Source organism: Cyprinodon tularosa, unplaced genomic scaffold, assembly GCF_016077235.1.
Source record: "Cyprinodon tularosa strain WSP-4 unplaced genomic scaffold, ASM1607723v1 ctg442, whole genome shotgun sequence".
NCBI classification, from domain to species: domain Eukaryota; kingdom Metazoa; phylum Chordata; class Actinopteri; order Cyprinodontiformes; family Cyprinodontidae; genus Cyprinodon; species Cyprinodon tularosa.
In genome coordinates this window covers 360,596-432,262 of record NW_024039166.1, presented here as the reverse complement: position 1 = coordinate 432,262, position 71,667 = coordinate 360,596, and the positions used below count along the sequence as shown (strand labels likewise).

The following is a 71,667-nucleotide window of genomic DNA, read 5'->3' as shown; positions in this document are numbered from 1 at the left end:
AAAAGGAATTAAAACAACAACAACAAAAAAATTAAAAAAAATAAAAATGTCTGAGTTCCTGCAGGTCCAAGTAGAAGCTTAAAGGTTAAAGATCACTGAATGAATGGATAAAGGATTGAAGTAAAACTCTTTCTTCTAAGAATATGACAAAAATGACGGAGTCTGATTTAAATCCACCGTAAGATATCTGGAATCAAGTCAAGAACTTAACCAGACAGAAATACTGAAAATGAAGCAACTCACAAAACATCCATTTTCCTTTAAAAGCTGCTGAACTCTAACGTACTACGCCGTAAATCATATCAGGGTTGTGTGGGAGTTCCTTTCTCACCCTGGATGTTGGCGTTCTTGATGTTTTGCACCTGCTGTCTGAGCTCTTCTACGCGTTGCTGCAGCTTCTCAGCCTCATCAGTCAATTCTTCTAAGTTTGTGTCTGTGAGGTTTTTTTCTTGAAAAGCAAAGATTAAATTTCCCTCGGTCGTGTTCAGCTTTCCGTTGAGGAATGACATCAATCCACTGAAATGATACAAGATTAAAATAAAATGTCTGTTTGTTTTTTTGTTTTTTTTTATGTTTAGACATTTTTACATACGTAATCTGATGCATCACTTCTTGGACATTTTCCAGCTTCTCTCCGGCCGTCTTGTTCTCCACTATCTCCCTGACAGCCTTGGCGTTTCTCTCCAAACTGTTGATCAGCTCCTTGTACGGCGCCGTCACTCCAGCCGTCAGCAGCTCATCAACCCGGGCCTCCAGCCGACGAGTCTGATTGGTCAGCTCGCCAACCACAGCGTCCCAGATGGGGAAGCACTGGTGGCAGGGTTCACAGTTAGGGAACTCTCCCTTGTAGCCCCTGGCACACTGGTCACAGCGAGGGCCTGAAAAGCTTTCCATGCAGGTGCACTGCCCTGTGGCTCGATCACACTGCTCGCTGGATATTCCTCTGGAGTCGCAGTCACAAGCTGGAATCATCAAAGGAAACACAAAAGTTCAGCTTTTAGGCTTCCTGTTTCAACACTAAACTATATCTGAGGATTCATTTATGACAGAAGTTACTTTCTAGAACTTACAGGCTGCTCAACAACTTATTGCTCCTTTAAGACATTTTTACTTACTTTCCTGAAACTTTTGAGTTCCTTTCCTAGAACTTGGAGGGTTATTTTATGAATCTCCTGTAATTTCTTTTAAACTACAGCTTAATTTCATGGAGTTTTGAGGCTTTTTCTATATATTATAGAAGCAAGAGAGCCTCTTTATCAGGTTACTTATAATTTTGAGATATTATAGTTACTTTCCAGAACTTTAAGTTATTTTTCTTGAACTCAAAGTTAAAATCACAACAGGTTTTTGCAGACTTGACTGTATTTCCTTAAATACAGCTTATATTCAATCTCTATAGCGCCTCCCTCAAGTGATTCAGCCCCCCCCATCCCCCGTAATTGACACTTATGCACTATTTTTGCACACCACGCATAACTTTACTAGGATTTTCACTTTATTTGGATTTAGTTTTTTACATATGCATAGATATACATACAGATATATATTCAGAAGGGCTATATGTGTATATATTTTATCTCTTTTATTTTTTATTCTTATTTTTTACCTTTATTATATTGTATAGTTGGATGTGTGTTATATAAAACTGTATCTGGAGCGTGTAACAAAAGTAATTTCCCTCTGGGATTATTAAAGTATTTCTGATTCTGATTCTAAATAGTTTTTTTTTTAAGACTTACTAAAATAGTATTTTCTAGGGCTGGGCTGTATAATCAGCTAACATTACTTTACAGAACTTGGAAGTTTTCTGTATCCTACAGGCTATTAAACAAAAAACAAAAAACAAAAAAAAAGAATAACTTTGTGAATAGAGATATTTTTGCATATATTATCTCCTGCATTTGTCTTTCTTAAATTAGAAGCTATCTTAGAGTACATACAGGCTACTGTAGGGAAACTACTATTGGGGTGATGTGTCACTTAACATTTTCTTTAAATTAGAAAAGTACATAAAAACTGTGCAGTTATTTTCCTAAACTTCTAAGTTGCATTTTTTTAACTAAGAGTGTACTGCGGTTTCTTTAACATTATGCATTTATTTTTGACTCAGTCCTCTCTGGGTTTAGCAACACAGTTATCTTTTCTGAAACTTACAGGTTACTTTATGGAAATTTCTGGCTATTTTGGAGAATCTCTTTGTCTTTAAGAGTTAACAGAATGAGGCTGCTTTATGCAGACTTGTAGCTCGGTAGTAATAACACTTCCAGGAGCTTAGAGGTTACTTTCCAGAGAACACTGGTTACTTTCTGTTACTTATAGCTTGTAAAACTGGAACATAAACATCATTATTAATACATAAAAAGTATTGTTGGTGATCTTTAGGTAGTACGCATATAATTGTATCCGGGTTATTTATATAATTTAAAAATTTCAAGTTACTCTTAAGGATTTCCCGGAACTTTTTTAAATAGACGTTTAATGTAACTTTGGACTGTAAGTCCAGAATTACAAAACTAAAAGATTAGCTGATTTTATCTATTTCGTAGATAAGATTGCAGGATGCCCTGACTGTTCAATTGAATTCAGCTCATTTCTATAGCACCAACTCACAACACATGTCATCTCAAGGCACTTTACAGTTCACCAGATCATACAGTAAAATTGATTGAGAGTTTTCTATGTAAGGAAAACTAGTTGATTGCATCGACTCACTGACTCAAAGACAATCCCTCACACAAAGCATGCTTGTAGCGAAAGTGGAGAGGAAAAACTCCCTTTTAACCTTGAAGAAACCTCCAGCAGAACCAGGCTCAGTGTGAACGGCCATCTGCTGAGGCCGACTGGGGTTCAAGGAGACAGAAGCTGAGATACAAAAAGCAATTGTAGAAGGCGGCCCTGTCCAGGAAACACACAGCCAGCCAGTCACAGTCAGAGAAACAGGACTACACTGAAAAACAGGCAAATCTCCAACATCTATAAACAAGGGCGTTGATGGAAGCAGCACAGCTGATATTTCTCTCCAGGATGGAGTCACAGCCAAACAGGAACAGATGAGGTGTTGAGTTTGTTTTCAATACGTGGGTTACATTTCTTAATGAATTGGAACATTTAAGGCTTGGATAGTTACCTCTGTGTTTTAGGAAAGTATCAGCTTTAAGAAAGAAAACAAAGTGTTTCAAAAAGCCCAGAGAACGATTGCTCAAGAACGTCTGGCTGCCAAGCATCAAACTGGGGCGACTTCATTTCAACACTTTATCTGCAGTAAGTAATCTTAGACTTGAATACAAAAAGACGTTTACCTCTTTAACCTCTTATTTTGGGTCTTTACAGAAGAAAATAACAAACACAGTTTCCTTCCTTCCTTTGAAAAGGAGGATGTCTGAGTCAAGCAAAAGGAATGCAACGTTTTAAACATCTATAACACAAAAAAAACAAAAAACTAAAAGAAATGTTTTCTTCCTGTAAATATATTACACTCTTACATCAGATTAAAGTTTAAAATCTTCACATTATAACTAATGGCACATTTTTGAGACAAAATCAGAGCAAAGAATATCTCTCCCACTCATTTCTCACACCGTTCCCATGAAACAGGAGCATTGCTGAGTTGTCTGTGCAGAAAGGAAGCAGCTTACAGCTGGTGAAGCAGCTCCATAGAACCAGGATGGGTGCAGCTGGAGTATATTACCCAATCCTGGGACCTTTAAGTGTTGCTCCGTGACAAAACAGGGATGCTTGGGAATCTTGGAGCGCATCTGGTTCTCATGATGTAGTTTCTCCATTATCCATCCCACTTATTGCCATGTTTTCGACTTTTTCTTTCCAGCTACTTTGCTACACGGAGTTGGAAAAAAACTGTAAAATGCAATAAACACCTCAGACACACGAGGGACTTTTTATTCTATTTAAAAAAATAATATATTACCCTTTCTGATTTGGCCTTTACCTTGTTTGGTTAAACTGGAAGAAATTGGATTAAATTAGCTTTTTATTTTGTTTGACACGAAGGGAAGGTTCCCTAAATTCCACTGAGTAAATCAGATATTTGACTTGGCCCATACCTTCCTTGAACCCGACTGTGTTCGTCAGTGTAAATTAACATTGTATGAGCAAATTAACTCTCTCATATGTCCTGAAGAGATAAAGTCCTACCGTGACATTCGACCTCTGGATCTCCCCAGAACAGCTCTTTGCATTCTCTACACGTCCTGCCACCGAATCCTGGTTCGCACACACACTGACCCGTAACCTACAGGAAGGCAGCAACACAACACGCTCAATTCCACACATTTTCGACCTCCCACTGAGCAGCTCAGACATTTTCTGCATATTTTAATGCTTCTTGTTTGACATATAGAGATGCTAGAGCTTTATAGTTTGTTAACACTCAACGGTCCTGAAAAATGATGTGTATTCAGTTGTTCCACTGTGTATCAAGATACTTCCTTCCTCTGCTGGAGAGAATCCAGTAAACACAGAGATCTCAATGTTCGTAGGTGGCTGGAAGCTCCATTTTTTTATTAGGCACTTGTAGGTTTAAATAAAAGAAGTTAAAGAGGAGCAGGAAGCAAAGGATTTCCCTTAGAGTCAATATATCAAAGGAGTAACATAAACAAAGGTCGAGCTGTTTAGTGGGGAACATAACAGGACCCTGCTGTTCCCCCTTTGATACTGATGTTTGGGAAACGTAAATCCCCATGATAGCCTCCATATGGGAAAACTTTAGCTCTCATGCTGATTTCACAGATAATTTCACATTTTCTCTGCTGAGAACATGGGCTTATATTCAATATAATATAACGGTTCTCAGTTTGTTTGAATCAGAGAAAAAAAAACTTCAGCACAGTCAGAAACAAACCCTAGTCCTCAGCATGGATACCCAAACATTTATGTAATCAGTGCAGCTCTGGCTCACCTCATTGCAGGAGGAGCTGACAGAGTGGACGGGGTCGCAGTCGCAGCGCTGGCAGCCCGTCCCACTGGCGATGTTCCACGTGTTGGGAGCGCACTGGTCACAGTTCTGTCCAACCACGTTGGGCTGGCAGGAACACTGGCCGCTGCGCTGGTCACACCGGCAGTCATCAGGGGACGAACAGACGTACGGTAGCGTCCCCATAGGGTCACACATGCACTCTTTTAAAAAAGACAGGATAAAATATTCACATCAGTGGATCATCCCTCATATTATCACTTCTTAGGAGCCAGACTTCCTTGGAATCTATTAAAACAATACTTTCTGAATGTATTCTCAGTTTCTCCAACCATCCACTACATATAACACAGTCACCAGACTTTGAAAGTAATCGTTAGGGTCCAGGTTGCAGGTGTTGCTTCACTTCCAGAGAGTACCAGGTTATTCATCAATGCATGATAGAGATCAGTCCCTGAAACTAAGCTCTAACCTTTAAAAACGAACCTGTACATTCAAAGAACATAGATTAACCCTGACAGCTGAGGGTAAGATTTCTTACACCTGTTAGGAATCCAATGGGTTCCCCAATGGGTTCCAATGGGTTGCTTTTGGGTTTTTTTTTCACCACTAGATGGTGCCCTGTCCTCGTTTGGGCCTCCTCGCACACCTGAGGCTCCTTGGGTCATCACCAGAGGAGTATTTGAGCAGCGGGCTGTCACTACCTTGATGCCAGAGTGTTTGCCAGTATTGGGTACTGTAGCCAAACTGAGATTAGCTGAGTCTAACCTTTAGCCTTGTCTTTCTGAGTCTAAGCTTGCTTTGTCTTTGTTCTCCGGCAGGAAGCCTTCCTGATCTACTGGATAAGCCTGGATCTTCTTCAACCCTGGAAGGATAAACTGAGTCACAATTGAGCTAGGGAAACCTCCACATGATCCATTCAAGTCCTCTACAGGAAAACCCGGTGACAGTCCGCTCTTTTGCTACGCTGGACCCAACGTTAGTCTGCCTGTCCGCCCTCCAACGAGTTCTCTCATCTCTGGATAAGCCCCCACAAACTGGATCCAAAGATTAACCAAGAGTCCCCCAAACGCGAGTGTCTCTCTTGCAAATTACAAGCCTCAGTTATTTTTCCTACGGTCCCTAAACTGATCATTGTGATCTCCGCTTCAGAGTTTCCTGTTCCGGTTCACCAGTCCGCTGAGGTCCAACATGGTTACCCAGCTGTATATCTCTCAGTCTGTGTTTTTGTAAACCACAATAAACCTGTTAACTTTTTCCCTTGGCTTCTTAATGTGTTTCTGCATGTTGGTCAGATCCTTAAAGCCCATCATGACAACACCTAAATCAACTGCATCTGCTGACCAAGGGTTTATTGGCTTGTGGTCAGTGGAAGTTCTAAGCAAAATTTACAAGAGGTGCCAGAGTAGGGCGAGTGTTTTTCATGAGGGCCACTGAACAAAAGAAAAAGAAACAAGGCAAGAACAAATCATTTACTATATTAAGTCAGCACAAAGCCAAGGATGCAGACTCCTGATCTAACAGATGAAAACTCTAATTACTATCATAGATATATAGATCATATTTCCCTGCCATGTTTGTTTAGCCCTAATCCTAACATCAGTGAATTTAAAACCTGAACCTAGCATTTATTTTTAAAAGAACCTGCTCTTTCATGTAGGACTTACCCTGACAGTTGGCTTAATACCTTAATAAATGATCTATTTACCTTTTAAATGTTGTAGATGCAATTTATAAACAAATCAAACATTAATAAATGATATGTTAATCATTAATAAATGTTCTCTTTACCTATTTTAAAAGACGTTATGATGGTGATATGATGGTAAAGTGTAACCAAATCTCCTAAAGTTAGTGAATTCTGCCTTAATTTTAGCAAGTAATTACGATGATCTGTCAAAAGAAAGAAACTGTATTTTTGCTCTTACAATTCCATATATATTTTTGTACTTGAAAGGATGAAGGTTTTTTTCTTATTTCAAACATAAATCCTCTTACTCCATTGGGAAAATATCTAACTTAGTTGCTCAAATCAATTAATTGCCGTTGGTGTATGCAATTTTCAAACACTGTTTTGTGCCTGCAAAAGCTTTATAAATGATTTCTGGCAAAGTAAACTAAAAATTCTGGGAATTACCTTTTGGGTTTGGGAATTTTTCCCTGTAATTTCCCAAAAAGTTACCTTTTAGCTCCAGAAGAGCAGCCACTAACTGCTAGTAACCACATGTGTCCACCCTCTAACAGCAAGATGCAAAAAGACATGGAGAAGAACAACACTTAAACCTCTTAAAGCAATAAATACCACCCATAAATTAGACCAGATATTGGTTTGTTTGAGGAATCACTGCTGAAGATCTGAACTTAATAGTTCCAGGATTGTCTGGCTCCTTAGAAGCAAATTAAAGAAACAATAAAAGAGTTCTCTGTACAGCATTGATTTGTCCTATTTAAAACAAAGGTTGGTCACAGAGGTTTTCTATGAATCTATACCCACTCCTGCAGCTCTGTGTTGCAGCATTGCCGTAATACCCCGGCTTGCAGTGCTGGCATGAGTGGCCCTGCGTGTGGTACAGACATTTGAGACAGGCGCCTGTACGGACGTCGCAGGATCCGGGGTCATGCATGTCGATGTTGTTGTTACAATCACAAGGCGTGCAGCGGCCCCCAGGAATGAGAGGGTTCCCATGATAACCTGGGGCACACTCATCACACCTGGTTCCTGGAGAGGGAAAGAAAATATAATTAAAAAAAGACAAAAAAAAACATGCTGATTACAAGGGAAGCAGAGGAGGCATTTGGGTTAGCACCTCTTGTGAAAACATGATGACGAAAAAAAAGTGTTGCTTGTATGTAAACTAATCTGTAAAAAGTGTTTACGCACCTTTGTATCCGTGGCTGCATACACACACCAGCTGATTGGTTAAAAGATAACAGCTGTCCGCAAACTGCCGACCACTGCGGGGGCCGTCCGGACACATGCAAGGACGACAGTGGCCCCCTGACCCCAGCTGTGGGTCACCATGGTAACCATTTATACACCTGGAAAATAAAATTAGTATCTTGGCAAATTTTCTCCAATTTCTTTTGATTAACTGTATCAATTATTAGCAAACAAGAAAAATAATCACTGGATCTGTGAGATAATTAAGACTCGCCCTCTGATTCAGTCTAAACATGCAGCTCTACTAAAATGTGGAGTTCACCAAGGCTCCATGCTCGGCCCCCTTTATTTTCCTGTGTAGCCTGCGTTAGAGGAAAGGTTTAAATAGTTTTGAAATGTTCAATGATTTTTATTTTACCTAGTTTTAACTTCTGAATTTTCAGTCCAATTTCAGATTGAATTTGTGTTTAACATTTGTCAGCTAGTTAAGTTTTTCATTTTTGAAAATGCTTAGTTTAGCTTTTAGTCGTTTAAGTTATAATTTTAATGTAATACAACTTACATATGATAGGACTAAAAAATAAAACCTAAAACCATTGAAATTAAATCCAAGATAAAGACAGATGGCTGCAGCAACACAAATGACAAAAACCTACCTGACTGTCATACCTGCCAAAAAGTGTGTTTTAGCGGTCTATTTTCTTTTATTTCAGTTCGAAAAAATGTTTTTTTAATTCTAGTTTTTATCATTTCGTTACTTTATGATTATAATCTTGGTCAGATTTTTATTTTTTTCACTTCTGTGTGTTTAATTTTCAGATGACTATTAAACATGAATCTTGTAGCTTAATAAAAGACTGGCTGAATGAAAGATCATAAAAGGTGTACCTGATGCTGCAGCCCAGTGGGCCATGCAGCCATGTTTCTGCCTCTAGTTTTTAAAAATTCTTTTCACAAACTTTTTTTATGTGCTTTTTGTATTTCACGGCAACATTAAAGGTGAAAGATAGGATGTATTTCACAGGAAGCACCGAAAAACATTTTTTCCTTTGTCCTCCATAACTACAGCTACAGCTATCCCAAATACATAACACAGCTAACAGAATTGATAATGTTATTTTGATCAGTTAGTTCTTATAGCCATCCCTAAAAGGTAAAATATTTAATATTTAAACTGACATAAAGATAACCGGTTGTGATCTTTGTTGTACCTCTCACAGTGATGTCCGGTGGTGAAGTCTCTGCAACCCTGACACTCTCCGGTCTGAGGGTGACAGTACTCGCTGTGGCCATTACATTGGCATGGTCGGCACTGGGGGAAGCCCCAAAAACCTGGCAAGCAGTGGGAACACTGGCGTCCAGTGGCTCCTGATACGCACTCACACTGACCAGTTGACTCGTGACAGAAAGGTGTGACCGAGCCGATGGGGTCGCAGTCACAAGCTGGGGGATAAATTAGGATTAACCAGAGGAAACTCTGAACGTCACACAGCAGGGATTAATGAAACTCACATCTGCAACCAGCAGGACTGAATGAGAATGTAGCCGGAGCACAGTGGTCACAGTTTCTGCCGATCACGTTGGGACGACAGCGACACTGACCGCCGCTTGGCTCGCACACGGTGCTGATAGAACCCTGAGGGTCGCAGTGGCAACCTGGGTGAGAAGACGGGAGAAAGTAGAGAGATGGGAGAGTCTGATGACTGAACTATTGAGGATTCTAAATAAAATAACAGCATCATTTGTTCTTTTTCCAAGAGCAAAGGGCAAAACAAATTATTTTCTTCCAAGAACTGATTTGCTATTCCTTGCAGACTATTTTAAACATATGTTCGGTAATAGCTTTTTTTGTTTGTTTAGTGCTCCAGAAAATGTTAATTTTCTGTGCTGTGGTTAGACTTAGACTTAATCTCAACTTTATTAAATGCTTGGGATTATCCCTTTGGGGGAAATTCTGGTTCCAGTAGCTACTGTAATTTAGAGTACAAAGAGTTAAAGCAAGATGCCATTAAAGATAAAAATACCACAGACAATATTGTTTTTGTAAATTAAATTCACTCAAGTGAATTAAATTCACGAAGACAAGCTTTGATTCTGCAGCTGTAGGATAAAATAAAATAGTGGCAAGAAATGAAATGAAAAGAAAAAAGCCAAGTGGGGACATGAAACATGTAGAATAAGGTCATCTGGTCACATGAGACAAAAAATAAAAATTTCTCTATGGAGTGGATTACCCCGAGCACATTACCTTTAGTAACATTCCCACTGTAAAACACAGTAGCGGCAGTATGGTGGTAAGGTTGATGGAGAGGTTGTGGAATTCATAAAGCAGCTTTATTTTTATTCCTTACAATTTCTATTTCAAACTATATTTAAGGTATTAGACTAAAAGAGAGTGAGGAGCAAAGATTTTTCGTCGTGTTACTCAAAACAATTTGGAAACTATACAACTAATAAATTAAAAAAAATCTTCCCATTTAAAATTATGCACAAGTTTCTGCTGGTTTACTATATAAATAAATACCCTTTAAAGTTTAGGGCTGTAATGTTCAAAGGGGTATGAATAATTTATATCTATCTGTAGCTCACCTTTTGTTTCTAAATTCTTTTAGTTAAATGTTCTTTTCTGATATGTTTTAGTGTGAATAACTGAAAATATTATTGCACAAAATGAAAATTAAAAAAAGCATACAGTTTTGTGCCGAATACCAAAAATCCCCCTTAAGGTTTCATAAACGAACATTTAGCAGAAAAGTTAAATAACAGAAAACCAGTAATTACATACTCATTGCTCCTTTGTGCAGCAGAGCGGAGACGCTGAAAATGTAGTCATTACAGATGTCCGTCATCGGGCTTTTGATGACGCTGCGGCTGCTTTCTAAACATCTGTAACGCTGGAACGTATCCCACGCTTCCTTACCCTCTGTCCCATGAAACATTTCCATCTCTCTGACCCGGGGCATCAAGACCAGCTGAAAGCGAGTGGAAGGTTGTGGGAGTATTTTAGTGAGTAAGCAATAGCAGATGACTTTATTTGGAGATTTCTCAACTTTCTCAACTTCTCACGACTCAAATAAATGTTTAGAAAAATGCAAACATACAGAGTCGATGAGCGTGTGTGGGTCCAGCATGTGGCTGTCCGTCGAGTACAGCGGGAAAGTCAGGCGGATGGTGTAGTTCAGTCCTTTCTCCAAACAAACGGGACTTACTAGCAGTACATGCCTGCAGGACACGTCAGGCTCAGTCTAGTGTGCATCACACGACTCAGGTTAGGCAGTAAAATGCTGTTTTACCTGGATCCAGGTGGGAGAGAGATGGACTGATCATCTCCCCTATGGAGAGAGTTGATGCAGTGAGCGTCGTAGGTTGGAGGGTTGAAAACGGGGCGTTCCACTCGAACGGTCACTTGCTCCCACTCCTGCGGCAGCTATCAACACAAAAACACATACTGAACTACTCTTATAATATCACAACACGGATTGGGTCCGGACATAAGAAATGAAACAGAAGCATTTCAACAACTATTCCATGAAAAAAATGTTTATTATTAAAAGAAGCAGCTCATTCTATTAAGCACGGTGGAGGACCTGTGATGCAGTGAACTTGTTTATTTAATAAACGGACAGGGAAACTTATTAAACTGTTTCAAGTACCACAAAAGTGCTATAAAATCTGCAATCCTTTTGCAGAACAATAGAAAATTAGTTTTAATTGGGAAAATTACATCAAACTCATTTAGAAAAAGATCACAAACATATAAAACTACAACACTGACACAGAGGCAGGTAGATTAAGCTCACAAAAAAATAATAAAAGTTTTTCTGTGTTACCTGTGGCTCGTAGCGGATAAGGATGTCATAGTCCATCGACTCTGGAATGTTGTCGACGTTGAACTCTATGTACCCTCTTTCAGGAACATGAGCAAAGCCCATCCCAGTCCACGTGGGGCTTCGGTCCTGAGGATAGGCTCTCGCTACGAATGTGACGCCCTGAAATACAAAAACACTTGTTTTGTTTTTTTTTTGCTGCAGCAGATAAAACAGACAATGATGGAAAATTCACACCAAATTCTATAAAACTTACAGGTCCATGTTTGGCATCTTCTGCTTCATACGTGTAGTGATCCAAAGCGATAAAGTAGAATCCAGACTCCACTTGATTGCAGCGGCGTCCAAACATGTGGTCCCTGCACACACACTGCCCTGTGAAGGGATCACAGCTGTAGAGAGAGAAGAAATGTCAAACTTTATGCTTCTATCTTAGAAGGCTTTTGGAATCAAAAGCCTTCTAAGGGCCTTTTAGTGTTTTTAAAGAGGAAAATATTTTAAGGATACTTAATCCATGTTATTAAATAGTGCAGAAAACTACAGTAACCCAAACCATTTTAGAAAATTGAAAGAGACACTAAAACAATACTATCTAACTTTTGACCCAAGTATTAGTTAACTATGACATATTAAAGGATTTGTCAGGCTAATAAAAAGCACTTGCTGCCTATCGATTAGTGGCGGCTGCTGGTCTCTGAAACAGGGGCAGCTCAGTGATGTTAATTAAATCCATTTATTCTCTGATGTAGGATTTAATCTAGAAAGGTGAATGTGGCCTTGTATTTACAAGGAATGCAATTACTTAAATTTACTGGTTCAAAGTGGTCTGTTATCAGATTTAGGGCTGTCCTGATACAATTCAATGCCCATATGGCAGCTTTGAGAATTGACTGATACGATATTAGCATGAATCATACATACTTTTATTACTTATTTTGTACTGTAGAATGTTGGAAAAGGCTTGATCAAGCGATCAAGTCAGTTTTCAATCCAATATTAATAATCAGTTCCAAATGAAGGGAGACTATTTGATCTTGCAACAGTGTGGTGTCACCAGTGGAAGGTACAGATCTATCACCCCTAGTGGCTAAAAGTTTTACAGTGTTTCTCTAAAGTTAGAACAAAGGTTGAAGAACAGTAAATATTTAGGTGAATCAATGAATATATCCTGGAAATAACAGTTAATAATGACTAAGCTGTGTTTTTATGTTTCCCCCCCCCCCCCCGGTTTAAGATCTTTTTATTTATTTACATTAATTCCAATTGTCCCATTTTTGCCAGACTGAGTACACTACCTTAAAGCTACAGTGTGTAATAATTACAGGGATATACAGTCAGAAATGTAATATATTATACATAACTATGTTATTTATCATCTACGAGCTCAGCCTCTTAACCTTAATATTTGCGTTGCCTTAGAATTCGTTATTTATAATTACATAGGAGCGGGTCTCGCAGCCATGGAGGCAGACATCTTTGCGCTACGGCAGCGCAGGGCCAACAAACTAGTGATTGCGAGATCGCCAAAACGTCACAACAATGTAGAAAAAATAACGGGTATATTTATTATCTTAAGTCTACATGAAATCTATACTAATGAAATACTATCTGTAAAATTATCTATGTAAACTGACCTCATCACTTGAGAAGGTAGGTGATGCTGACGTCGTGGAAGACATTTTGTCCCGTAACGCTCGCAGTACTGTTGGGGGGCAGAAGCGGTGGGGGGAGATGTTCATGTTGCTGCAGTCTGCAGTCTGACCGCTAGATGTCGCTAAAAGTTACACACTGTAGCTTTAAGCCCCTGTCACACCTTGACGATTTAGCCAGCTTTTTTCTGACGTCCCAGAATCATATATGTTGGCATTCGCTGAACTTTCTATATATTTTTTTTTATTTTGGGCGTATATATAGAGTATTCATAATGAGTCCAGAACTTATGTCCAACGACAGCCTAACTTATGCATAACTCACGGCAGAATAATGCCCGTGAAATGTCACAAGCCAGGGTCCTAAGGGGGGCAGCAATGCGTCCGGACCGCCTGCCCTACATAAAAGCATGTCTTTGATTGCGGTATTGACCTAGCTGCTGTTTACCGCCCGCAAATAAATAAATAAAAAGAAAGAAAAGGGGTTTGCAGTCCCAACGTCATGTCTGCTAGGAAGTTTGTTGGTCGTGGCCGTGGGCGTGAACGCAGGGAGGATCCATCCCACTCACCTACTTGCTCACCCTATGATGATGATGACAGGATGCCTAAATTATTTGTGCAAATATATAGGCCTTTAAGGATCATCTTTGGTTACATTTAGGTAGGTTTTGCCCTTTTTACAATTTGGCAAAAAAAATGAGCAAGGCTTACCCTTTCTAGTGCAAAGTAAGAACTTTTGCAGTTTTGAAAGAGTTGTCAATGGGTTGGCTAAATTTTATTAGCAAAAATAAATTCTAATAAAGCCTGATTGCAATGTAATAAAGGGAAATTTACGATCTATGCAGATTAAGGTGGCGATTTCTAGAGCACCAAAAAGGAAGACATTGTGCGGCATATCAATAAATTACTAAGGTGTACATAAGAATTGGGTAAAGTCACATTTATAGTACAATTCTTAGTAGTTTAAAGAGGATGCTTGTGTAGCTGAATAGAACAAAATATTAAAGAAATGTAAAAAAGAATTGGTTCCCAGCATTTCTATTTATTTAATACATTGTGCAGAATACCACAAAGCATAAGATGTGTGGACTTAAATGATAAAAAAAAGTTATTTTAGCATCAAGGGGCGACAAAACTTAATGTAAAAGCCAACATTCTCGCACGCCGTTCAATTGCAGCTTTTCCTCGACTGCTTACGCCCACATTGCATCGACAAAGTGGCAGAAACCATGAAATGAATCTCCACTACCTTTGGTCATTAATTCACGCTCTTTTGTCCAGCTAATCATCTGTTAGATCGGATAGTGGTGCATTTTTGATGATTGGATATTGTGCTGCAGCCCAGCAAAAAGAAAATAAAAAAAAATCTGCTCTACAAGCCTAGTGCCTCATAAAAGAGGACAAATATACGACCGGCTGGATGCGGCGCCAGACGACGGACAGTGCAATGAAAATCTGGACTGTCCGCCCTAAAGACGGACATCTGGCCACCCTAATGCAGATAAACTAAAGCTAGCTTATTCGAGATGTCTTTGGTTAAACGTACTTGTTGTTGACCGCTCCTCCCTGGTCGCAGTCACATGGTCTGCACCCATCCATGTCATTTGATAGACCCCAGTGCTCCGGCTGTTTATAAAAAAAACAGAACAAAACAGAAAAGCCTGAGTCGCACACAAGGTGAGATTCCCCTCACTAAATGTGACTTTATGTTTGTTTACTTTGCACTCATCGCAGTTGTGGCCAGTGACGAGTTGTTTGCAGAAGCATTTCCCTGTGTTGGAATCACAGGTGTTTCCTCCTGGCATCGTTCCATCTGGGTTGCATGTACAAGCTGCCAAAACATACAGTTTAACAATGAAGCAGCACAACTTCAACAGCTAAATATATGGTAATAATAACAAAAAATGTTTACTACAACTTCCAATTAATTTGTGTCGAAACCCCCTGTCACAAAATCTCATTCAATTAATAAATAACATATAGAAATAAACTCACGCAGGCACCCCCCCGGCCCTTGTCCCAGTCCATAGTGTCCCTGTCTGCAGTGGTCACAACGCTCCCCTTCCACGTTAAGTTTGCACCGGCATTGACCCGAGATCATTCCGGCAGACACATCAGTCCGCGAGTCGCAAATTCCTCCCTGTAGAGATCCCTCCGGATCACAGTCACATGCTGTGAAAACATGAATAATTATAGACCTCCGTTTGTTTGAGAGACAGTTCACGTAAACAACGATTAGCCATTGTTTGAGGGGGGGGTTGACATACGTTCACAGATGTTTGGGTCTCTCAGGTCTCTGTTTGGGTGCTGGTAGAAGTGAGGCGCACACTGCTCACACTGTCTGCCCACCGTGTTGTCCTGACAGTCGTCACACACCCCTCCGCTAACGTTACCGGTGGAAATGTACGTTTCCAGGTCAAAGTGACATTTAGTGGAGTGTCGATTGCACTCGCACACTGGAGAGAAGATATCCTGAGTTAGTATACTAAATAACAACTAAACCGGGAGTTTTAGTTGTTTCATATTTGCTTCATTTTTCATGCAATAAAAAAAAAAAAGATCAGTTATTAATCATCTATTCACTCACAAAGCAGCAACTGAAAACAGCCAAACTGATCTTTGCACGCTTACTTTTGCAGGCATGGGTGTTGCGGCCCTCTGCAGGTCTCCACGGCAGGTCGTGGTAAAAGTCTCGACAGCGCTCACAGTTCAGTCCCTCAGTATTGTGGTTGCAAACGCAGCGGCCATAAACCTACAAACAACTAAGAATTACCCAAACAAGAAAAATTTGCTAATGCAAAAAAATATACATATAAATAAAAGATAAATCACAAATATTAGGTAAAATATTGAAATGTATTACAATTACAGAATTTTAACTAAATAATAAAAGATGTTTTACTAAAGAAACTGGAAAAGATTGTAAAAAAAATATATAAAAAATAAATTTTTCAAATTGTTTGCAGGAAAAAAATCGAAATAAAAAGTCAAATTTCCTATCTACCATGCCCTCAGCTCGGCGCTCCTCTCCGGCTATAGGAGCACACTCAGACGCGTGGCCGTAGCAGAAGCAGTTCCCACGGACCACCATGTCGTAGAGGGCGTAGTAGTACTTATCCGTCACCTCCCCTCTGGAGTCTAGCAGGTTGTCACCCAGTGTGTGGAGCTTGATGAACTTTACTCTGAGGTTTGTGATCTTCAGCATTTCTTCAAACAGGAAGGAGATGTTTTATTAAAAGCTTTCAAACAAACGCAGTTACATGTATAAAATGATAAACAGTTATTACCCCCTTTATTCCTTCTTTGAGATACCAACAAGCTTTATTACTTTCAAGATTCAATTTAGACTATTATGATTTATGCTTATGATAAATAACAAGCTTTTATATTTCCCTACAAAGACCTTAAGAGTAGGGGGTGCACCGATTTATATGCTGGCCAATTGATCGGCATCGATTTTCTTAATTTTGGGAGATCGGTGAATGTAACGATCTGGAAACCACCCACTACCTTAGAGCAGTTATTTCAGAAGTTTTTATTGTTTAATGGGAAATTATGTTTTTTTTTGGTAAGATAAGACTGAAATATATTGTGTCTTGTGATCTTATAACAACTGACAGTGTTAGTTATAGAAAAATCTCTATCAGTTAAAATCAGAATCGGCATGTCAGGCTTTTTAAAGAGCGGTGATCGGCTTCTACTTAAGAGGCCTTTGAAACAGCTGTTTAATTCAGTTTGTAGTTAATAATGTATGAGCCAAAACAGCACATGGAAAGAATAAATACTGCCAATGGGTTTCATGAAAAAGTAAACAGAAGTATATGGACCATTAATTAGGATCTAACTAAAGTGTCATTGAGACCAATCTTTGTTTATTGAAGATTTTTTAAAGCCTAACCTAAGATGATTAAATCCAGGCTGCTTAAGGCTGTGCAGAAACCCCTTTGGTGAAGTAAGTCTTATTTAAATGGGTTTAAAACAGAAATGCATATGAAGCCAGTGGATTAAACACTAAAATGTAAGAAAAGCAAAAAAGTATGCTTCTATGTAAATGTTCCCAGTCATCCCTTATCATTTTTTCCTTAAGAATCAGACTCAAATCTCTTAAAACTTGTCTATATTAGCATTTTTTAAAGATTTCTAAACCTCTTTAAGCTTTTTGTTGGAGGGTGGCTTCTAATCCCCTATTTTTTTTAAAGCTCATTCAGCAGCTGTTTGGTTTTTGAGACCTTTTTCTGGGTTTCTAAAAAGGAAAAGTCTACAAAGGTTTAAGGATCAAACCAGCGTTGTGTCAAAAAGGTAAAGCATATTTTCCGGAACCAGGAAAAATGTCATTGATAATCAAGTTTGACTGTTTAACATGTTGATCTCCAACAGTTAATTTGAAGATCAGCTAGCATAAAGATTATCAGCATTTAAACAAATCATCTCTTAAGTCCAAAATTGACATAAAATGTTAAAACCTTTTCCATTATATTGGTTTACATAAGAAGAATTGAGAACACCCTTTTGTTTTTTAAGGGGAAACAAATCCTTACTGTTCTCTGCACACTGAGGATAATCAGTAAAATTTAACAAATGGTCTCTAAATGCTTTCAAGACTCAGAAAGTCTAAGGATCGATGTGAACGAGTTAACAAAGTCCGAGTTGCTTCCGTATGTGAAATTCCCCCCACTGCGCTTCCTGTCTGACCTCTGGTCCCACAGCAGCGCTGAGGGAAGCTGCAGACCCACAGCAGGAAGTCACAGGAAGCTGTTTTTATTTGTGTTCTTTGTGCTTAAAGTGGCCCTAATGAGGCTTTGCACTCTGTTTTGTGTGGAGACATGCTGTCTATTATGAGCAGATGCAGCTTACTCTGTATCCTCAAGCTATAGGGGTCTTCAATTTCAAAAACAGGATCCAACACTCGGAATATCACCTAAAACAGCAAGAAAGAACAATCAAAACCAAACTCTAAAACAATAGCCAAAAAAACAAAAAAAACATAAGGCTTGTTTACCTCTCCCTCTGTGGATGGCTCGATGTTTGAGTAGCGGGAGTCGCAGATGATGTCGTCTACTCTCTGTAAGGGTCCGGCGGAGATCCCAGGGAAGACAGACTCGCAGTCGTAGGCAAAGTATCGATAAACCTCCCAATTTTCCCCAAAATCCATGGAGCGCTCGATCACCATGGCAGCAGGACGAAACGTCTGTGAAAACAAAAAATGTTATTTTTTAAAGTAATTCAACCTCTGATTTGACTATATTAATTTATGAAATCATATTTATTCGTAGAAAAGAATATGAACCTATTTTAGCTTACTTAAATTTAATGGTTTATTCTAAATTCTTTAAATTCAGGTTGGATCTAGAAGGACTTTGTACGTGTTTAGTACCATTACAGCTCCCTTATAACCAGCATTGGAAGTGTCTCTAGTCTCCTTAATACAATCAGAGAACATAGCTAGAATAGTTGACTTCTAACATAATCTAAAGTTTTAAAGCTGATGACATTTTAGATATAAAAAATCATAATATCTGTAAAAAAAAAAACATATTTCAGGCATTAAGAATGCTTTTCCCTGACCCCTGTTGCAGAATCTAAGCAAAAAAAAAGCTTTTCTTCTCACAAGATGGGAAATCTTATAAAATAGACTGCTAAGTGATTTAATTATTAGGGATGCACGATATAATTGGCCCCCTATCGGTATCGGCCTGTATCGGCCTTAAAACTGAATATCGGACATCGGCCACCCCACTGATATTTAACCCGATATTTGATCAGCTTCTGAGTTTCTAAATTCTAAAAAAAAAAAAAAATACTACTTCTTCTTCTTCCTCAAAAACTTCTTTTTTACTGACTTAAAAACTTCTAAAGACGAGGGAAAAAATATTGATACATTAAAATATCCCAATATCTTCATATGCTGATATATTGCCATTTAAAAACAGCATATCAATCTCTTTTACTAATGAAATATTGCTATATGTCATCGTTATGCTACAAATTCCCCGGAAAATTCATGAAATTTTGCCATATTTTTATATGTTGATATATTGACGCGGTATCAATCTATTTTACTAACAAAATCTCACAAGAATTTGCAAAATATCACGGGAGTTTGTAACAGAACAATGAAATTTCACGAGATTTTGAAAGTAAAATAGATCGATACCGCGTTTTTAAAAATCTATTTGATATCAGCATATGAAAATATATTTGAGTATATTATTTTTCAAAGTGTCAGAAATGGATAACAAAACTGCTATTTTCAATGACTACTTATTTTTGTCCAGCTTTAACATCAGTATCGATATCGGTTATCGGCTACATGAGTTTTAAAATATCGGCATATCAGATATCGGCCGAAATCCCAATATCGTGCATCCCTATTAATTATTACATACCTCTAATAGGTGTAATTGAATTATACTTTACCTTTTTGGATTCAATCAATAAATATCTATAAATCTATCTTGTTATCTCTCTTTCTGTATCCATCTATCTGTAATTTCTATAAAGAATTGCATGCAGATTTTTCCTTTTCCAGAAAACAGGATTTAAAGGGTTTGGGAAAACGCATCCTTCTGTATTTTTTATTTATATTATTATAGGTCAAAATCATCTTCCTCTCACTTGCCCTTCCCACATCTCTCAGGGGACCTGCATGGCTTTCTGAAGCTTTCTGAGAGAGAGTTAATCCCCATCTCTTTATTATTTGTAAAACCATACACATGTGAGTGTGTGTTTGTTCCATCAGATAAATTCAGCACCTTGAAAGTCATGATGAGGTGCGTGAAATGAAACTCGGCCTCCAGGTCCAGCTGGATGGTTACATTCTCAACGCCTGCATGAAAAAAGACAAAACAGGAAATGTAACATCCATCACTGTGATGTTCTGTTTAGGCAGCTGGGTCAGATTTTCTTCTGGCAACTTTCAGACATGTAAATAATCCTTTTAAGGTCTGGTTCTGTAAATGTTGGATAGGTGTGAATGAAACAAGATTTTTTTTTCAATAAAAAAAACAGTAGCAAAAAAAAAAAAAAAGAAAAGGCTAACAAGAAGCAAACAAATAGAAAATACAGTTTAAGATAAACTCGTCCGAAGCATCTTGGAGGCCAAGTAGAAACAATGGAATCCTGGTCTGGGAATTACAAATTCCCACGTGAGGCCTAATGCATTTCTGCAGCTTCCTGCTGTTTTAAAGGCATCTGCACAGCTGGCTGCTGTCCCAACTATGACTCACACCTCTGTCAGATTCCCACCATTCAGAAATAGTATGCATATACAGTAAATAAATCAAGAGGGTATGACTGTAGCACTGAACAACATACAGGAGGCAGAGCTGGAGGTGTTGAGAGACCAGGGTCGATATCACCAGAGGGACAGCTCATGTTAGATGTTTAGGATATAGAGAGTGGCATAAGTGAGATGGATATGTACAAAGGAGGTAGAAGAATGCTGACGAGTATGAGGAGCTCTAGAGGATGAACGGGATTATGAATTAAGTTAAATAGGACATAAAGGTAGTTGGTGTAAAGGAAAAAGATGCAGACAATGAATGGCTGTGGTGACTGCTGAGAGCAAAAAGTCAAAAGATAAAGACTAAACAGCTATAGACTTCTTGCATATTTTCTTTATAATTATGTCAATTTTGTTGTTTTTTTAAGCATCTACCCGGTATATATTTAATTTGTTTTTAATGTGGTTACTTTGTTTTATAAAGGCTTGAACATAATGTATAAAGGCCTTTATGCCCTCAGAGGCACATAAAGAACTAAATTAATGTGTTTGTCTTTCAAATAATTGATTACTGCAACGGTGTCTTAACAGGGGATCAGACATCTGCAGTTGATCCAGAATGCTACTGCCTGCGTCCTCACTAAACCTAAAGCCCCTATCACACCTTGACGATTTAGACCATTATATGCCTAATGTATAAAAAATCTGGCAAAGTGCTGGCATGGGTTGGATAAGTTTTGGATAAGTTTTGTATAAGTTGTGAGCACGCTGAAGTAAGCTTGAAAACGCTGGCACATGTCAACAAACGGCGAATACGTTCAGAAATTTTGAGCTCAAAGTTTCTCGAGGTATGCCAGCATATGCCATACATGGGCCATAACTTACAGGCAAGTTATTTGATTGTTGACATATGTTAAGTACAAGATACTCATAAGTCGTGGGGTCTAGCTTATCCAAAATCTATCCGTAAATTGTGCATAACTTAGTCAGAATGTGTCTCCAACGTATATCAACGTATCTGACGTGTTCCAGGCAACAGCTGAATGTGTTTCCAACTTACAGCTACTGTATAGTGGCGTATTGGCAGCTTTTGGTATGGATGGATGGATCCTCCCTACATTCACACCTTCTACCAACAAACTTCCTAGCTGAATGTGCTGCAACTGCAAACCTGCTTTCAACCTTTTTCTTTTAATTTATCTATCAATTGTTTTTTGGCGGGCGGTAAACAGCAGTTAGGTTAATACAACGATAAAATGCAGACATATTTTATGCAGGCCGGGGCCTCCGAGTGCATTGCTGACCTCCTCAAGACACTGGCTTGTGTATCATTTCATTGGCATGATACTGCCGTGCGTTATGCATAACTAGGCTGTCATTGGACATACGCTCTGGACTCGTTATGAATATGCTATGTATATGCCAACAATTAAAAAAATACATGCAAAATTCAGCATAAGCCAGTGTTTTAGAAGATTCTGGGATGTCAGGCATACGCTGGCTAAATCCTCAAAGTGTGACAGGGCCCTAAGAAAACCGAACACATCAGCCCATTTCTAAAATTCTTACACTGACTCCCTGTGTCTCAGGTAATAGAGTTTAATATACTCTTGTTAGTCTGGTCTGGGAATTACAAATCACAGAATAACATGGCAGAAAACATTACAAACTTTTTCTTAGTGTTTTAATCCCCCCAGATCTCTCAGATCTTCTGCACACCCAATACCAGAAACAATAAATATGGAAAAGCAACTGTCAGTCCATAAACTCTGATAATCTGAAAAAAACTCCCTAAAAACTGTAAAAGTGCTAAAACCTTCTGTTGCTTTAAATTGAGATTAAAAATATTTTTTTCTCAGTGGTTTGTAGTACAACTTCCTTTATCTATCCTTTATCATCAATCATTTTAAATATTCATGTTTACTCACTTGAGTTATTCATATTCACATTTTTTCTAATTACCTTTATTAAACTTTAATGTACTTTTCTCTAAGTTCCATTTTTTCCATGTACAGCACTCTGAAATGTGCTGTTACAAAATGTTCTGGATAAATCAACTTGCCTTGCCAACTTTGTTAGCTAAGTGTTAATGAAGCTAGCTAGCTAGCTAGTACTCTATGCAGTGTTTAAACAAACCATTAAAGTGTTTTTTTTTTTTTTTTTAAGTATAATTTAGCTAATATAGAATAAACTAACAATAAAATTATTTATTATAAGTCAGAGATGTTTAAGGCCAGGCCACTGTCCTGCAGGTTTTAACATTTCCTTGCTTCAGCACAACGTTCTTCATTGATGGCTAATTAACAGTAGGCTAATTAGCTAATTGAGTTTTGCTGAACAGTTGAATAAGGTGTGTTATACTGAGAAATATTGGATTTTGGATTTTAACAATACTTTATTTACACAATTCAAACAATAAAATCAAATGTTGATGTAAAACAAGTGTCAGTTAAAAATCACTATTAAATTAATAGTGATTAATAGTATTAATGTAAAAACAACATCTGACACAGAACATACAATTTTGTTAAAACCCCACAAATGAATAAAATCCTCCATGTTTTGTGTGGTTCTGTGAAGTATGTCTCTGCAGGACAAGTAAATGGCCATATTTGCTTCACTAATTAAAAAATTTAAGTCTTACATTTGACTTATTTTTTTCTATTCTGGCAAACTCCTCCTATAAAAAGAGCATTTGGAGAAACAGTCCCAAAAAGACTTAAAACACTAATTAAAAGGCTAAAAACAGAAATATTAAAATCCTTGACAGCAGCCCTTGGGGATCACCGTTGGACATGATGGCCAAACTGAAAACCTCATGAAAAAAATTCTATAATTAACCTAATTAATAATAATTGTGTTGATTTTACAACAAATTAAAAAATATAAGTGACCAAAACAATGTCGGTCAAGGAAATTAATTAACTATTAAGGAAGATGTTAAACTAACTGTTCCAACTAACTGTGGACATTAGACAGTTATCCTGTTAGCTTCCCATGTAGTGTGAAAAGCTAATGGTGCATTTTGTTATCCTTGGAACTCGGAATTGCGTTCCAGTTTTCCACTTCTTTAACCTTGTGTTCTCCATGGGCACCACAGCTACTTTTGAAGATCTTTCAGCTGAAATTTACAACTTGGAAGATAGAAGTTTTCACTCGCGAGGACAAATGAACCAGAATTAGCACACAAAATAACTATCCAGCTAGCTAACTTGTTGCTAACTGACAGCTTGATATATATCTTTATTTAAGAATGGCTATAGAACATATATATATATATATATATATATATATATATATATATATATATATATATATATATATATATATATATATATATATATATATATATATATATATATATATATATATATATATTAGTGCTGTCAAAATTATCGCGTTATTAACGCGTTAACGCAAGGCCATTTTAACGGCGATAATTTTTTTAACGTGAGATTAACGCTATGTGGTTTTATGGTACAATTTTCCAAGTACATCCCGCTGCAGCCTGCGAGAAGGCGGGGCTATTTTCCCCCAGTCTATGCATTTCTCATAGGCTTCGAGAGCGGAGCTCCTCAAGGGAAAAAGACGCTCATACACTGGGTGGCGCTAGTGCCTTTTCTTTAAGCCCCACCACCAACAAACAAGTTGAGTGTCTGGTAACTAGTAGCAACCTGAAATACGCTGAGAAAAAAGATTACTGAGGTGAAATGGAATCTGCTACGGCACTCTTGTCGGTATCGTGTGTGTGTGTGTGTGTGGGTGGGTGGGTGTGTGTGTGTTCTCATTTTTGTTAAGAGGCTGAAAAGTAACTTTGTTCATTATTATCTTGGTTAATTAACATCTAATGTTAACTCTACTACATTTTATAGCAGTAGGGTAAAATGCTTGTCTTTGTTCAAAAGACTGTATTAACTGTAAAGACTGTCTTTTACATCAGCCTGTTTTCAGGGCCTTTTTTTGCCTACATATTTGTTATTTTTTGCTACATGCCTCCCCATCTTCTTGCCATATGTTTCTATGGCATAAATCAGTATCTGTGACCTGTTTTCATTTTAAAAAAAGAACATTGGCACAAACCTAGCCTGTATGTATTTTTTTGTATGTCATCGAGAGTATTTAAATGATTTTCAATCAGGAAAAAAAATGTGCGATTAAAATGCGATTAATCGCGAGTTAACTCAGGCATTGATGCGATTAATCGCGATTAAAAAATTTAATCGATTGACAGCACTAATATATATATATATATACACACACACACACACATATAGCACTACGAAGAAATATTTTGATGCCTTGGTCATTAAAGAGAACTTTAGAAAAAGAATATGCCAAAATTCAGCACATTTTTTCCAAAGTTTTAACATAAACCTGTAAATATGAATAAATAAATCTTCTATAATTAACCACATCAAACATATATACTTGGTACACAATAGAAAAAGCTTGTGATAAGTCTTCAGCATAGGAAGCCACATTCCAGCAGTATCCTGTGTTCAAAGAGAGTTTCCTTCCTGTGAGAAGATAATACCTTTAAACTGCTTTTCTTTTTCAAGTGGAGGTCTTAAGTTCTTTGGTTGCTTCCTTTTTTTACACTTAAAAGTCAATTGTGTACTTTAGTGATGACACATCTGTTTCTTACAAGCACACCTGTTCTCAAAGCACACCTGTAACCCCCACCCCACTCTCTGCATGAGAGGGGCTCTGTGATCTCCTCTCTGGTCATTATGGGCTCAGTTCCCACGAGAACAGCCGTAGTTAGCATTCACGTGAAGTTTGAGATTAAAACCAAGAGATTTTTTAAGTCTCTGAATCTGAAGGTGAAATATAAAACTACTGTGGCCTCCTTTTTGCTCTCACCATTTTCAGATTGCCACCAGGTCTTGAGGCGGTTGGGGGCAAAGGTGGTGACCACGTTCTCAATGGTATGGCTGTAAGGGTTGCTGTCTTCATTATACGCCTCCCTTGAGTCACATGTGAAACATTTCTTCTCCCCCTAACAGACAGAAAGCAGAAACTAGTTGGTCACAAATACTAATAATAATGCAGAAACATTGCAGTTACCCCTGCACAAAGCAAGAGAATTCAAATATACAGTAAAGACAAGAGTACCTTTATTTGTAACCCTAATATAAAATCCTTTTAATGAGAAGAAAGCCAGGTATGTTTTAAGTATATTATTTAGGAACTATTTTTTATCCATCTATAATTAATTCACAAATAGTGTTTTAATATTTTAATACTATCCTTATAGGCTTTTAATCATATAAGACACCTATAGATGTTAGTGATTTTTTTATTGATTTGTTTGTTTAATCATAATGCATTTAGTGATTTATTATATTAGCAACTATTTATTGAACATGTTAATCTCTTCCTACATGTGTGCATTTTGAAATAAATAAAAGAGAGCTACAGTTCCCTGTGAAACAATGAGACTAAAATGTATATTAGAAAATAGGACAAGGTGGCCTAGTGGTGCAGAAACTGGAAAGGTTGTTAGTTTGAAACTCAGGCCGGGGTTGACGTCATACATCTCACTGTATTTCATTGCTCCAAAATATTTCTGTATCGGTGCTAATCAATATGTTGGCTTCAGTCTTGTTTTTCATGAATTTTGAGAATCCCCAAATCTCCCGACCTTTCATCTTGGTTGCAAAGTAAACACAACTAATGTTTGATAAGAAAAAGTAAAATAAACTTCACCAAAACTGACCCAGGTAGACTATAGTTCGTCACTCCTTACCTGAAGTTCGTATATCTCTTCTCCTCCCCCCACCTGAAGCTCTACAAGAACCAGCAAACATCTGTGTTAACTTTACACATCTGGCAACACCTGCCTAAAGGGCTTGTCTCTTTTTAATTCTTCTTTTCGTTTCTTACTTATTTCCGGGATGTTCTTCTCTCCTCTCTCTGTGTGGATTGATTGATTGAGAGAGCTTTCTGAGTGGAAGGGAACATCGACCCTCTGCTGCCCTGATTGGTCCTGCACAGAAACGGTCACTAATAAATGGCCGATGTACTTATAAAGCAACAAGCAAGAGATAAGAGCATGAGTTCTGTTTAAGTGCTATTAATTTCATTTTTTCTAAATAACTTCATTTAGAATACAGTCCAAAGTTAAATTGATACCACACGCATAAAAAAATCTCAAATACAAAGATTTATACAAAATCAGAATTCCCTCTACTGCTCAAGATTTAAGGAAAAAAAACATAGAATCTTGACTTTATTTTCACAGACCTATGGCATATAGACATTAAATATGACTATTAACATTTATAAGAAGTAAATCACAGGATCAAAGGAAAAGTATCTACAAATATATGTATTTACAGCTATTTATTTCTTTTGCAAAAAGCACCATCACAAACGTTTTAAACTGGAAATTATTCACTTGAAAAATTAACTAGAAAATCCCTTTATTGTCCCACAATGGGGGAATTCTGGTGTTACAGCAGCAAAAGGTTATAGCAGCAATGGTCACACAATGTGGACCACTTTATAAAAATAACAGAATAAGTGACAGAGTTAAGAAAATAAACAAAGAAAGTACTGTATTGTACAGTGTTTTTACAATATAAATACTGTGTATCTGGAGAATAAATAATCAAACAGCTATGATAGATACCGGTATGTGAAAAATAGCAGCAACACCAGAGATGTGCAAAAAAAATGACAGCAGCATGTTATTTAAGTGACTAATGTTGAGTCAATATGCAGATGAGAAGTTGAAAAGTGAGACTCAGGACAGGAATTAAGCAATGGATCATTGTGGAAGTATATTTTGTTTTATTTTTTTGCGTTATTTTTGTATCTTTTTCATTGGCATCAGAGCATCATAACGAGGGCAAACTAATCAGCCCTCGTTATAAGAATGAGAAATAGGGCTTTTTTTCTTTATGTTTTTACAAATAAAGTTATTTGAAGCTCTGAGATGTTTTGACAGATATTTGTATGATTTCATAGTTTTTTTAAATAGAAAACATACGTTTCAATACTACCTTGTTTTCCACACTTTTTTATATCTGATTCAGCTTAAAATGTCCCACAACTGTGTGAGTTTTAACACCTTTTGCACCAAATATCAGTGATTTTTAGTTCTAAAGATGTTATTTTCATGCAAATAGGTAAATAGGATGGCTGGAAACAACAACAAGCAAGTTGAGATGATCATTTGGGACACAAATATAAGATATTATGCAACCCCGTTTTAGAGTTTTGCAGTATTTTGTTTTTACTTGAGCTGAAAATAATATTGTATCCCTTGCTCTTAGACTTTTGACCCAGATTTTTAAATTCTCCCCCTTTTATTTCTCAGACTAGTTTATAATTTTTCATGCAGTTCTAAGGAATTGTTCGAATCTGAGCAAATCCAGTTAAGTGGATCCATTTAGCGCTAAATGAAAAAAACATCTGTCACTAGAATCCAGCTTCCTCCCCTCCCAAATCAACAGCTCATACTTAAGGCCTTTGCTCATCCTCGGAAGAGCTCAATGTGACTGTGCCTTCATAAAAACACAATTCACACACAACCAGTCCCCAAAGGAGGGTCGATAAGAGGAGAGTATCCCCCTACCTCCCTCGGCTCTTATCCACACAGGGCAGGGATTGTGAGCAACACAGAGCTTTTATTGTGGAGGGGGATGTCTGAACGCCCACTTGACAAAACAGAAAGCAGCTGTTATGCATGGGCATCCTCCCACACACAGACAGAATAGCAGCTAAAGCCATTCATCTCAATTATAACTAGAGGAAGAAGCAAATCCAGAGCTCTGTGTTCAAAAAATTGAAAAAGTAGTTTCATTTATTAAACTAGATCGTTGAACAATAAATAACCAGCATCAGACAGTTCATGCACAATAACTCAAAGCCATAAAAATGCCCTTTTCAATACCTAACTTATTCAATGACTGATTCAACCACTAAAACATTTCTGAACTCTGCTAACTTATTAGAAATGAGTAATAAGAGCTAAAAATGACACATATAGTAGAGGCAAACTGAGCTAAGCTAAAACTGCAACAACTGTAATTTATAATCATTATTAAAAATAAATCAGTAAAAATAATTTATCAAATTGGTCCAAGAGATTGGATCATAGCAGTTTATTTAATAGGGTATATTATCCTAATTATTTTATTTACCACCCATGTATTCATCAACCTGTTCCGGTCAATTAAAACTATCAATCAAGATAAAAGTACACATTAATTATCCCCAACTGGTCTAATCAAGGTAAATTTTCTTTCTTAGATTGCCATTTCTAAACTCCAGTGAAAATTCACTGGATTTTTTTTTCTCTCCTGACATTAACTGAAAATTCTTTTTATTATTATTATTCATTAAATTACATGCATCTCCTTGCTTCTTAGAAAAACTGTTTTATGCGGGTTTAATGTTTAGTGTATCCATTCACAAGCTTCTCATAACAGTCTGCTGAAGTTTAGTCCTGCTCTTTTAGACAGATCTGCTGTAATTGAGTCATTTAATCCACAGATAAACACATGATCAGCACTAAAGCTTTTCTTTAGGGTTGGGATCTGTTTTTTTTAAATGGTTTTTATTTATTTAAGGATCCCCATTAGACTCCAAGAGAGTAGAGACTAATCTTCCTGGGGATCAATTTCATCAAAAATCCTCACAATCAGTAAATACAACAAACTCAGAGTAGAAACATTAGTAAAAAAGACAACATAAACAAACGAACAAAAGAAAAACAAGATGTTTCCCTTGTTAAACAAACAGAATTACCTTATTAATTATAGATTTCTTAAGATTTAATTTAAAAGAGACATGATTATGTATAACTCTCCCAGGACAGGAATTAAGAAATGGGTCACTGTGGAAGTATAACCGTGTACTTACCAAGATTATTGTTTCACAGTATCGATAAGAGAATAGATATAGGTTTGGGAATTGATAAGAGTTTCACGATTCCGACTCTCTTATCGATTCTGTGAAACAATGAAGTTGCTAAGTACAGTTTAATGAAAAAGCACTACTGTACAATTTAAGGAAATAAACTAATTTCTGCCTGATTTAAATAAACAAGCGTCACCTTTCTCTCGCTCCCTGAACAGCGGAGCAACTTGGTAGCATGTTTAATAACCCCAAAGAGAGGTAAGAAATAGGTTTATTTCCAGAAATGGCATATGATTTACTAGGAACCACATTAAGCACAGCCAGTGATATAAAACTAGCAGAGTTGCCTTCCATGCTGGTCGTAATTTTAGCTTCTGTCTGGAAGCATCAAAAACACAGCATTCATTAAAATGTATGCCATGTTGTGTGCGCAGGTGTTTCTGCATGTTGGATGTATTTCCTCCCACGGATGCAATGATCGCAAAGCGCCTTGTTGCCATCTTTTTCTTCCTTAAAATGAAGCAAATCTTTCGATCACTTTGACCGCTGTTGTTTTGCTTTTCTAGACTTATGCCTGGTCACATCGTACTTGCTTACTGAATGCGTAACGTGACGTAGAAAACGTGACCTAAGTCGTGCTGCCAAGCACTAGGCTCTGGTGCTGCCTGGAATCGTTAAGAGAATCGTTAAGTAAGCTGCCATGGAATTGGAACACATGGAAACGTTTCTAAACAGGAAAACGGTTTTCGATTCCCATCCCTATCTGTAGATAAGGAATCAAATCGTTTCACAGAATCGATAAGGGAATTGGAATCGTGAAAATCTTAATTCCCAACCCTAATTTTAATCCTCTCTGCATTAATTCTAGTTCTTGCTGTAGGATATTATTAACCTGATACTGATGATGATCTGCATAGACAGGCATACAGACCTTATGCAACACATACAGTGTTCTCTAAAGCGGAGGTCTTCAACAGGGGGTCCGTGACCCCTAGGGGGTCCACGGAGGTACTGCATCGGGGTCACTGAAGTTTTGGTTGATTAAACTTTTTTTTTTTATATTCCACCCTGCAATTTTTCGACTAATTGAAATGATAGATAAATGGAGGCAGAAGATGTCTTTCAGTCATCAATGCACACATTCAGCGACACACTGGAACTCTTTCAAGCTGGGCACCATTTCATTTACAACACCTGTCCCATCAACAAGGAATCAGAAATACTTTAATAATCCCAGGGAGAAATTACTTTCGTTACATTATGTAATAGAGTGACTATAGGAACAGTTTGATATAACCCCATTCCATGCAATATATATAATTAGGGGTCCCCGCTCCATCTTGCCATCAGTTTGGGGGTCCTTGGCCTGGAAAACGTTGAAGACCCCTGTTCTAAAGCTTTTTTTTTTACACAGAGTAAATGTGGCTTTAGGTTAAACAGGCTTTTTTTGTCAATAGAAGTTCGTTTCTTACTTCCAGGTGCGCAACGATGCAGAAGCGCTCCGGCTGCTGGAGGCCGCAGGTGGAGGAGGCGCTGAGTTTGTGCGCTCTGCCGATCAGCAGGTCACCGGTGGCGGGGTAGCAGCTGCTCTCTGTGCACATGTCTACAAACTCTGGCTCTGGCCCCTGTGCTCTGACAGGACAACACAGAGCTGCAGGAAGGAGAACAACAGTTAAAACTACCTCTCTACATTGCTGCTTTATTTGGCTTCAATTATAATAAAACATTTTTAGTTTCCAAATTAAAGATGGCTCAACATCTAGTTGGTTGACTTTTACTATATAACATATGGTTCACATTACATGTTCTGCTGCTGCTGAGGAAACAGTTTGGAGACTTATCACATGTTATTCATCCCATGAGCTCTCAGCAGAACTTTTTTTTTAAACAAAATTTAAAGTTAAACTCACCTAAAGCTGTTAGAGTGAAGATGATGAGCCACATCTCCCAGAGAGGCGCCGAGTTTTCTGGGAAACTTTGATGAGTCTTACTCCTGGCAGCCGAGGAGTGTGTGTGAAAATCAAGAATGAAGGGAGTTTTCTTGAGGAAAGTTCACTGTTACATCCCAACAACTCCACCCAGCTGACAGCGGAGGGCCAAGAGGTGACATAAAGCAAGCTCGCCATCTGCTGGCAGAAGGAGGTAACGCACAGAGATCTCAGAAAACAACCACAAAGCTGGAAAAAATGGAAAACAGAAAAGAAAAAAACTTGCATATAGTTCTTCAACGATTCTCGCTTTACTTAAGTACAGAAAAGGATTAAGGCCACTGGAAAAAAAAAACAAATTATTTTCTTATTTATTCTGATTTAATCTAAGAATTCTGACTTGAATTCTAAGATTCAAGTCAGATTTCTGTAAAAAAAAAAAGAAAAAAAGTCAGAATTCTGAGATTAAAGTAATATTTCTAACTTTCTTTCCTACATTAAACAGTTTACCTTTTTTTATTTTACTAACGTTTATTGTACTAATATGTGGATTAAGAGAATTAAAAAAATAAAACAGGAAGGCTATTGTTTTCTGATTTGGGAATAAAGTCATAATTCTAAGAATAAAGCCTGAAATCTAAAATCAAAGTCAGAATCCTGACTATTAATAAGCCTATTTTCATTTTATTTATTTATTTAAATTGTGGTAATCCTTCTCAGAAATTTAAAGAGAGGCAATTGTGCTTAAATTTTCTGGTTTAGTGCTTGCGGCATTTATAAAAATCATAAAACCCATAATTGCAAAGTGTTTTCTATACACAAGAAGTTAGTTTTAGTAATTATCTCCAGCACATATTCATACAAAAGTGTTGGTTTATACCCTATTAACGTTTTCACATTAAAACTTCATATTTAAATTTAAGTTGTAGGTGATATGTATAGGTACTTTATTCTCCGTGTCAAAGTAAATTTGCAGTTGTGCCATGCACTTTTAATTGGTGTTGCATCGATACCGATACCAGTATCGGACAGAGCCCCAATACTGCCCTAAAATGGTGGTATCTGCAGTTCTTTATATATATGTACACACACATCAATTTCAAACAGATGGTATCGGTATTGGCCGATACTGCACAGAGCAAAAGAATGGCATCGGTGCAACAATACTTTTAATGTTTATATGATACCATAAAGCTATGACATTATTTTGTGAATTATTGATAACATTATCTATAATAAATCTGACTGTTGTGTTCTCTTTATCATTTTGTTTGTTCTGTTACAAACTTCTGAGAAAATCACAGAAATTATTCAGTAATCAATTAGGCAACATTTAATTTGGTTATTGGAGTAAAAGGAACTTAAAATGAATTATATGTCATACCAAAACAGGTATCATTTGTTTTTTGTTTTTTTTCTTTCTCTATTCTCAACTGGCAAAAATAAAAGTGAAAGTTTTAAAGAAAAGGAAAGGAGGTATTCTGTATTTAATACGTTATGTTCGGGAGTTAAAATAAAATTGCCAAAAACATAGTATTTCACATAAAAAAACAACGAAATTATTTTATTTTAAATGGTAAAAAATAAGTAAAGATTGTATTTTAGTAAACATTTTTTTTTTTTTTTTTTTTTTTTTTGCTTAAACGCTGCTTTCCGTGTTTTAGGTTTATCTAACCGTTTTATGGACTCCAAAGCGGTACTATTTAGACATCTGTATAGTTTCAGTCGAACATATTCATAAGTCGGACCGGAAGCAGCGTGAGGTTAGCGAATCATTTTCCGAAGTGCTGCAACTGAGGAGTTTCTATCGGGGCATTTCTCTTGTAAGTTGTGTTTTATTACGCAGTTTACATACACACATCTCATAGTTAACTGTCTATATTTAAAAAACAAGAACCCGACCATTCTTCTCCAGTATGTTGAAGTTTTGATCCGCCTGAATCCAGTGGCGGGAGACTTTCTGGGGGTCCAGTTTACCTTGGAAAGTCGTGCTTTGACGTAGCGTCCACGCTTCTACCACAGATGCTTACCTAAAACTGCCAGTTTGGTCTCTTTATTTCCATCTTTGACCTACATAAACGCATTTTAAGTTTATGTAACTTAATTACAGCAAACAGATTTTTTTATAAAGCCTCTTGCCATATCTACTCTGCTCTCATCTAGTAATTTGTTTGAAATAATTGTTGCCATATTTTACTGTCTGCTATTTTAATTTTCTAATTTTCTTGAAAATGTTAATTCTCCCAGTTCAGAATGAGTAGATAAAACACTGCAGACGAAACCTATTTCTGGAATTCTTGGAATTTTCTTGGAATTTATACAATACTATAAAAGTTTGTCTAGGAATCTACCTGTTGTTTTTTTTCTGCTCATCCATACGTCCATGAACGCATCAGGCACACCTTAATTCCCCTCTTTGCTGGTAACCCATCCATCTGTTTCTCCATCCACCCACTTCTTTAAATGTCTTTCCATCCCTTCATCTATCAGTTTGTACCCTGAACTATTGGTCAACAGATCGATGCATTTATATATCTATGTTTATCTATTCCTCTCAATGTCAGTCTGTGTACATCTAACTATTTTTGCCTCTGTCCATTTATTTGTTCATCTGTTTTTGATCTGTTTGTATCTGTCATATTGCTCACCATTAGGGCTGGGTATTTCCCCCAAAGTCCTGAATAGATTCGATTTTGATTCATAAAGTTTTAAATCGATTAATCTCGATTCAATCTGTTTTTACAATAATGAAAGTGGTTCAACTGTGTTTGAAAATACTCATGTATTTTATTTTTTCCTGTCACATTAAACACAAAGTGCAAACTTGTAAATCAGAAAGTTTAAACTTGAGATGTGAACAAAACTGTCTCAAAAGTACAAACTTGTTTGTGAAACGTGAAAAAGTGAAGCCTCACTCAAGCAAGCAGACGTGAAACAGCGGACATTTGTGAGCTGCATTATCTCCAATGCACAAACCATATTTGCAGCGTTGTCTGTAACAACTACAGGGTGTTTGCTGGTCAGCCCTCATTTGTTAATGTCTGCAGTCAACCTATCGGCTATATTTGCAGCTGTCTGTCTTGAAGTCATCTTGAATGCATCTTTCCTGCTCATTTGAATGTGAACGTCACACGCGTCACTATAAAACTAATTGATCTCATTCCCTAGACATCGAATTTGCAAAAATGTAAAGGAATCGATTTTTTTACCCAGCCCTACTCACAACCTATCCTTCCTTCTTTGCTTTGCTCCATTCACTGACCCATCTGTCTTTTTCCCCTCTTAAATCCTCTCCTCCATATATGAATTTGTCCTAATCAGTTTCTGTTTTTTAGCAGCCCAATAACTGTCATAAAATCTGCTGTAGATGTATAAAGGACATTTTTATTTATACTTTAAAAACAGACTAGAATGGATTGGAAACTTGGACAGTTGATGTCTGGAAACGTCAGACACTGCTTAGAAACTGTAGAAATTTTGTTTAAAGCTGCCAGTCATGAACTATGCCAAAGAAAAAACAATAAAGCAATATACTTCAAAGGTCCACCCATGAAAAGCATTTTTGAGCTAGGTGCGATCAACAGACATAAATATCGTCTGCTGGATGTAGCCTTATTCACCTTGGTATCCAATATAGTTTTGCATTTTTTTAAGATTTGATTTTGGACTTTTCCCCTTTATTTTTACATCTCCGCTGCGAAAATGCTGACTTGCTTTGCTCTGTTGTTTCCTTTTTTAATATCAACCTTTCATTCGTGTGGTCTTGTTCAGATAAATACACAAAAACCTCAAGTTTACGAACAAATGGAGCAAATGCTATTAATTCAAAAAGCTTTACCATTCGCATTAAAAAGAAGAACAAACAAAAAAACACTTGTTTTTTTTTTCTTTTTCAGGCTGGAAAAAGTTTTGTCTTGAATTAAGTTTGTTTGCTGGACAAACAAAATGTTGCGCAGTGCTTCAGTGCAGGTGAGATTAAGCCTTCTTTATTCTGATATACTGGTTGTCAAATGTTTTTCCTCTTATAAGTACCTTAAACTTAGGTTTGATCTGCAACGACCATCATTATGTCATACAACAAAACACGCCTTTTCTCTAGAAAATAGTTTGCAGTGGCGAAGCAGCTGCTTATAATTTGGATCCTGCACAAGATGTTTTTGCTTCCACAGCCATGCATCTCATGTTTGAAGTATACATGTTGTATATTGTTGTAGATTAAAACCAAGCAGGTTAATCCTTGCTCTAAGATTCATTTATAAATGCACTGCTCAACTGCTCTGTGGGGAAAAAAACAACTTCAGTAAACAGATTATTAGTAATTGTTTTAATTTGGGTTATTGACAACTGTAAGAACAATATTAGAGGCTTGGTACAAGCATAATCAGGAATAAATATTTTCATTCATATGATACTAATGAGATGGCCGTGCTTTTCTGAGTTTTAACTGTCCGGCTAAATAAAGGACGGCTTTAGTCTGAGATCATCTTTTAGGTCTTTTCTGCTTCTTTGTTTACATTCAATCAAGACGAGAGATGAGTCACCTTTCCCGCATAGATATGTTATTGTAAAAAGCAACAGAAGGTGAACAGCTTTTGCGGAAAGGACTGGGTACTCGCTTTGTCCCTCATCCAGGAGTCCAACAGGGTTTGTCTGCTCACCGCTTTCAGAAGTGATAGCTGCTGAGAGCTCGCTGCTCAAGCTGTGAGCTGAAGACAGAAACTCCAGAGGGATCGGTGCTTTCACATGTTGTCATTAAAGTTCCAAACAACACAGAAAAAACATACTAGGTTTGCTTCTAGTTCGATTTTTTTTTAATCTTACGGTAGTGAAGGTTAGCCAAATTAGATCACCACACCTTACAATATATATTATTTAATGAAACATGATAATAGATTTAATATTTTTTCACTTAATAAAAATGCTTTGAGTTCCCTGCAAACCAGCAGGGGGCGCTGACGTCCCACTGTTAGGAAACAGCTCATCTGATGAAAGGATACATGTTGGTTTTGGTTGCAATTAATTAATTATAGGGTCTAAAACCATGTCCATGTGTTATCTCATATTATTCACAAATGAAAAAGAAGTGAAACATTTCTGTCTAATTTCCTACAGATGTTCCGGCAGCTGGTGAGAAACAGGAGCACAGACGCAAACCTCATTCTGGAGAGATGTAAGATGAAGATAAAATCTTGGTTCAAATAGCAATAACATTAAAAGAAACACAAATAAACTGAATAGAACTGATTTGAAGCATTAAATATAACCCTGATTGCAGCGATAAACCGAGTGCAGCTGCTGGGGCGAGTCGGACAGGACCCTGTGATGAGACAAGTGGAGGGCCGGAACCCCGTCACCATCTTCTCACTGGCGACAAATGAGATGTGGCGCTCGGGGGACGGAGAGACAAGCTCAACAGGTAGAAAATAAATAATTCTCATATATGTTTATATTTCCTTTTGTTTTTTGTTTTTTTTTCGAAAAGCTTTCTAATATCTGTTTTCTAATGTTTAAGGTTTTAGAAAACCTTTGGTGCATATCCCTAATTCTATTGTAACTTGGTTCTTTTTTGTGCAGTAATAATTTTAGCCCCTAGGGGTCAGCAAAGTGCTTAAACTCATGACAGACGACAGCAGCTTTAGTCTAACAGCTGCTTTTTATCCAGAGCATCTTGTTGGTGTGTTGAACTGCAGTTTAGTGCTTTATTCATCACCCTCATTAGAAATGATAAAAGCAAGCGGCTTCTGAGCTTGACGTGACAAGATAATTTTTTTTTTTATTCTAAATCTGCCTTTGTGAATGTCAGAGACATGGTCGTGTCCTATGAGGTTCAGCTCATGTTCCCAATACAAATGTTTCATGTAGATACTGTTTGTCTCCAGGTGATGTCAGCCAGAAGACGACGTGGCACCGCGTCTCAGTGTTCAAACCGGGTCTGAGGGACGTCGCATACCAGTACGTCAAGAAAGGGTACGGACATGATTGACTAAATGGGAGCTATTTCCCCTCTCTTCAGTGAATGCTGGAGCTACGCCCCCACCTGTGACCCTATTTTTCACATTCTGGTTGACCAATCAGAGCCAGATTACATATTAATCTGTTTGGGAATTTGTTTGTCGTGGATTATCTCTACCAGGTCCAGGATTCTGGTGGAGGGAAAGCTGGACTATGGAGAATATGTAGACAAAAACCAAGTCAGACGTCAGGCCACCACCATCATCGCAGGTATTTAAATATAAAAGTAAAACCACTAAATGTTCATGCTAACCTCTTTTACAAACAACTCAAATGTCCTGTTTGTTTTTTCTTAGACAACATTGTTTTCCTGAGTGACAACATCAGAGACCGAACCTGAGCGACTCTCCTTCTTGCATCCAACTACGGGACAACTTCTAGTTTTACTTTTCTTCCTCGTACCAAAATAAGACTTAAGTACAAACAAAGTTAAATAACTTTTTAGTATGAAGAGGGGCTTTAGAAGTGATCATATTGGACTGTTGGGCCCTCTGCTGGTGGAAATGAAGGCGTTAAAGAGGAGAAGAAAGAAGATTGGTCAACAACACGTTTGATTGTTCTATATGTACATAGCAGCAGTTTAAAGCTGTAAATAAACACGGGCTGTTGTGTTTTACTTTTAAGGTTTTCACTTTACAAACGGTTGCCTGTGGGCTGTTTGTTAATCCATCTAAGCTGCTTCAAAGTTTTCTTCGGTTTAAAAAGCTGAACGATTCGTTTGGAGCAATATTTGTTTGTATTAAAGAACAGTATTTGATTTATATGTTTTCTTTTAAATTTTAAATATTGAAACAATTTTAACTGTTATTTTAAACACACAAATTACAAAGATACAGGAGCATCCATCCACAAGCTGGGAAAGCTCATACTTTTCATATGAAAAGCACGACTGGTCTGAATTCACTGTTTATGCTGTAGAATCACAAAAATATGCAAACATTCATGTTGACTTTCTGCAAGGAGAGTTAGCTAAAAAGACAAAGTATTTACTGAATGCTGCATCCAAACAAATTCCCAACAGAATTTGTTTTAAAGGTGATTCACAAGGCAGAAGGAATCAAAGCTTCAAGAACCACCATGGGCTGCAACTGTCACATTCCTTAGGTTAAGTCGCTCCTAAATCTGACATCGGAAGCATCCGAGCTGAATATTAAGAACAAATGAGGAGTGTTCCCCTTCAGTCTTTCCTCTTTGATGTTTTTACCATAACATTTAGGACCTATATGCTTAAGAATGTGCAGAGGCAACTTTTTGACCTCTGGAAAAGCTGTTTCTTCTCAGTTTGACCTCAAGCTTAAAAATCGGCTCTTTAATCTCGTTGGAGACGCATGGTTGCAGGTCATCTCTGCAGAGAACAGTGTAGCCGACTGAAACATTTCAGAGGCAAATTTAAAGGAAATGCCTTCAGGGTCAGTTTCATTGCTGCAGTGTTTTGTTTTTCCTGTTTGTAACTGAATTTAAACAGGCAATAGGTTCATTTTTTGCTCAATATGCTCTGTCACACTTTCAGTTACATCGCTGTCACTTCCTTCCTGAGCTGACTGGGTATTTTCCATCTACTTGTTTATTTCTTTATAATGATTAGTATTAGTGCTTGTTTTGAGTTTATTATTCTCTGACATCAGTTATGAGATACAATGCGTGTGATTTAATATGGAGAAAAATGTTTGATATATAAAAGAAAAATATATTTCTGATTTTTAATTTTTTCAATTGGAAAAACCAGTTTGGTACATAATTATTTCCTGATAAGTAAAACATACTTTCATCAGTCAGGGGCGGCCTTAACAGCAAGGTTGGCTTGGCTTTTAGTTATTGGTTGAAGGGATTTAAAGGCATCTTATTATTGTCTGGGCTACTTGTCATTTAAACCAATAGGCGGCCAGGATTGTGCTATGAAAGGTGCCGAAAAACAAAGGAGCCATCTGATTGGTTAGATGGTGATGGTGGGCGGGGTGTCTGCAGAAGGAAACCTGTGGAGTTACTTGGATTGGTAAAGCTCCAACAGACTAATACCAGAACGGAAATGAGAGAAATACATTACGTTAGTAAATAAAAGTACTTATTTTATACCATGTATATTAAAGTACATTTAATATATAAAATGTATTTTTATTATTTATTGAATTAATGCTGAATAATGGACCCTTGAAAAAAATATTCTGATTATTCTAACTGACCAGAATATGAATAGTCTAGTTTGATGTCAGTAAAGGAAAAGTAAAATATGTAAATATATACAGTGCTGTAGTTTAAACAAAAGGATGTTAATTTATATAAAATTAAAAATAATTTTAATTTGAAAGTGCATTAGAAACGTATTAAAAATATTTTTGTAGCTGATATTCTTGTTTGTTTTACTTTGAAAGGTCTAACAGGAAGCTCAACTTTGCTACAGCAAGACAATTTCAAAGTGCGTCACAAACAGCTGGAAAAGCTGATTCAGGGTATAGTTTATATTCATATGAAAGCATTTATTTGCTGTTTAAACTGCTCGGTTTCAGTCTGTTGGACATACGTAGGCTTTGTATAGATTTTTAACCTTTTTTTCCTTAAATCTTCGCGTTTTTCCTCCACTTCCGGTGCCAGACTCCTTGTCTCCGCCCACACATTCCTGCGTCTGGGTAAAATCGGTAGGAAAAGAAAAGGGAAAATCTAGCAGGCTGGAAACGCTGAGTGGATCTGGAAGCGGACAGGAGATGAGCCCAAACAATAACAACATTCCTCCGCCTGAAGCCGAACCCTGAGACAACAGCTGCTGCACAAACCAGCGCTCACTTCATTTTGCTGAATCACACAACTTGTTAACAACTTTTTTCGTTCTTTTTCTATACTTTTTGAGTTTTTAAAACTTTAAGCTCTGCTGTGGAAGCTAGATAGGGGGAAAAAAAGCAGGAAAGAAAGCATGGAGATCCTGGACAGCAGCGAGTCGCTGCTCCATTGGGACAGGAACCTGAGCGAGCTATCTGAGGCCGGGGAGCTGGACTCTGTGCTTTACACCAATGTAAGTCATCGATCAAAGCTATAGATCACTATAGATCAAATGGGAGGGGGAGGGAGGGTGCTGATTGGCTGCAGCTTCTCACTTTGATGAGGAGGGAATCATGATGCCCTGCTCTCCATCTGCAACTCTGAGCCTTGGGGTCCAGGGTGCAACAGGTTTCTGCTGCAGAAGTTTTCACTTCTTCAACTATCTAATGCTCATATACACATAATAATAAGTAGTTCTTGTCTAATTTAATTGCTTTTTGTTGGTTTGCATTTAAAAGCATGGGGATAATTTGAGCATTTAACTGTCATGTTTATCCATAGAGTGAAAGAAGCTTAAAATGGGAAAAAGCAATTGGACACAAAATGTCAACAAACAGTTTTCACACATTTTTACTATAACTTAATTAGGCGTTTTTTTCTTATTATTTGTATACAGCCCCATTACTTCTGGCAGCCAAAAAATGACATCAAATGCAGTCAGAAGTAACCTGTCGATTAAGTTAAAAAGCAGAAAGGAGAGGATGAATCTTTTTAAAGAAGTAAAGAAGCACTTTATAACTCTGCAGGAGCTGAGGAGAACCAAAACTTTTCTGGTCTCCATACAAGGTGCAACATATTTCAGAAATCAAACGCTAGTCATTATGTTGAAGCATCTCAGCAGGAAAGCAAGGTGAAGGCAGCATCATGCAGTGGGGATACTTGCCTGGGCAGGGATACTGGTCAAAATTGATGGGAAAATTGAGAAAAAGCAACCGTGGAGGAAAAGCTGTATGATGCTGCAGACTGAGGTTGAACTTGAGCAGAGCAAAGCTGGGACTGAATGCTAAAGCATGCTACATTTTACAGAGGTTTATCTTTAAAATTAACTGATAACTGTATTTATTTATATATTATTTCTTTGATCAAGCATATAAGCAAGATCTACAGATATAATAATTTATTTTATGTATTCAAAATTGCTTTATGATTGATTTAAACAGAATCTGTGGAATTAAAATAGGAATCAATGAAAATCAGATGTGCCAAAGTTGGATATCTCTAAGGAGATTAGTTCCTGCTTTTATTTCTAATCTTATTTTTCCCTTAGTGAGCAAAGAAATACTCCACATCATTACACCATTTCAAGTTCTCAGCTATTTACCTAAATGGGACACCAAAGCGAGTAATTTCTCTTTATAAATAACTTTTTTGGTATATTTGATTCCTATTGTTCAACATTTTTCAATCATGTTAAATAATAGGAAATAATTTTGGTTTGCAAGCAGTTCAAGGATAAAAATCTTAATTATCTGGGCAGCAAATATAGCATTACTGTGGATTATATTTGTTCTACTAATATCCATAATTTAAAAATGATAAATATATAAAATTTCTAGGTAATTCTACGTAGTTTTTATTTTATGCACCTAAAAGTCCAGCCCTTTTTCTTTTTTTTAAACTTGGTTCCTATCTATTTTTTTGTATCTCCTCATGTTCAGGTTTTATGAACAGCTGATATCATTAGAGGGCAGAATAAACGAGGAGATAAGGACGGTTCCTCCTGTCTGTAAGCTGAGCTCTGCATTTAAAGGTGCACGGTTATATAACTGGAAGTCAGTCTTCCAGCAGTTTTTCTCCTGTGGGCCAGAAGGAGAGAACGGAGGAGCTTTGTGTGTGTGGAGGGTTTCTCAAAGTGTAAGAACAGCTGGCCAAAGACGGAAATCAGACACCGAGGAGGCTGAGTCAGCCTCAGACTCCCGCTGACTGGTTTTTCCATCCCATCCGAGGACATCGCTGATTATTCTCACTTTCCCCAAACATGTCTTCCTTCTAGATCTTTTACTTATGCCTAATGAAGGTTTGCTTTCCTGAGAGCAGCTTATTGTCTCCATATGAGGCACGCGTTTGCTTCCCTCAGACGGGTGAAAACTTGTTGCTGTTAAAGTTTTTTCTTCTTTTTTTTTGGGCTGCTTTAACCTGAGGCCACAGAGACCTGCGGGAGCTTTCCCCAAATAAGACCAAAGGAACGGCTGCAAGATAACGAGCCTGAGCTGCTTTCAGCGACAGGCCTGTTTTAACTAGAAGCTGTGTTCATCATCTATCCATAAGGTGGACTTTTAAAAGAAAATGACTCAATCATTATGAATCAAATTGCTAAATTTCTAAATAAGTGACGCTACTTAGATATTCATCCATGTCTAAACATGCAGCTCTCCAGCTTTCTATACAAGAATTTAGAGGTAGTTGCTTTTTATGATAACCATCACCTGCCTGAGCAGCCTCACAGCATGATGCTGCCACCACCATGCTTTATAATCAGCTTTTTCTTTACATTTTAAAGCCTTTAGATTAACTCTCACCCTGTTGGTTGAAAATATCAGTTGTGTCCAGTTTGTGGGAAAGTGGGTTCCCTTTAACAGAGACGATGATGTTCCAGCTGTTTTCACCAAACGCTGGACTGCTGGATTCCTCTTGAATGCAAATTAAATTTCCTTTCTTTCAAAAGTGTTAGTTTTGGCCGTATAATTCAAACTTGGTCAGTTTTATTTATAGATATTGTGTGCGTTTTCAACTTTCCGACGCTTTTAAAGTCAGTTTTAGTGACTTTAACAGTAAAAGTTCTCTTACTGTTGAAAAGTAATTCATGGGTGGGTGGTGCTGTATAGACGAGCATTATGGGTTCTCTATATATAGAGTAACATCAACAGTTTGTGTTTGTATGGAGGCAACAAGACTGTAGTGTTTGAATGTGAGGCAGCCTGAGGAGCAGACTGAGGTCTTTGTTCCTCCCCCGGTGGTGGCCCGGCTCCTTATTTCCCCCTCTCCCCGGCGCAGGGGTGGGGGAGTCGAGACAGGATTCCTCACAGCAGCGTGAACCTGAACCAGCAGCGACGTCAGCGGCGACATTTCTCAGTAGTTTAAACGTTGATCCAGTCGCCGCTGCGCAGGATGCCTCTTAGACCATCAGGTTGTTCAGGTTTTACAATATGGAGGCGTTATTTGGTCTTTCATGTGCAGCTTTGGGCCGCATTCTTTTGTTGAATCACAACAGGTATCGCCAGCTTGTGACGCGTTTGTCTTCTGATTGAATCTGGGAAAACATCCGCAACAATGAGCATAAATGTAGCTTTTATAGGTAAGGATAACACACTGGAATCATGCCATCTATTTCAGTGGAATCTATCATAACTCTTAATAAATTTAAAACAAATATGGCTGCTAGATGTGAGTATAAGCCGGTTAATGTCTACATGTGGGGCCCATATGGTCAGAAAATGAACTGAAAGATGGCTCACAGATAGAAGTGTCTCCAGATTATATTTTAGCCAACCGTCTTTGAAAATGTGGGACCAAAATGAATCCAACATTTCCATATGGTTCTCCTAAAAGTGAGAAAAGGGGTCTGCAACCTTTTATATCCAAAGAGCAATCTCGCCCTGACTTTTCAATAATTTTTGTTAAATACCTGCATTAGGAAGTCTTTTGCCGTCTAAAACAACCGTTTATTCGCATTTTTAGTGTTTAAAACGATTAAAAACAAAACCATTCATAAAGATGAAGCATGAATTTTCTTCAGTATTCGATTTAAAATAACATGATGATAATAAAAAACATAGTTCTCGTGCAAATTAAAAGAAAATAGCTCTAAAAACATATTTCTAGTTCTTTTAGCCTGCGAAAATTCGATTCAAATATCCTTCATAAAAACTACCAAGGCTTCTAAGGCCCCGTCCACACGAAGTCAAAACGAACACGAAACGCTGATATTTTCCAAAACGTTTGCTGTAAAGACGGAGACGTAAAATAAATGTGCTCGTCCACACGAATGCATGAAAACGCTGCAAAATGTATGCCAGGCCTGTAAGTGGCGCTGTGGTGCCAAAGCAAAAATAAGCGACGAAATGTTGGGCATGCGCACTAATATTTATACATGGTTGCCCTGCGGGTCCATTTTCGTGGTTAAGTCAAATTCAGGTGCTGAACTATGTCGTCGATATTGCTCTGTTCTTCCTGGAGATATTCCAGAAGAAGAAGATTCTGTTGTAAGCCCGACAGCAGGGTGAGTAGCATTAGCAGCAACGGCGCCATTGTTGTTGTGATACTGGTCGCGCATGCGTGTTTAGAGGCGACGCTATGACGCATGCGTGTAAAAAAAAATATGCGGTTAGAGCGTAAAGATGGAAACGCGAAAATGGCGTTTCGAAATCTTCCCACTCTGAAGGCTGAATAAAAAAAAGATCGTTTACAGACCCCCGAAACGCCGGCTTCGTGTGGATGAGAGGCTGGTTTGGTGAAAAATTTGTGCGTTTAGGCCAGGGTTCAGCTTCGTGTGGACGGGGCCTTAGGTTGGTATTTGTTATTATTGTTCATTAGTTAGATTGCAGCGGTTCCAAGGAACATTATGTGGCTCCTGACCGCTTATTTACGATAAGGGCTATAAATAATAATCGTTTTGTATCGATGCATCAATCCAACAGCAGACGATCGGATGCATCGACACGTCTGCAAAAGTATTGATTCATATTTTTTTTTTTTTTCCTCCGGTCTATTTTTATCCACTTGCTCCTGGACGTAATTCTGACTCCCGTGCTGCGGTGGCGCTAAACCTATTTATCTCCTACCTGGCTTCCTTTTAGCCTCGTGAGACCATCCTGATCTCGCGAGCTTTCAAGATTTCACTCGCTAATCAGTCTGGAGACTCTCCGTTGAAGAAAATTTGGAGCCGTTCACCAAATGAACGTCCAATCAGCGTTGGCTTTGAGGCGGGTTGAGGTGTGACGCAATGAGAAGCCGATGAAACTAGTGTTAGCGTGGCTATCGAGCAATTTTTATCGGAATTACACTGTATTTCTTCACTGAAAGAAGAGCAAAACACTGCTCTGGAGGCTTTTCTCAGAGGAAAAGATGTTTTTGCTCTTCTCCCGACTGGTTTCGGTTTTGATCTATCAATTGGCTCCTCTTCATCGTCGCTCTGTTACATCATATGCTTCGCGGATCTGATTGGTTTATTTGGCCCGTCTATCACCAACATAGGCCAATCAGCTAACCAGTATTTTCGCCCCTTCCCAAAATTACTTAAACGGAAGGTTTCCAGATGGATATGCGGAGCAAATCCATCTGGCGGAGTCAGGTTAGCTTCCTTTAGCCACTACCCTCTTTCCGTACGCAGTTGCGTAAACAGTAGGCAAGACAGACGTGGCAGAGGAAAACGAAGATGATGTATTCTTGAGTATCGAAAATAATCGAATCTTTGAGTCAGGAAATCGATACTGAATCGAATCGCTATGATGGATGTGATTTACACCCTTATTTACCAAGTTAATCTATAGGGAAGACGGTTTGAGCTTTTATGGGTCCAAAAAGGGTTTTGCAGCACAGTTAGCATTAATAGACTTCATAAATTAGTGAGATAAAGGAGTGAAAAATGCTGAAACTTACATGGATCATACCTGCGTTCTACTGTCTGCCTAAAATTTGCATTTGGGGTCCAAAGGTGCAGGAAACTCACTGATTTTAAATCATTTTCCATCTTTAAAGAAGATGAGAAAATCTAAATCAGGAAAACTGTGGAAAACAGTGGGATCCATTTGCTTCCTAGAATCGCTTCACAATAAACTTAATAATCCTAATATTTATTTGAAACCCAGATAGGACCTGCAAACAGGAAACTCTCCTTAAATTTCAGACCCGTTTTTTAGCCGTTGAGCCTGATAAAACCCACATTGACATATTTAGATGGAAGAAGTGAACAGAATCAATTCTCTAAACACTTTAGTCTTTTGTTCTGAGCTTTGTTTCATAAAAGGTAAGCAAGAGGCTTTGTTCAGGTCTCTGATGTCTCATCTTTCAGACTTTTATAGAAAGAAGACCTTATTATTATAATAATAGATACATGACAGCTGCTTTGTCATTCAGAAATGTTCAGTAGATTTGGTTTAAATTCCAGGGTTTAAAGCTTGGTTTTGTCTGCAGCTCACCATGAACCTCCTGCACTCACATACTTTTATTGGATTGACACGTAGAGAAAAGGGTGTATTTGCTCAGCTCGCTCCAGGACAAATATGAGAGCGGTTACATAACTGCAAGTCTTGGAGAGAAGTCCTCTGTATCTCTTAGAACAACTTTCAATGATAGACTGTAGATGACAGCTGTGACATCTTGACAGTAACCTCGGATCGGGACACAAATGCACACCATGTGCTCACAGAGGAGAGCCTGTTCTCCGTCGGGGCAGGGCATCCTGCTCACAGGTGACCCTGTGCTGCCTCTGTGTGAATGGTCCATGTGTGTGCGCCTCAACATGGGCGTCAGCGTGCAGCGATTTGATCCTTTAAGGGACGTTTCTGCACACACCTTTCAGGTGTTTCACATTCCAATTCGACATTCTCGACCAACCTTTACCAGATTCACCTTTATCCTCGGCTTTTTAGAGCCTCACCTCTTATGTGTGTGTGTGTGTAATTACAGCAGGAGTGGTGCCGGACTATCCGGTTGTTCCAATGCACCACTTCCATACAAACAAAACAACCAGATAAACGTTTTCAACAAGAGATTATCAGTCCTGAAAATCACTTTTCAGTTTTACTTTTCACTGTATGCAAATCTCAAGGTCACTCTTGTTTATCTGCAGCAGGAGTCACACTGTTCTCTCCCTTTTATTACAGATTATAGCATTTTTAAAGAACTTATCTGTAAGTAAATGAAGCAGAAAACGTATAATAATATTCAAACTCAAAAAATTTGATCTGCTTCATATTATAATAATGCATTTTTTACACTTTTCCTATAAAAACTCTTAAATTTAGTTAGTTTTGGTCTCTACATTTGAAAGCAATGATCATATAATGTTAAAAATTGTTGTAAAACAATCTGAATATTAAACTTGAGTCCTGGATCTAGTTAAATGTTAGTTTTTTGGTAACAGTTTGGGCAAATTTTGGATTGATTTGGGTGATTTCAGGATTTCATGGCGATAAAATGACAATAAATAATGAGGATCTGGAGACATTATAGAGGATTTATATCAAATATCATAATAAATCAATTTATTTTGAATAAAAATAACTTTTTTATTTTATACAAAAGTTTGGACAAACTATTTTTGCTTATAACCTAACCCTAACCCTTGTTTTGTATTATTTTGGGGTTCATGACTGTCTGTCTCTGTAAAGCTTAGTTGAAAATATCCTAATTTCTTTAGAAATAAATGAATAGACTTCTTTGGAAACCCTGCACTAGAACAAAAAAATAGATTTGTTTATAATGGCTTTTCTGAAGAAAAACTTAATGTTCCCAGTAACCCAGGAGAGGGAGGGAAGAGGCTGGGCTCAGATGAAGAACATCAAAACATCCCTGGAGAACTTGATTTCCCCAGTAAAGCCCAATAAATCACTCAATAAATCCCACATTTCTCAATAAAATTGTATTTATTATTTTATGAAAAATTCCCCTAAAAAAAATGGTGAATCTCTGTTTGTCTTATCTTCCTTCCCAATAGTTAAAACAGATTTAGTCAGTTTGATGTCAGTGTTCCTGTTTGCCTTTGGGCCGAGCTTTAAACCTGGTCCTAAATGTGTGGACAGATGGTGCAGACTTTTTTTTATCCTTCATATCTGATGCAACTTTTCATCTGAGCTTTGAAACTGAACCCAGGCTCCATCTTCCTGCAGACAGGCGACCGTTTGGAAGCGATGCGAAGGTAGTAATCAGTGTGTAAGGGATCATTACGGAAAATCCAGAGGAGACTCTATTCTCTGAGGCAGAGCTAAATTTATCTCTTTTTCTGTGTGTTTTCTCCTTCTTTTTCTATGGATCGCTGCCCCCCCCTGTCATTTGATTCACTGTGTGTGGTTTGAAGGGTGTGGGTTTAATTTCTGGTTAGATTTTACACACCCAGCTTTTATGCAAGCCTGGAAGCGGTTTTAAACCATCCGACCGTCCCTGTTTTTTCTACATTAAGACATTTTTTTATCACGATTTTGGTAAACTTTTTTACACGAGCCTCAGCGTTTCAGGGGTTAAACTTCAAAGCCTGTAAGCTTCCTTCTGCACAGCGTGACCTGCATAAAACCTTGGCTTTGATGGGTTTTTTTTTAAAAGCTCATGACTCTCCCAGTAGCTGAAAGTGTTAACTCCAAACCAGTTTAAGGCCCAAACTTCTTCTTTTTTTTAAACCTCCAGGCTTCGTCTTTCCTTCCCTCCTCCTTCTTTCCTTCATCCGTCTCTCTGCAGGGTGAACCAGGGCGAGTCGGCTCGTGTCCAAAATTCCTAAAACATCTGGCTGCTCCGCTTCCCTCTTCTTCCTCAGCGACCCATGACTTCATCAGTTTTTCTTTTAATGTTAAGACGTGTGTAATCCTTGCAACCATTTGCCTTAAGAAGCTCAATGTTTGTAGAAGATAGCCCCACGTTGCTAATTAGCTTGTCTCCTCTTACCCATGAGGAACCCTTTTTTTTTAGCTTCATTTTCTGACTGAATTTATCTTTTTGCCTAATTCAATCTGATTTTGGTCTGTTTTTTATGCTAAAAGTCTTCTTCAAGGAGCCGTTTTGGTTCCAGACTTCATGTATTTGAGCTTAAGTCTCTTTTTTTATTATTATCAATGACAGCAATGCCTCTTCTTTGCGAATTCATTCCTCATTTTCTTGCATCTGCTCTTCACCTGACATTGAATTGCCTTTGTGGCGCTTTAAGCATCGAAATCCTTCAGCTTTGACCGATGTCAGCCTTCAGCAGAGGTTTGTGTAATAACATATGAGTGTGAGCTGACCATAATGTTGCCTGATTTATGGCTGCCAGATGTGATGAAGGTTACAGGGTGGGGACAGAACCCCTGTTTAGCTCCTCGGGGGTCGGCTCTTTGGATTCAGTTTACTAAAAAATGAGTTTTTTTTGCAGCCTGTTTTAATGGCACAGCAGTGATCCTAATGTGATCCACAAATTCATTTATTGCATCCAAAGTTGGAACATTTCTGGCATGTTTATCCCGTAAACTGGAGAAAAAGGGGTGCTCATCGTTTTTCTGATTTTGTCGTCACTTTTGCATCCCGTTCCAAAAACTGTCAAGCTGGCATTAATGAAAGGAAAGGAAGTAGGCTAATACATTTCTAAGCTAATCTGAATAACTTCCTTTAAAACTAAACAGACTTGGTCTGGATGTTTCCTCTGGAGGATTCTTTCTGCTTTTCCAGATGTCTAAATTGTTCCTCTTTTTAAAATAACTATTAGTATTAAAATCTTGGCTTAGTGACATCATAACTGGTGTCATGATCTTCAGGTAAAAGACGTAGGAAAAGTCATATTTAAAAGTCAAATCATTCTGGCTTAAACATGTATATAAATGTACACAAAAGTTAGAAAATTTCTATTTAAAAAAAATCCTTTCTTAAAATCTGAGTTTGTTTTTTTTTTCCGTTATCTTATGCAGACCAGTTAGTTATACGTCAGCCTGAACACCTAAATTCAGCCATCAATATATCAACTCTCATCTGTCAATCAAATTTTTTCGGTCATAGCATCTTGATTCATATGTCGCAGCTAATATACGCAACAGTTGAAATAAGAATCATTTCCTTTCCCATTAAGTTCCGTCCCGAGTTTTCATGGGGATGGACGTCTGTGTCTTCAGCAGGCGTAGAGCTAACAGAACTGGCAGCGTTGCGAGGCAAGGGCTCAAACATGTATATAACCTTAATTTAAGATGTATTAAATGATTTTTCAGGTGAATATTCAGCATGTAACATATGGATTTGCAATGTAAATTAAGAGGGTCGTATTTGTCACCTAATGAGTCATGTGACCCAGAGCACCTCTTTACGACAGTCTGAGCTCCGCTTTAACGCTGTCGCCACCCGATCCGTCCCATCGCCTCTTTTACGCAACCTGAAATACATCTGGGTTGTGCTTATTAAAAAGAGACCGAAATAAAGTTTCTCCCTCCCTAAAAATAATACATTTACCAAACTACAATATGTACCGGTAAAAGGATAACAATTTAGTTTCTGAGAGAATAAAAGCGTTTCCATCTGTTTTATCACTCGGTCTGTCCCAAAAGTTACAGCCTTCTCTACTTCCTTTGGATTTTTAAATAAATGTGGTAATTTTGAGTTTGATGAATGCCTTTCATCGTACATTTATGATATATGGAGCATACTCTAAAGAAAGAAACAACTTAAAAGCAGATAAATACTGTGCAAAATTTTTGCCACACTGCTCTGAACACGTCTAATGATGACGTCGGACAAGAAATTTAATGGATAAAATGTAAAACGCTTCCAATTATCTCAGAAAGGTTGTTTAATCGTTTTATAAGATTAAGTTTAAGATTCTTTAATGATTTAAGGATAAAAATAAGTGCTTTCAGTACCGTGAGTAAATCATTTTTTGCGACCTGGATAAATATCTGCTTGCACAATACGAAAATGAGCTGATGGTACGCATTGGATTAATCCTAATGATTATTTAGCAAATCAAATAATCTGTCGATAATTTTTTTTAATTAATCAATTAATAATCTATAGCCAAAGTTTCCTTAACAAAGATTCCTTACTAAATTAAACCAGGTGAAACTTAAACTTTAACACTTGAGAAGTTCTAGATGGAGCATATTTAAAAGGATTTAATGCAAAATGTTTTTTTTTTTACAATTTTGATATAATTACTACTCTAAGTTTGTTGCTCTGTCAGCTAAAGGCATGTTTTACAGTCTATACTCCAGTTAACGATTATTTAATAACTAAATTAGTCTACGATTATTTCAATAATTGATTAATCACGATTAATCAACAGGCTCCAGAACACCGAGGGAGACGTTTGATTTCTGCAGCAGTGCAGAGCTGCCAGTTGCTATCGGAGGCATTAAAACGGTCTAAAAGTTACACAGCTTTATTTTAACTATCTTTGTTTTACACCAGCCGACATATTTCCAAGGAGCATAATTTGTGTATCTCATTATGGAAGTCCTCTTCCAGCCAGCTGATGTACAATGTGCAGCTGCATTCAACTGTTCCCTATCATTCATGGACTCTCTGCAGCATCTCATAAAAATTGTTTTTAACTGCACAATGTGCATATTTTTAGGAGTTTTGAAACCATAGCTTTAAAAAAACCTCTTTGTTTCTTGACTTTGGTTTGTAACCGGCGGCTTGTTTAAGCTAAATTTAAATGTAGGATATAAGAGAGGAAGTAAAACTGGTGACAGATTCCTGCAGCTTTAATCATTCTTTAGCATAAATGTTTGCATTCTCCAAGAGTAAATATTTTTTTTCTTAGAAATATTGTCAGAAAATCTTATTTAGGCTTTTAATACAAAAACCTATTTGCTTTTTGTTAAATGGAAAATAACACATACCGTAAGTGTTTCTATCATATTCTGTTTGGTTGAAGTAACTTTAGCAACATATTCATTTGATCTTGAAGGGAAATCTTTGTTCAGCAGGTAAGTTTGTCATTTGGCTTAAGAGGGTTTAACTTTTTCCACTAGATCAGACTCACCCCTGCAGAGTTTGGTCTCCGTGGTTTAATGTGTCAGTGTGCACTACTAGAAGGCTTAGTCAGACGTCTCCTTGGAAAGCATCCACCTCACAAATCTAAACCAACAGAGGAATTTGGATAAACGGCTCGCCCAGACAAGCCTGAAGATGTAGAAGTTCCCCTTGACCAAATTTTTTACCCTGCAGCTGCAAAAAAATTGGATGGGGATGGAAGATCCAGCAGGAAAAACACAATAAAATCAGCAGAATAGCTGAATAGACTCGGATCAATTACTCTCACCCCTAAACTAAAACTGAATTTAGGTGTTTAGAGATCATCGCTTAAGTGAAAGGTGTTTGGGGAAAAAACAGCCGAGTATTTGTCTGTGGAGGAATGAGGGAATTCAGTCGCAGAGGGGTGTGTTTAATGGTCAGTGTGCAGACATGGAAAAGGTTAGGCATGACTCAGTGCTGACCCACTTTTAACAAGATGGAGAAACAGCTGGATTTTTGTTCCACATTAACAGTCTTTCCATGCTGCATATATGGGGGTCGGTCATAAAGACAATAAGAACCCAGAAACAGAACCTACAATATAATCAACCATTACCATAGTATTTTTTTGCACGCTATAAACATGTCTCTCCTTCACTTATACTTAATATTCAAACAAAAGCCATCTTTTTCTAACTCTCTACTATAATATCTATTTCAGCAGGCAGTGTTGGGCACCTTACTTTGAAAAAGTAATTAGTTATAGTTACTAGTTACTTCTCCCAAAAAGTAACTGAGTTAGTAACTGAGTTACTCCACAATAAAAGTAACTAGTTAGTAGTAAAAGTAACTATTGCGTTACTTTTGCGAGTGTATGAAATTAATAACTGAGGATGTCTAATTCTGAAATCCTGTGTTTGGGTTGTTATAGATACTGCAACATGTAGCTCCATCCATCCATCCACCATCCACCATCCATCCATCCATCCATCCATCCATCCATCCACCATCCATCCATCCATCCATCCATCCATCCATCCATCCATCCATCCATCCACCATCCATCCATCCACCATCCATCCATCCATCCATCCATCCATCCATCCATCCATCCATCCATCCATCCATCCATCCATCCATCCATCCATCCATCCATCCATCCATCCATATTTCTCCCTTTCTCCATATAGGCTAATGGTCGTTCACGCTCTCCGTAGTTCTCCTGTGGCGCGAGCACAGGGTGACTGTTGCGCGCCTTTAGCGAGCATGCGCGTTTCCTGTCGCTTCCGTGTTGAATCGTGCCACCGCGCTGTGCGGAGATGCAGGGGAAACCGTATCTGATGGGGAAACGCAGCTCGACGTAACACCGGTATTTCCATCTGGAAAGCGCTGTTTTGCCGCTGGAGTCCTCCTCACTCTCCATCCTCCCCTCGCTCATGACGCGCGCACGAGTCCTATCATGAAAAAAGGTTAATTGTGCGACCTGAGTAACGTGCAGTAACGGGGTGTCGGCAATTGTAACTGCGTTATAGTTAAAGTAAGAGTAATAATTTTGATTACTCGTTACTAAAAAAGGTAGCGGCGTTAGTAACGCCGTTACTTTCAACGCCATTACTCCCATCACTGTCAGCAGGTAACTTGTACCCAGAATAGTTGCAAACATTGCATGCATGCTGCTTAAACAGTGAAATCGGTTGAAAGCAAACAGCTTTATGTTGAAATTGTTCAGTTATTGTCCGGATCCCACAAATAACGGTGATTTATACACAAAATGTTTGGCAAGTATCCTGTTAAAGAAACAGGTTGGAGAAAAAAATTGTAAAATAGTTGTTTTCTAAGGTTTGGGGTGTTTATGTCTGCTTCACACAGTGATAAGATATGTCATTCAGTATCTGACCGGTATTTATTTATACTAAATGTAGCCTTGAAGCTATTACACAAGTGGGCTGGAAAACGGTTTATCACTGTGGGGTGTAACCCTGAAGTTATTGTGCAATGCTGGCGGAGGAACAGTGGGTGTTGTTTTCTGTGGTGGTCAGCCTGACAGGGCAGCACTGTGTGTGTTTTAGAGTTTGGATGTAGAACACTCAGCTCTCAGATTAGAAACAGGGGCTCAGAAACGGACATTTTCACCATGTTGTTGGGTCTATATCAGCCAGGCTGACCTCAGACTTATTTGTCGGTCTGTGACCTAAAATAGAAATGGATCACTGTGTCTGTGAATAGTTTTTAATTGATTCTGCATAGTTTTTGGTTGGATTTAAACATTCCTGTAATGCGTTCATCTCCTCCACTATGGGTGGAGAGTAAACAGCTGCTGTCAAGCAGGACTTCCCTCACACTGTCTCACATCCTGTTATTTATCTACTCTAACCATCACTCCACCCCTATCAAACGTGTGTTGGAACTCAAAATGAAGGTTATAGAGTTTAAATCTTTACATATATTTAGTTTCCTCTTATATTAACCTTTAAATTGCATATTTTATCAAATTACTGTTTGCAAAAGCTTACTTTCACAAGCAAAAATAATCCCTCACCAATTTGTCTTTGTGTTTGAAGCCATTTTTGAGGTTTCCAACTCGTTAATATTTACCATATATGACCTTAATGTTGAGCTATCAATGATCCAGGATAAACATTCCTGAAGAATGACCTGTTTAATAAACTGCTTAGCGCCCGAGCACACTTATTTCCTCTTAAATTATCTGTGCAAGAGTTTGGTGAAATTCACTTAGTGATTTGGATTTGTGAAGAAAGCAGCCAGACCATCAAATGTTTAATGTACAGAATACAGAAAACTAAACTTTAACTGTTTTTGTGGCATGTGTATATATCTAAAAGCCTCATATAGCCCAACAATCACTCTCCAAACATTTTCCCCCATCTATCAAAATCAGCTGAAGCAGAAATAAAGTTTTATATTGCAAACATGTTTTGAAAATGAGTGCAAAATTCTTAAAATAAGTGCATTTACCCTTAATTTGAGCAGGAAAAAAAGATGATCTGCCAATGGAATGAGCATTTTTACCCTTAACCTCTTAATACCCACCTAATTTCTGGGAGATTCACCTATTTTGCATACCAAAATGGAAAAGCAAATAACCGAGGAACTGTAAGCCCAAATTACATGTGTGATACGTTATCTGAAAGCTAACACTCCCTTGTTTCTGAATATATACATGAAAATTGGGTGAGTAAAACACCCAAGCTGCATCAAGCCTAAGCTGCATCAGTTCAAATGTGACCAAAAGTTTGGGTTTTTTATTTTCAAAAATAACAACTCAGAATGCATTAAAATTACACTGGTAAAATGCTTAAAAAAGACTTGTTATTGTAAACTCTTTAAAACGGTGGGTTTTTTGAGGTTAGAATAGAATAATTAGATAATATTGACTTCCAATAAGAGGCTGCCGTTGTTTTTTCTTATTTTACATTTAAATTATCTTATTCCAGTCGCAAAGTGTCTCACTTATCTGCTAGTTTCAAGAAAACATTCACTTATTTTCAGAAAAAATTCCTTTTTCAGATTTACATTTTTTGCAGTGATATATCTTAGTTGTTTAGCCAAATGAAGAATAACGTTTTCCTACAGCCCACATTTTTTGTATATTTTTTTAAACTACCAAACCTAAAGGTTGAGTTTTAACAGGGGTTTAGAGACGTGACGTATAACTGCAAAAAACTTGCAAAGTTTTAATTACAAACAGCTCTTTATCCGGCAAACAAACTCTGCAACTAATAGAAAAAAGAAATGGGAATAGAAATGACTCCAGAATTTTACCAGAGCCTCTGTTACAAGAACATTTCCATTATTTCCATTTCCATAATTGACATTTATGCACTTTTTTTGCACGCCACGTATCACTTTACTTGGATTTTCACTTTACTTAGATTTTCACTTTACTTGGATTTAGTTTTTACACACATATATATATATATATATATATATATATATATATATATATATATATATATATATATATATATATAGAAGAGCTATATGTGTATATATTTTATCTGTTTTTTATTTTGCTTTTTATATTTTTTATCTTGTGTAGTTGGATGTGTGTATATATATATATAAAACTGTAACTGGAGCGTGAAACAAAAGTAATTTCCCTCTGGGATTATTAAAGTATTTCTGATTCTGATTCTGGGTTCCTGACAGACCACTTTTAAATCCCAGCATAGGGTTCCTGTTTGTTAGATCTCCATTCTTCTGCTCTTAAAATTTTGGGTTTTAAAATTCCTTCTCACCAGTATACCAGACTATGGTACACATCGCCTCGATCTGAGCTTATGTTGGAACAGGAGAACTGGATGGGTATTCACTGGTGACAATATCTTTGCTTTAGTGGATTACGCTCACTTTCACTTTGATTAGGGAACATATGCGTCTAATATTAAATACATTTCTGGTGTTATTTAACTATAACCTCCAAATAACATTAAAAACCTTCTGATTGTAGCTACCATAATCCTTAAGTTTCTTTTCTCCTTTTACCCTGCTTTGTTATTTGTCCTTTTCCTGGAGCCGATACCGGATCTCTGATTACTTCTTAGTGTTTAGAAAGTCTGGTTGGGATCGATGTCGAGAGTCAGGGTCAGGGAGTGTCTGCTTTGCCGCCTTATCCGTGTGGGAACCGGCTCAGGTCCCTCTGAAAAAAAAGGATGTTTTTTGTGTTTAGCGAGGTCATATGGTTGGAATCTCACGGAGATAAATAGTTTTTTTTTCATTATTATTTGAAAAATAGGGATTTATTTTAAAAATCTTACGCCTCAACCTGTCAAGTCGAGCTCCACCAGTTCCCCAGTTCCCCCCTAAGGCCTGTGATTTGCTAGTATCACCGCCACTCTATCTGTGTCGTGGCTCAAACAGTCTGCCAGCTGTGAGCTCAGTGTTGTTACAACAGCTGATAAGTGACTCCTAGTCCTACTTTCCTATCATGAATATCTCATGCACAGCTGGAGGCTGGAAAACGTCTAAAGGTTTCAAATTTGACTCCATCGTTTCCCACCGTTTTAGGGTGAATTACGCCTTACAGTTTCTTTATATTCTCTTACAAAAGTTAAAACACCAGATTGATTCTCTGAAGGAAACAAAAGCTCACCAGAATATTTGTTTTTTAAGCATATGGTTGTCGTTCTGGGCAAAATCTAGCTCATCCAACAGCTGTTTAGCAATCATTCTGGTGCCTCATAAAGTGTTTTTCTTTGTCAGACTCTTTGGTATTTTATTTACTGCATATTTTTACAATAGCTAAAATTTTTCTTTATATAAAGAGCTTAATTTCTGTCACCATTCAATATCTTGCAGTAAATTACGCCTTTGCCAATCTAAGCTGATAAAAAAGGCAAAGACCAAATTGGACCTTATGATCAGCTCTAAATAGCAGAGCATGAAACATAAACAGGAAGTTTAGGAAACTGTTTTATTATAACTCGACGCCATCTGGGAAAAGAGACGAAATAAATATCTTCCTCTAAGAGACTTGAACTAAAGGGAGGAATGAGAAATTGATGTAAACTTCTGTCAGGTAAAAGTTCACTTGTTCATTCAGCTTATCTGCTGATAGTTGGACACGTTGAGGATTTGTAACGTTTGAAGCCAAAGATCTGATTCCCAATCAAACTAATGAGTCACCTGGTTTGTCCTGATAGGAGGCCGCTTTGGTTTAGGATGTTTACTTTATGAGTAGGTGTCCTGTCAGCTGAGGAGTAAACTCAGCAGCTGAGTCCAGGTCAGGGTACAGAACACAGCTGGATCTGAGCGTGGGGGCTTATTTAGGAGCGGATGGACAGTAAAAAAAAAACTTAAATCAGGTTGGACTTAAGGAGAAACATGTGTTACATAATTAAACTTCCCTCTTTCTTCTTGCTCACAATAAAGCTACAGAATATTAGCTGTACATGAGCAAAAGGTCTTTTCACCTGCTCACTGATCTGCCCGGTAACAGACTTCGGAGGAATAAACTAGGGCTGCAACCAATCATTATTTTGCAAATTGATTAATATTTTGATTTTTTTTTTCAGTTAATCATCAGATCCCAAAAGGTTCCTGAAAAACATTTTTTTGACAGAATTAAACCAGGTGAAGCTAAACTTTTCCAGATTTTTTTTTCAATCTTAAATGCAAAACATTCATATATTTATTTTACAATTTTGGTATAATTCCTGCTCTAAGTGAGTCACTCTGTCAGATAGAGCCATTTTTTACCCTCTCTATACTCCAGTTAATAATTAATTGATTGCTAAATTAATTGACGATTATTTCATTAATCGATTAATCAAGATTAATCCATTTAATCTGATTAATTGTTTCAACCTCATGATAAACAAATTAAATTTTCTTTCTTTTAAGTTGCTTTCGCTATCATCAAAGATAATGTAAACCAGGGGTCACCAACGCGGTGCCCTCAAGGACCACATGGGGGGCCAGTGGGCTAAGTTTGAAATTTTATTTTATTCTGTTGCTCTTCTTTTTAATCATTTATAGAGATTTCAAAATGAAAATGTCTAAATAAACTTAGAAATTAACAGAAACAATAAAAATATGTTGATAATGAACAAAGTTTAGGCTAACGCTAACCCTTGCAGCTCAATGGTCAGTAATGGTCGCCCTTCCTAAGTCTCGGTACCCTTGAAGTGACCCTCAGCCTTAAAAAGGTTGGTGACCCCTGATGTAAACTATACAATTTTGAGGTAGACGTGTTTATTTTAGTTGTAAATAATAAAAAAAAATAGCCTTAGATATTAATATTTATTATTATTTTTTTTAATGAATCAGTTTAAACTTGGGTTAAGATTATAACTTCTCACTTTTATAGCTTATTTGATTGTATCTAAACAAATTGGAACGAATTGGTTTCTGTGGTTAAAGCTAACAAAAATGAATTGCCCTATAAAACATCAGAAGCTGAATTTTTATGTCATTTTAAATGAAAAGATCCTCAGTTTGATGGATGCATGAATAAATTACGGCCTGGTTTTTTTTTTTTTTGCATCTTTATCAGGATAAAGTTTTGGATTTTTATGCTCTTCTGACCTAGTTTCAAGTTCCTACTGCTTCTACTTTGATTCGATTAAGATCTGCCATATTAAAAGTTCTGCTAAGCTTCTAAGAGAGATTTTGCATTAGCCTAAGCCTGGGCATTAATCTCCATCTACAACCTTCAATTAAAAGATTAAAATCTCATCTTTCAGAGATGTCCTGTGCCAGTTAATTTTTTACTGCATTGCCAGAATATCTTTTTCAGGAAAAAATCAGAATAGCCTCTTTGTAATGGTTTTCACTCCCTGAGGTCTGAGTTAAAGCTCTGCTTAAGTCTCCAGGTTCCTCTAGTCGGGCCTCGGACTCCCTGGTTCTGTTTCCCAGCTGGAGAATCTCGAGTTACAGCCGGCCCTTAACAACGCCTCCCTCATAGGAGCAGGAGGGGGACAAAGAGGTCTCTGTTGGGTGTGCGTTGAGCTACGCCCAGCAGGCGGCCGGTCCTCCGTCGTTCTTGACCACGACCGCAGGCTGAAATGACAGGGAGCTCATGGAGCCTCGGTGTGGGAGTTTGGTGTGGTTCTGTTTTCATGCTGGCAGAGCTGAACCACTCCCAGTCGCTACTTTCTCCACAAAGAATCATCCTTCCCCTGCTGATTGGTCATTTATCTTTAAATTTATGGCAGTTGAAGGAAGAAAAGCTCATTTTTTAGCTCAGATAACGATGAACTGTGATGTCATAACAAGGAAAACTCCTAGGAGAAGATGTTAGAAAGAGAAATCTCTACCTCTGCAGGTCTGGTTCTTCCTTACGTATAAATACCTGAATCCTGCATCAAATCTACACTTTCTGATTATGTTCATTTGTCTGAAGAAACCTAAGATGAGTTTTACATGGAAGCAGCATCATGCTCTTTTGTTTAGAAACAGGAATTATTTCATCCTGGAAATTTGATGATTTACAGAATCATTTTTATTTAATTCTTTGTTCTGTATAGTTTTAGTTTTAATTTTTTGGGGTGCAAAGACTTCCATTGTGTCACATTCATCTAACTTTCTATATTCAGATTTATCTCTGCTCTGCAAACCAGAATAAAACAGCTGAACTCTCACCAAGGTCTGCAGAGGCCTGTAAAGATGGAGGACGCCGGCTTTTATTAAGACTTAATATGATTCAGTTCTGCCAGCTGAGATTTAGCCCTCACGCTACAGCGTCGCCTCATATAATAATTAAACTTTATTGATCTCATATTGGAGAAATTTACCTCCTTTAACCCCTTGGGGAGCAGAGGGCTGCCATTGTGCGGCGCCCTGGGAGCAATCAGGGGTTAAGGGTCTTTGTTAGATTGTTTTACTGCAGCCGTGCTTCTCTTTACCCTGGAAGTCTGAAAACGACACACTGGGAGGAGAAATGTGTAAATATTTGTCTTCTTCCTTCTTGAAAAGATTCACGGCGTGCCGTTGGTGTTTACGCTCGGCGAGCCTGGAAACGGGACTTGTAGGGAGCGAACAGCAGCAGAGGAAGAGAGGTCATGTGTTTGTGTCGGACTTAGAGAAATGCTGGATATTTAGCTGAATGTATCGTAATGATACCTGTTGTATTTCTTTTTCAATTTAACTCCTAATCAGCTAATTATGTTTACGGCTTTGACATCATTTTAAGTGGTTTATGTCTCTTTGAATCATCTAAGCAATCGGTTCAAATAGCATTGCTAAAAATGACCCATTTCCGTCCTTTTCCAGAGGTTTTTATGCAGATTTCCTTGCTGTTATCAGAACCTGTTGAACTTTGTTTATTAGGGGCAGCAGGTTTGTGGTGAAAGCTTCTTTTTTACCAGAAAAAGATTAAACTTTGAAACTTTTTGTTTTGTTTAATCTGTTTCTTTCTCTAAATGTTTCAGGATCATAAGGGGAGGGAAAACTGTCTTGTTTTGGGATTAAAGGGTTTTAAGGTTTTGGTTGAAAGCTGCAAAAATGCACCTTAAAAAATTAAAAAGGAGGTTTATTTAATGATAAAGTAGTAAAACAATTGCCGATTTCACTAAAAAGGTGGTCAATTAAACAATTGAAAGTTAATTACTCCATCTTTTTGTCGATCGATCCTAGAAAGAAATTCATATTTTTTCAGCTGAAATTAGACTTTTAACACCGACTATCATAATAAACTGAACCAATGTGTGATAAATGTTTTTACACTTTAACTCGGAGCCCTTTCTTATTTTAAACTGCACCAGCTGCTCTGTCTGTAGATGTATATCAATGCGTTATCGGTGCATCAGGAGGGCGTCTGTGCTTCTGGAACAGGAGCGTGGTCTTCACCTCGGAGATGAAGGAATGTGGTTAGAGAAGAGAGACGATGGGGGTTGAAGGAGGAGACCCACAGCAGGAGGCTTTGTGCGTTAATGTCTGCATGTTAAAGTATCACCACACTGAGAATCACAGACACACAATGTTGATTAGAGGCGGTGGATAAGTATCCGATTGGGTCGGTTCCCTGAGGGGGCTGAAGGTAGCAATAAAGAATTTAAAAGCCTGTAATCACTGAGCTGCTGTCAGATGCTTGTAATGCTGTGGTTTTTGTCTAATTATCAGTCTGCTGCCTCCCATCCTCTAAGAATATTTCTTTTCTGTTTTTCTGAAGCACTTCTCCGAACTCCTTGACGACCTCTCCCCGGATGGTTTGCTGGGCCAGCTGCTCAGCGACCCCTTCCTGTCTGGGGACAAAGGAGACGAGGAGCCCATGGAGGGGGAGGACGGCGGCGACCTGTCCCCTTCCTCTCCTCTGCCGCCGCACATCACCGCCGAGCACAGCTACTCGCTGTGCGGAGACAGCCGGCCTCAGTCGCCGCTGTCGCACCTGACCGGAGAACACGGCAGCGAAGCAGGTGGGACACGAGTGCGAGGAAGATCTTCGTAATCCAGCATTTCACACACATGGCCATTAACATTAGATCTACTGAGAGATTTTTGGAACAAGTTACTTAGGAAGGAGTTTTTTATTTAAATGTTTTGATTCACTATCCTGAAGAAAAAAGTATCCCCACAGCATAATGCTTCCACCACCATGTATCGACATTTGTTGAGTGTTAATACAGGGTTTCCGCGGGTCATTAAAAATCCTTAAAAGTCATTAAATTATAATTTTTTTTTAAATTAAGGCCTTAATTGGAATTAAAATTCATTAAATTTGATGATCGTGGCATTAAAAGGCTTTGGAAAAGAAGCTTGAGGTGGAGATATATATGGCTGCAGCCTGTCCACGATGAAGATGACAAAGAATATAGCCTTGTTAGTGTATATATATATATATATATATATATATATATATATATATATATATAAAGATATATATAAGACATGGGTACTTGTTGATGGCATTAAGATTATTTCTATGTGCATTAAAAGATAATTAAAAAGCATTAAATAACGTGTAAACCCTGTAATATTTCCTTATTGATGCTGATTTTCATGTAGTGCCACCTTTCCCACATTTGCAGACTTTTTCTTTCCTTCTTCGTCTCATTTCTCGGTAGTCTTCTATGACTAGTCATCATCCTGCTGAGCTGTGCATCTCTGCAGCTCCTCCAAAGTTACAACAGGCCTCTTGGCTGCAGTTTTAATAAAAGCTATCCATCCATTTTAAATTTCTGCGTTAAAGCTTCGATTTAAGTTCTTATTTAAACTCCTCAAATGTGTCGTGATCTCTCTGCTTCGTTCTTTAGACATAATTAAACCTGCATTTTCAGAGAGTTGACTCTATTTACTAATTAGATCAAATCTGAGGGCATTTAAAAGCTTTCCACTCTTCCGATTTAGAACTAACACATTTTTAAAATTAGATTTAAACACTTAAATAAAAGAAAATATTAGCTTATTTGTGTTTTTATATAATTTTGCTTTAAAATACAGTCAAGTTTATATTTATAGGATGACAAAACCTGGTGTATAAATACAATTTTCACACCCGCTACATTATTAAGATCTGTGTGATGCTTTTCCACCACAGAGTCAGATGGAGACTCTTCTGAGTGGGCCATGGAGCAGCATGAGGCCATTGAGGGCCTCCTTTGTGAGACTCCTTCTCTACTCCCCACTCTTCCGCTCCCTCTGGCCTCCGGTGAGGAGCCTCGTGGGCCTGAGGGTCCCGCTTTGGCCCCCGTCTCCCAAGCAGCAGTCGCCAACATAGCCAACCAAGGCAAAGCCATTAAGGTGGGAGAGTAAAGGTGCATTTTTAAATCGGAGTCGTAGTTTGTTCAGTTTTTGACGCTGTCTGTTTATTTTCAGATTAAGGAGGAGAAAATCATCCCTGAGATCAAGCTGGAGCCGCATGAAGTGGATCAGTTCCTCAATTTTTCACCCAAAGGTCAGAATTCAGTGTTTATCCTCTAAATGTTGCTATCTGGTGCTCCAACGCCCCCTACTGGCAATTTTTAAAATAACAGAAAACATTTGAGATAAAAATGAACTAAAACTTTTCCTCTAGAAACCCTTAACTACATAATTATGTTCCATAAAAAACCTTAAAGAAACTGTTGATGTGTTTATTATATCTTTAAAAAAAATGTAAGTTTTAAATTAATTATTTTCTGCTGTTTATTGTTTTTTAGGCCTGGAGTCCCCACAGATGCCCCCCACTCCTCCCAGCTCCCACGGCAGTGATTCAGAGGGCAGCCAGAGCCCCGTTCATGCCCCGCCCAGTCTGTCCTGCCCCACCTCCCCCAGCAGCCCCTCTCCATCTCAGCCCAGCGTCAAGGTGTCTCCCCGCGCCGCTTCCTCCTTGTCCAACTCCCCTCTGCTCACCGCTCCTCATGTAAGGATCCTGGTGTCTGTTTTCTCTCATCTTTACCTCATTTTATTTTAGATATATGAGTTACAGCACCCTCCAAACTTATCAATCCAGACACATAGAGATGTTTATAGCACCTTAGAATAAAAATCCAGAAAGATTAATATATTTAAATGGGTATTTCAGCAGGTTTATGTTTCAGAATCCACACAGAAATTGATAGAAAATTGACAAAGACCAACAGAGATCCCCTCCTCTTTATGTTCCAACCTGTTGTAGAAGAAGATTCCCTGCTTTTATGAAAGCCAAAGAGGCTTTAAAAGTCATCCTCATCTTGCTGCAGCAACAGTTTAATTCCCCTTCTTCTCCCTGTAGAAGCTACAGGGGTCTGGGCCGCTAATCCTGACGGAGGAGGAGCGTCGAACTCTGGTGGCCGAAGGTTATCCCGTTCCTACCAAACTGCCACTCACTAAAGCTGAAGAAAAGGCCCTTAAGAAGATCCGCAGAAAGATCAAGAACAAGGTAGGAGACAGGGACAGAGATCCTCAAGTAAGATATAGAAACATTTAATAGTAAATTAAAATTGCATACTGATCTTGCTTTAAATTTGTTTAGATTTCAGCTCAGGAGAGTCGCAGGAAGAAGAAGGAGTACATGGATGCTCTTGAGAAAAAGTAAGCCTAACTTCTTCCCCTACATTTTTTCGTTTGTTAAAAGCTAATAATAAATAATATTGTACATGCATGCTGCATCCTCCATCTTGCATCATATTGACTCAGTGTACTATGCATCATTACGATTCATTACAAATTCTAAGTCCCTTACTCATCACTGCATTCTTTATGATCTAGTTGGTTGGACATCACTAACAATTCGTAGAAAACAGCACTGGTATATCTTTATCTATAAAGCAATACTTGGTAAACTCCCACCGTACCTCTGTAACCTCCTCTCTGTGAGTTCTGGTAGTTATCAGTTGCGCTCCTTTCAGTGGTTACTTTTTAATGTACCCCGAGCTTCAACTGAGTTGGGAAAAACTGCATTCTCCTACTCTGCACCTTGGGGATGGAATAACCTCCAGAAAGAGCTCAAATTAGAAACTCTCCTGTCCATTACTGAATTTAAAGTAACCATGAAGAATATAGTGATGGAGATATGTGCTTGTTTTTCCTGAGATGCTCAATGTGTTTTAACATACTGCTCTGATTTTATTTTTAATTTTTTTATTATGAAAAATGTAATATGTTGTAAATATGTATGAACTTCCTATGGTTTGAAAAAGATTCTTAATCTCAATGGGACTTCCTGGTTAAATAAAAATAAAAAATACCTTAACAAATCTGTAAAAAATATATATATATTAGAATATCACCCCTATAATGGTGTATATTTGATATTAAACCCTTGAATAAAGAGCTAAGTAGTGAAAACCACCACTACTGTAACTTAGACATGTGCTGCTCATAACATTGTGATGCTGGTGTGTGACCACAGGGTGGAGACATGCTCCAATGAAAACAGCGAGCTGCGCAGGAAAGTGGAAACTCTGGAGTGCACAAACAAGTAAGAGCATTAAAACATTTCTTTGTGTTTTTTTTGTTTTTGTTTTAGAAATTGGAGATTGTTTACAGAAAGCTCTTTCTTTCTGAAGGCGTCAGATTCTCCTGTTTTGTTGGAAGTTTCAAAGTAAAATACATATTTCTGTCTTATTAGGGAGATTTTATAAAGAAGGAGATTCACCAGTTGAAGTATAAGAGTATATGAGAGAAAAATCAAGGATTCAGATTCAGAACTTTTGGGAACCGAATGCCAAAGTTTGAATGCTTTGTTTCTTTGAAGGCTTGATTACAGCCTGCAGGATCACTTCCTGGTGGGGCTTCAACCCCGACCGCCTGGATCCTGCTGAGCTGGAAAACAATGACTCCGCTCTGTGATTTGAAAATAACGCTGAATCAGAGGCTCCCTGCGGATGCATTCAGCTGCAGCTTTACATGCATAATCATGAGTCCATTTTCGGCGTGAAACGCTGAAGCGGCGTCAGTCATTCGGCGTGCGCCTCGCAAAGCGGGAGCACCGGGTTAAGTGCATCCCTGACAGCTGTTTCAGGTTGGGTTTATTCGTTCAGTGGTTGAAGTTTGCTTCACTGTCACCTCTGAAAAGATAAATAGAGTGTTGGAGTGTGTTTTTGTGCTGCTGCACCTGGATGGCACACTCGTGCTGCTTTTTAATCATCGACAGGAGAGAGTCAGCGCGACGTGTGAGGCTGTCTGTGAGATAAGAGCAGGAAAAACAAACATGTTTTACATGATGGTAAATAGTGAAGAACGGCTGGTTTATTAAAACCCTAACAGATTGGCTCTATGGAGGATAAAAAGTGCCAAAATTAAATAAATAAATACAGCATTAAATAAATAATTAAATATGTCAATAATTAATTAAAACCACGTCACTAATGTAAATTGCTACAATTAAATTAATTAATTAAAAAAGAATCTGTCAAACTCACCCATCAAAGTTAAGGGGCGGTTATCTAACACCTGATTGGTTACCCTGCACATTAAGGCGAAGCAAATCGATTACAGAGACTCGATTCGCGTTAACCCCGCCCCCTAACTTTGATGGGTGAGTTTGACAGATTCTTTTAATGGTTTCGATGCACTGCGACACAGGACCATGAAATAATTAAATGTACACTGAAATAATTATATATATATTTTTTTTTATAAAATGAAGACGTATTTTATTAAATTAAGACACATTTATATATTTAATTCCTTATTTATTTAATGAATTACACATGTAATTAATTGTTTATCGCTGTATTTATTTATTTAATTGTGGCACTTTATATTAGTGACGGGGTTTTAATTAATGACACATTTATTTAATTCCACATTTAATTAATTATTGACACATTTAATTATTTATTTAATGCTGTATTTATTTATTTAATTTTGGCACTTTTTATCCTCCATAGAGCTCATCTTCTTTGTAAGTTTATATTAATATAAGTCATGATGATAGATGTAGTTCTCTAAAGCAATCTTTTAATGGCTTTTCAGAAGTTTTAAACCGTTTCTTTTTTTTTTTTTATTATAAAAAAAAGGTTTTAAACCGTTTCACATAAAACAGTATTATATAGTTTTAACTGTGTGTTTGCAGATCTCTGCTGCAGCAGCTGCAGGCTCTGCAGGCGATGGTGACAGGAAAAATCCAGAAGTCCTGCCGAATGGCCGGCACCCAGACGTCATCATGCTTAATGGTAACATATATGTGACTGTGCTGCTGGTGGTCATTAATATGGAAACATCTGCTTCCATGGTAATTCCTGATTTATTCATCTGTCTCTCCCTCTCTGGATCCGCGCCTCCTCCCCTCCTTCCCTCTCCGTCGGCCTGTTGGTTTCTCTACAGGTGGTCGTGTTGTGCTTCGCTCTGTTTCTGGGGAGTTTTTACCCGAGCAGCTTCACCCTGTCGTCAAGCATCACCGAAACGGGCGTAGCATCCAAACATATCCCAGAATCCTACACAACTACAGGTAAGCTTACACCAGTAGACGTTAGATGACACCCAAACAACATATAAATCAGATTAATAACTTCTATATGTGTTGTACGGCACTGATGGAACTAGAAGTATAAAAAAAAAAACCTTCGGGTAGAAGCTTCAGTAGGGAGGCCAAGGCGTTCCTCTCTCCAGACACTTGGGCCAGCTCCTCTGGGGGAATCCCAAGGCGCTCCCAGGCCAGCTGAGAAACATAGAACCTCCAGCGTGTCCTGGGTCTCCCCCTGGGCCTCCTCCCTGAGTGACTGAGCTCCTCACCTTATCTCTAAGGGAGAGCCCAGACACACTACAGAGAAAACTAATTTCAGCCGCTTGTATCCGGGATCTCTTTCTTTTGATCATGACCATAGATGAGGGTAGGAACGTAGATCGAGCGGTAAATCGAGAGCTTTGCTTTTTGGCTCAGCTCTCTCTTCACCACAACAGACCGTTACTATGGAGAGATATTTGTGCCATCGGTTTCAGCGCGCAGGAACCAATCCAAGCGCACGCAAAACCGGTCTGGCGCGCACTCAACTCTGAAAAACCCTCTCAACACACTGTTCTCGCGCTCAGTTTCATCTCTGCTGTGCTCGGATCCGTCTCTGCTCGCGCTCGACCTGCTCTCTCCACACTCAACACCAGCTGTGCGCTCGGCTGTTTCTCCGCTCGCTCAACTCTCTGCGCTCGCGACTTCAGCAATGTATGTAAATGAACCATACCATCAGCCAATCACACTCAGCTTCTTTTCATCCAATGAAAGCATTCGTTCCAAATACTACATCCGGTTAAATGGAAAAAAGAGATGAAACTGAGTGCGAGAACAGTGTGTAGAGAGGGTTTTTCACAGTTGAGCGCGCGCCAGACCGGTTTTGCGCCACCGGCGCTGACACCACTAGAGGAAACCACCAGACTGGTTCCTGCGCGCTTAAAACGATGGCACAAATATCTCTCCATACAGTACACTGCACGCTTCACAGCAGACGCCGCACCAATCCGCCTATCGATCTCCAGCTCCATCTTCCCCTCATTCGTGAACAAGACCCCAAGATACCTAAACTCCTCCACTTTTAAAATCCTTTTAAAATCACTTTTCAAAATTAATTCTTTGTTAATTTAAAAAAAGCATAACAAGGTTAATCTTTTAACTCTGAAATAGTTATTGAATATTTTCCAGATGTACAGATATCACTGATTTTGCATGTTAGAAATATTTCTAAACAGATTTAACAGCAGCTGTATTAAGCTACCAATCCTTTATTATTCTGCTTAAATATTAAAATGTCTATTTAAAAGGAATAAAGTTGATTTATTTTCATAATCCCTGAGTTAACCTGACATGGGATGGGGTTGGTCTAGTGGTTAGTGCAGTGAAGGTTCCAAGTACTGGTTCGAAACCCACTGCCTCCACTCTGGGTTCCTGAGCGAGACCTTTAACCCCTAAATGCTCCCTCAGTGCCGCACAATGGCAGCCCTCTGCTCCCCAAGGGGATGGGTTAAATGCAGAGGTAAATTTCTCCAATGTGAGATCAACAAAGTTCAATTATTATTATTATTTAAAAAGGAGAGAAAATACTTTTTGCATTTGCCAAAAATAAAATCTCTTTCCTAGCAGATTGTTTTTACCAAGTTAAAGAGATTTAATCTAAGTAATCAAGCTGTTCTTAATGGGAAGTTATTGAGCAGAGAGAGTGGAGGATGCAAAACAAACGCAACATTTAAAGTAAAAGAGGTTGAAGAAATGTTTTTTAAATCCTCAGTGATGCCATTTAATGTTTAAATCCAAAGAGGGTTGGAGATCATTTCAAACTCATGTAATGAGTTTGAGTGCGACAAACTAACTAAAAAACAGACCAAGTTGTTCATTTCTCTAAAGTTTTCAGTTTGCCTGACCTTCCCTGCTGCTCCCATTGTCATGAATCATTAGTTCCTGGCTGTAAAACCCTGGTGGTCCATTATACCATCACCACTAATCAGATTCCACCTACAGCTCAGCAGCAACAGCCACAGAGACTGATTTGACCTTTCACTACATCCTCATTACCTCCCACACACACACACACATACTGGTGTAATTGAGATCAGATATAATTTTCTTAACAATCAAATTCAGCTTCCTCTCACATCCTGCTCACACACAAACCGATGCTTTCTTTCTTTTAGAATAACAGCAGTTAGGACTGAGCGTAGGCCGCGGAAAAGTTTTAAGAACTTCGTTTTTGTTATAAAAGAGGAGAAAAGCATGTGGAATGTTTTTTATAACAGATATTTGATCCATTTTAAAGTGTTAAAGGGAGTGATTACTTTTTAGGTTCATCTTTGTTAAAAGTCTCTGTTTCAATTTCAGTGAAATCCAGGAGTTTGCTGTCGACCTTTGAGGACGAGCAGCCGCACCTCCTGGGCCTGGGCGGCGAATATCCCGAGCAGTGGGAGGACGCGCCGGCGGTCATCATGGCAGCGTGGCGCCGCTCAGAGCAGCAGAAGCTGAGCTCGGAGCAGAGCAGGGCGGAGACGCATCCGCCTTTCCGGAATAAAAGCAACGACACACAGAAGAACCTGCTGCTCGACCTGCACAGGTATCAATCAGCACTGCATTGGACTTTTATTATTCGCTCTGATTTTTCTATTATTATCTTTTATTTATTTATTTTTTTGCTTGGTGTTGGCTCCAGGTCGCAGAGGGCGAATGGAAGCAGCAGTAAAATTTTAGAGCTGGATCGATCGGTCAACGAGACCTCCTGAGGTCTGATTGCGCTCCCTCCCAGCAGATATGTTTTGTTCCTCTGGAGCTTTTTAAAGTGTCCTGAAGCAGATTTCCTCCACAGCGCCCCCTGTTGATGCCACCGCCTGCTCCATCGAAATTCTAATAAAGAGGCACTGGATGCCTTGTGTGTCTGAATTAAAGTTGCACTGATGGTTTCTGACTTGACATAAAAAATTCAGAGCAGTGCGGCGTTTATTCCAGAGGAAATAATTATAAAACACGACACGTGAGGCTTTTTTTACAGGACACTGATGATGTCACAAGTATTTATAGAAACTTTTTTTTGTTGCTATGATTTTTTTTTTTTTTATTCTATTACTTAAAAATGCTTTCATCACATTTTGATACTAGCTTGTGTTCATGCTTTATTTTAATATTTTATTTGTAACCTTTTATACTATGTATATTTACGTTTCTGGGGCATTTGTTTTGAGTCCCGCTAAGAAAAAAACAGAAACTAAACAGAAAAATCAAATTAATATTGAGATTTTTTTTTATTTTTCATGTTTTTTGAGAGTTTTTTTTTTTCTCTATTTTTGTCATTGGTGGAAAAAACACATTTTTTTCATCATTTTAGCTCATCATTAATGCCTTAAGTTCTTTTTATATTCAGTGTCCTGCCGAGGTATTTAGGTAACTACTTGGTTAAATTAGCCTCTTTTCTGAAAATAAAAAGACGCTTAATCAATTTAACTCAGCATTCACCAAAAATATCAACTTATAAATGTGGAGAAAGTTTCTATTTTTGTAAATGTGGGTTGTTAATAAAGGGGGGGAGTCTAAATGTGTCGGGAGCGATCTATAATTCATCCCCTTTCTCTATTTCTGGCTCCATGCTGTTGATAAATTATGAACGTTGGCTTTTTGAGCTTTACAGCAATATTTTCTCACCCTCAGATTCTCTAACGTCCCGTCAAACCCTTTTAGATCAGCTAGTTCATCAATAAAGCCGTTGATGTAAAGCTCTGCTCATAGTCCTTTCCTTGCAGTCGATGGTTCCACTTTGTAAAAAAAAATGACTTTGTGTCTGTCTGGCTCCATTGTAAAGTCAGTCTGAACTAGTCTCTGTATTCTTGCTTTGAAAGTGAATAAAGTATTTTCCGTAGTAAAAGCATTTTAATTGTTGGGGGTTTCTTTGCAACACCTGCTACTCCTTATGAGGATGATAATCTGATAGGGCTGCAAATAAATATTTAGCAAATCGATTCATCTTTTGATTATTTTTGAGTCGATTAGAAAAAAATCTGATAGAAAAAAGTTCCTTAAAGAAGATTTTTTTTTTTTTACGAAATTAAACCAGGTGTAACTAAAAGTTCACTACTTCAGGTAATGGCGCCTTCAGAAGAGCTGAATAGAGCATATTGACAGGAGAAAATGTTTTTTTTTATATCTTAAATGCAAAATGTTTAGGGTTTTTTTTCAATTTAGGTATAATTACTCTGAGTTTCGCTGTCAGCTAATGACACGTCTTACAGTCTATATTCCAGGAAACAATTAATTGCTTACTAAATAAGTTGACTATTGTTTCAATAATCAATCATGATTAATCCAATTAATTGTTTCAGCCCTATAATGTGGTTTTTATTATATATGAACTAAAGTGGGATATAATCAGTGTCTTGGTAAGTTTTAATGCTCCTATTCAGTCTATGCAGATTTCTTATTAAACTTAAACAAATGTTAATGTTTTGGAATAATAACCTAAATAAATACAGATATAATAAATTAATATAATAACGGAAACAAATATCAAAAGCAGCCTTGCAGTATAAAAAACCCCAAACACATTTAAAAATAAAACAAGTTGAGGTGAATTTCAGAAGCCACAGACT

At 37.9% G+C, this 71,667-nt stretch overlaps 3 protein-coding genes across 3 annotated transcripts in view; 2 read left to right on the top strand and 1 right to left on the bottom strand.

The window, feature by feature from the left end:
* Positions 1-31,428, bottom strand: part of lamb1b (laminin, beta 1b) — a 35,433-nt gene extending 4,005 nt beyond the window's left edge. The window contains exons 1-25 of the mRNA XM_038300196.1: positions 31,288-31,428; positions 30,850-31,028; positions 25,373-25,508; positions 20,040-20,113; positions 18,287-18,475; positions 18,142-18,205; positions 16,292-16,494; positions 15,919-16,039; positions 15,555-15,743; positions 15,283-15,459; positions 15,006-15,118; positions 14,834-14,913; positions 11,895-12,030; positions 11,642-11,800; positions 11,105-11,238; positions 10,913-11,033; positions 10,599-10,783; positions 9,324-9,469; positions 9,023-9,254; positions 7,812-7,969; positions 7,425-7,649; positions 4,916-5,133; positions 4,153-4,249; positions 593-962; positions 332-516 (exon numbers count right to left, since the gene is read on the bottom strand). Of these exons, the coding sequence (XP_038156124.1) occupies positions 332-516; positions 593-962; positions 4,153-4,249; positions 4,916-5,133; positions 7,425-7,649; positions 7,812-7,969; positions 9,023-9,254; positions 9,324-9,469; positions 10,599-10,783; positions 10,913-11,033; positions 11,105-11,238; positions 11,642-11,800; positions 11,895-12,030; positions 14,834-14,913; positions 15,006-15,118; positions 15,283-15,459; positions 15,555-15,743; positions 15,919-16,039; positions 16,292-16,494; positions 18,142-18,205; positions 18,287-18,475; positions 20,040-20,113; positions 25,373-25,508; positions 30,850-31,028; positions 31,288-31,321 (3,925 nt within the window). The 5' untranslated portion in view covers positions 31,322-31,428. The remainder of the gene's footprint in view (positions 1-331; positions 517-592; positions 963-4,152; positions 4,250-4,915; positions 5,134-7,424; positions 7,650-7,811; positions 7,970-9,022; positions 9,255-9,323; positions 9,470-10,598; positions 10,784-10,912; positions 11,034-11,104; positions 11,239-11,641; positions 11,801-11,894; positions 12,031-14,833; positions 14,914-15,005; positions 15,119-15,282; positions 15,460-15,554; positions 15,744-15,918; positions 16,040-16,291; positions 16,495-18,141; positions 18,206-18,286; positions 18,476-20,039; positions 20,114-25,372; positions 25,509-30,849; positions 31,029-31,287) is intronic.
* Positions 31,429-33,018: 1,590 nt separating this feature from the next.
* On the top strand, positions 33,019-38,078 carry ssbp1 (single-stranded DNA binding protein 1). Its single transcript, XM_038300194.1, has 7 exons — positions 33,019-33,128; positions 35,202-35,274; positions 36,418-36,475; positions 36,581-36,721; positions 37,185-37,272; positions 37,439-37,527; positions 37,614-38,078. The coding sequence occupies exons 2-7, from the start codon at positions 35,251-35,253 to the stop codon at positions 37,655-37,657; spliced, it is 444 nt and encodes a 147-aa protein (XP_038156122.1). The 5' UTR covers positions 33,019-33,128; positions 35,202-35,250; the 3' UTR covers positions 37,658-38,078.
* A 1,715-nt stretch (positions 38,079-39,793) lies between these two features.
* creb3l2 (cAMP responsive element binding protein 3-like 2) lies at positions 39,794-69,993 on the top strand. Its single transcript, XM_038300223.1, has 12 exons — positions 39,794-40,321; positions 61,385-61,628; positions 62,750-62,952; positions 63,028-63,106; positions 63,351-63,553; positions 63,905-64,051; positions 64,145-64,203; positions 65,024-65,092; positions 66,692-66,791; positions 66,943-67,066; positions 69,419-69,647; positions 69,744-69,993. The coding sequence occupies exons 1-12, from the start codon at positions 40,223-40,225 to the stop codon at positions 69,811-69,813; spliced, it is 1,626 nt and encodes a 541-aa protein (XP_038156151.1). The 5' UTR covers positions 39,794-40,222; the 3' UTR covers positions 69,814-69,993.
* The last annotated feature ends 1,674 nt before the right edge of the window (positions 69,994-71,667 follow it).

Excerpts from the sequence above, each read along its gene's own strand:
- creb3l2 (XM_038300223.1), top strand. The coding sequence starts at position 40,223 with ATGGAGATCCTGGACAGCAGCGAGTCGCTGCTCCATTGGGACAGGAAC. Across the intron at positions 64,204-65,023 it reads ATGGATGCTCTTGAGAAAAA|GGTGGAGACATGCTCCAATG; the intron begins GTAAGCCTAACT and ends GTGTGACCACAG. Across the intron at positions 65,093-66,691 it reads ACTCTGGAGTGCACAAACAA|ATCTCTGCTGCAGCAGCTGC; the intron begins GTAAGAGCATTA and ends GTGTGTTTGCAG.
- ssbp1 (XM_038300194.1), top strand. The coding sequence starts at position 35,251 with ATGTTGCGCAGTGCTTCAGTGCAG. Across the intron at positions 35,275-36,417 it reads TGCGCAGTGCTTCAGTGCAG|ATGTTCCGGCAGCTGGTGAG; the intron begins GTGAGATTAAGC and ends AATTTCCTACAG. Across the intron at positions 36,476-36,580 it reads AAACCTCATTCTGGAGAGAT|CGATAAACCGAGTGCAGCTG; the intron begins GTAAGATGAAGA and ends CCCTGATTGCAG.